The sequence below is a fragment of the Odocoileus virginianus genome, chromosome 6 (genome assembly GCF_023699985.2).
Source record: "Odocoileus virginianus isolate 20LAN1187 ecotype Illinois chromosome 6, Ovbor_1.2, whole genome shotgun sequence".
In the NCBI taxonomy this organism is placed as follows: domain Eukaryota; kingdom Metazoa; phylum Chordata; class Mammalia; order Artiodactyla; family Cervidae; genus Odocoileus; species Odocoileus virginianus.
Window position 1 is genome coordinate 16958580 of NC_069679.1, and position 72089 is coordinate 17030668.

At 38.3% G+C, this 72089-nt stretch overlaps 4 protein-coding genes and 1 pseudogene across 5 annotated transcripts in view; 3 read left to right on the forward strand and 2 right to left on the reverse strand.

Annotated features, from left to right (window-relative positions):
- The first annotated feature begins 259 nt into the window (after positions 1-259).
- Positions 260-21237, forward strand: TTC5 (tetratricopeptide repeat domain 5). Of its 2 annotated transcripts, XM_070468935.1 has the most exons (10): positions 265-418; positions 3453-3585; positions 4492-4703; positions 5062-5212; positions 6454-6545; positions 9207-9263; positions 9837-9983; positions 10154-10368; positions 13577-13721; positions 16465-21237. In XM_070468935.1, the coding sequence occupies exons 1-10, from the start codon at positions 368-370 to the stop codon at positions 16582-16584; spliced, it is 1323 nt and encodes a 440-aa protein (XP_070325036.1). In that variant the 5' UTR covers positions 265-367; the 3' UTR covers positions 16585-21237. The 2 variants fall into 2 exon arrangements, with proteins under 2 accessions (XP_070325037.1, XP_070325036.1); XM_070468936.1 differs by lacking the exon at positions 13577-13721 and having other exon boundaries at positions 260-418.
- A 16368-nt stretch (positions 21238-37605) lies between these two features.
- Positions 37606-40608, reverse strand: LOC110133426 (olfactory receptor 11H4). Its single transcript, XM_020887318.2, has 2 exons — positions 40590-40608; positions 37606-38835 (listed from the first exon to the last, which is right to left on the reverse strand). Exon 2 carries the CDS (start codon positions 38822-38824, stop codon positions 37880-37882), a length of 945 nt encoding a protein of 314 aa, XP_020742977.2. The 5' UTR covers positions 38825-38835; positions 40590-40608; the 3' UTR covers positions 37606-37879.
- Positions 40609-57636: 17028 nt separating this feature from the next.
- LOC139035480 (olfactory receptor 11H6-like) lies at positions 57637-58581 on the forward strand. The gene has a single exon (XM_070468510.1). The coding sequence runs from the start codon at positions 57637-57639 to the stop codon at positions 58579-58581; it is 945 nt and encodes a 314-aa protein (XP_070324611.1).
- A 1916-nt stretch (positions 58582-60497) lies between these two features.
- LOC110127471 (polypeptide N-acetylgalactosaminyltransferase 1-like) lies at positions 60498-62483 on the forward strand (annotated as a pseudogene).
- An 8817-nt stretch (positions 62484-71300) lies between these two features.
- The window catches only part of LOC110133394 (olfactory receptor 11H7), a 948-nt gene continuing 159 nt past the window's right edge, over positions 71301-72089 (reverse strand). The window contains exon 1 of the mRNA XM_020887273.2: positions 71301-72089. This exon is cut by the window's right edge and continues 159 nt beyond it. Within this exon, the coding sequence (XP_020742932.1) occupies positions 71301-72089 (789 nt within the window).

Below are 72089 nucleotides of genomic sequence, written 5' to 3' on the forward strand. Positions count from 1 at the left end.
AGCCTGTTTTTTCCCTGGGGTATTATAATCTTGGTATAAACAAATAGGAATATACGAAACAATAATACGCAGGTACTTAATCTGAGAACATTTTGTTTGCAGGACTTGGAAAAGACAAATTTTTGAATTTGAAAGTGAATGCAGACCATTTCCTCTGGCTATGGGCGTTACAGGCGGATTCTTTACCGTCTGAACTACCAGAGAAATCCACTTGGCACAGTTCCGTTCGGAGCGGCGCGTTTTCTTGAAAACCAGCTCTTTCACTCAGGCGCCGTAAGCCTCCAGAGCTCTAGATGTCGCTGTGGCTCTATCGTGGGGACGGGTGTGCGTCTCTGTGGTTTTAAGTCGGGGGCGGAGAAGCTGGGAAATGATGGCTGTTGAAGAGGAAGAAGTCAAGGAGGTCTTGCAGAAATTGCAGGTGGGGCCATAGATTAAAACACATATCTGCTTTTGTTACTTGGGAAGAAGTAGAGAGCCCAGTTTATGCACTGCCTGCGAATTTCTTGACACATACCCGACGCTACTTGCGTCCCCGTGGTTACTATAACAACTCCCGGAGGTGCAGCCGCAACGGGCTAGACGAGTCCCCCGGCCAAGCGACAGGCGCAGCCAGTTTTTGTTGAGATCCCGTGGTGCTGACCCGACTGCAGTCAATTTCAGCCCTGTAGGGAAGAGGATTTATTGCACCTAACTTTATTCCTGTATGTTGTTGGGAGGTTGTATTCACCCCTCCCCCCATTCACCCATAACAAATGGCAACACGTGTGTTTGGCAGATCTGCAGGAGCTATTACCTATTGCTTGTAGTTTTGATTCCTCCAAAGACCATTTCTTCAGTATTTTCATGCTTTCAAATTGGCAACAATCACAGTAATGGCTTGCACCGCGTGCATTCTGGTTACTCTCCTTAGAATTTAACAGTTTTGATTTCTTTGTGTACTCCACAATTCCAGTTTGGGGTCTAATGCAGAAGGCTCCAGACTCCACTCAGCTCACAGTTGACTGTGGTAACTGGGACAGTCTTGTACTTGGTAGATAGGAGCTAACTAATTGCTTGACTCTTTTCTTTTAATAACCCAAGATTTTTCTAAAATGTCAGAAACTGAGTTTTTTGTATTCTAAGGCAGCCTGAAATGTACTCAGAAACTGAATTTTTGGTATTCTAAGGCAGCCTGAAATGTAAATATTAGACTTATGACAGGTTTGTAACTTTCTTAAAGGCTTCTACAGCAAAAGTTTAAACATTGATGAGATTTGTTTCTTTAGTAGATTAGACTAATAACACCTTTTAGAGTGTGAGCTTTACCTTACATCCGGTTGACTTGGGTGTAATTCTTTTCCCTAGTGTGACTGTCTGAAATCAGAGATTCTCAGTCTAGCACTGTATTACAACATTGTGTATGTATGTATGTATATGTATAGAAAAAACCTGAAAAGGTAAACTAAGCCGTGGTTATCTCTGAGGTTATTGGGATGATCATGAGGAATGTATTACCTGCATATTTTACATGTACCTGTTGGAATTTTAACAAAATATATATATTGATTTTTGCCAGGACAAAAGTTATTAAAAATGTTAAGTGTAGCAAAACAAACCAACAAAGCCAATTTCTTGTATGTTTTCTATTCTATTACAAATAGAAACAAACAATAAGACCTTCTCTATAATTCTTAATATGTAGCTATGTTGACTGCATGATGAAAGGAAATGGGTTGTAATATTTGTTGAGAGCTGTCTTTTCCTGATCTTATTTGTGGTATATGCCCTAAGCGTCTAGGTAGAGGATACCTGGGGTATCTTGGGGGTGGGTGGGGAGGTTGCAAGGATGGAATGGGAGAATGGAGTAGAGAGAGGAAAAGGATGGTGGTGTTGCTATTCTTGGGAATAGTGGTAAACTTTATATCATTGTTATAGACATTTTCGGTTAGAAGGAATACATTAAAGGATTTTTCTCAAAGTGTATTTTACAGGTTATTTTTATTACCTTGCAGGGTGCTTGATAAAATGCAGAATTTTGAGTTCTGCTAGAACCACTAACAATCAGAATCTCTGTAGGGTGGGTCCTGGAAATAATACAATAAAACTTGAAAAGCACTGTTACAGAAGGAGATAATCTAACTTCATCATTTTGGGTAGAATTTTAATTCCAAGTAAGTACTGTGAAGAAAAGTAGGAGTGTGATTTAACAGTGGGGTGGAGGAGGGAGTTACTTTAGTTTGGGTAGTCAGGGAAAGCCTGTCTGAGAAATTGGTGTTTGAACTGAGACCTAAATAATGAAGAGGGATGAGCCATGCAAAGGTCTGGAGAAAGAATGTCCAGGCAGAGGGAACAGCATGTGTGTAGGCAGGATTGAGAATGGATTTTGAGGACCTAGCTTGAATAGTGTAGGACAGTGATAAGAAGTGAAGTCTGTGGCAGGATAAATGGTGGGAGGTCAGATCTTACAGTCTTCTAGGTCATAATAAGGAGTTGGATTTTATTCTGTCTGCATTGGGAAACTAGTTTGTGGCATGACCTTACCTTTCTGTAAGGTCACTTCAGCGTAGTGAGGAGAATGGGAAAGAGTAGAAGCAGGACGACCAGGTAAGAAGCTATTGAAATAGTTCAGGCAAGTAATGATGCTTATTTAGTTGAAGATACTCATAGTGATATGGAGACTGGTGGATGGATTTGGGATGTGATGCAGAGGTAATTGGTAAGACTTGGTGGGATTGGATTATACCTTTCTACTGCTGTTTTGTTTTAGGAAAGAATAGATAATGGAAAAGCTTTGATTGATGTCCCAGGAAGACTCAAACAGAGATATTTAAAGAGGAAGGAGAACATTTACTTGGAAAGAATGCAAGTGAGCCAAAGGATGACTTGACAAAAACTAAACAAACAAAAAATACAAATATCTAAAGAAAAAAAACTGCAAAAATACAAAATTTATCAAGCTTAAATTGGCCTGTTTGTTGTAGAGAATGGCTCTCACGTGTTTGTCATATTCACAGATGTCACGTATTTTCAGATATCGGCATAGGAAAAATCAGGGGTAAGGGATTATTATTGTTAGGAAGTCCAGTTTTAAGGGTAAATTTCAAAGTTTTATACTTTAGGGACCAGTACTAGATAGGATGATCTTATTAACTTTGTTTTATCTCAAGGTGCAAAGCATTTCCTCTCTCCTGACTAAGGTATGTGAAGTGCTTAATCATATTGGAAGCTCTGCTGGGTCTAAGAGGAGAGACTGTCATCATGGTGCGGATTTACTTGAGACAGTGTGAGAGCGGGCTGAACAACTTTCCTTCCTTATCTGCAGCCTGCCTCTTGTGTCATTCCTAGGCGAGGTGGAGGATTGGCATTTCTAGGCCAAAAGTTGGTATGGCTAGCCAGTCTCAAAGTTTACTTGTCTGGTATCCTCTCCACTAATGGAGCCCATTCTTATAATGGTCTCATTCTTATATTCCTAGGAACTGGTGGACCAGCTGTATTCATTTCGAGAGTGCTATTTCGAGACACATAGTGTTGAGCATGCAGGGAGGAAGCAACAAGATGTGCGGGAAGAGATGGAGAAGACCCTGCAGCAGATGGAGGAAGCAGCGGGTATGAGTCCCAAAAGAACACACAACCCGCTGTTCTTCATTGAAATGAGATGAAACTTTGCTCTCTCTGTAGACTCTTTGGTATCGTGTTTGTGGCTGCTACAAGTTAGTACAACAGAATATTTCTTCTCAGGGTGCCCGTGCAGGATGGCAGCCTTTCCATTCCCTGAACTCCATTTCCAAAGGCTGTGAAATGAAAGAGCATACTTATTGCTTGGTTACTGTTGCAGTAATCTTCTTAACTGACCTTTCTGTCTCTTAATTTCTTTTACTTCCAAATCTACTTAAATAATGACCATGGCCATTATCTTTCTAAATAATTGCTTCATGAATTTAATCTCATCTCTTGTCTGCGTCTTCAAAGATTCCTACTCTTGACTGGTTGTGGTCTAAACCAGTCCTTTGTTATTCAAGTCTTCATTGTCTGACTTTTTTCCCCCTACCCTTCTCTCTGACTACCTACTTACAGAGGAGCTTTTTGTTTCATTCAGGTTGAACCATCCATCCTCCTATGAACATGCCACATGTATTTCTCCTTTCTGCTTCTTTGTCTTTGTTTACATCATTTTTCTTCCTGGAGTGTCTTGTCTTTTCTCCTTTTCACTTTGTAAAGTCCATTCATTGGGTGTATGCCGTATGCTCTTTTTCATTGTGTTTTAATTATCCGTGGATAGACATTGTCCTCTCCACTAGATTGTAAGCCTCTCAAAGGTAGGGGTAATGCTTTCTTTGTTACCTTGTTTTCTAACATAATAGTCTGCATGTGTAGGTTTTCAATAAATTGTTTGTTCATGAAGATTTTCCTTAGTTATTTGATTGCTAGAACTGGCATAGGGATTCCTTGAAAGTACCCTGGTCTCACCTGTAAAACTATCTGGGTTTCCTTTATCTTTTCCCTTCCTCCTAGGTTCAGTCCAGGGCAATGCACAGGTTCTGATGCTGACTGGGAAGGCACTGAATGTGACCCCTGACTATAGCCCCAAGGCCGAGGAGCTTCTGTCAAAGGCTGTGAAGCTGGAGCCCAAGCTGGTAGAAGCCTGGAACCAGCTGGGTGAGGTGTACTGGAAGAAAGGGGATGTTGCAGCTGCCCATACCTGCTTCTCAGGAGCCCTCACCCATGTGAGCTGCCCACTCTGCCCTCAGAAAACACAGATGGGGAGGGTGGGATTTCTCTGGTTCTGTGAGTTTCCTTAGGCCACGAATACCAGAGTAGAACTGCGTGGGAACTAGGAGGACAGAATCAGAAGAGGGGAGAGAGGATAGGGGAGCAGACTTGGATGAGGAAGAAGATGATGGGACCAGGTTCAGAGGTAGTTGAGAAGTGAAGAAAAGTAACCGAGTTGATCCTTGTAGATGGGAGTCGTAGATATAGATGGCAGTAAGAATTAAGGTGAAAAATTAGAAGCCTGAAATAAAATAGATCTGGGAAGGAGAAATAGAACCATGAAAGTTAAGTCTATGACTTCTCCACTTGCAGTGCAAGAACAAAGTCTCCCTTCAAAACCTGTCAATGGTGCTTCGCCAGCTGCGGACCGACTCCGGAGATGAACATTCTCGCCACGTCATGGACAGTGTCCGACAGGCTAAGTTGGCTGTGCAGATGGACATCCTTGATGGCCGCTCCTGGTGTGAGTGCTTTCAAAAGATCTCCAGCAGGTTTCTAGAGCAGTGGTTCTCAACCGTGGCTGCACACCAGGGTCATCTGGAGCCCATCTGTTGAGTCTGACTCTTAAGTGTGAAGCCAGGGCATCTTTGCTTTGAAGGAGCCCGAAAGGTATTTTGATGAACCACTATTCTAGTACCTCTTGGACCTGTCCATTGAAGAGAGGAGGCTTATGTTTCCCTATAAGGAAAGCAGGGCTTTTGTGCAATTTCCTGTTGTTTCTCCTTTGGGTTTGTGTTTGCCTCTTTATCCCAGAGGAATTTTGGGTATACCCTGAGTATAGTGTCATCACTGGTTTGTTTCAGATGTGGGGCCTTTCATACAGACTTTGGAGGGTGACCAAAATAGTTATCCTTAACACTTGGGTTCTGAGATGATCCATCACTGTGTTTCTCAGTTTTTTTCTTTGCCCTCCCACCCCCACTTAGGAGGCACAGGATGGCTAGAGTTGGTTGGAGTTGGATATTTCCCTTCTTCCATGTGGAAGGCTGGAGCTAGCCAGAGTTGGTTATTTCCCTTCCTTAGGTCAGTTACCTTCTGATAATACCTTAGCAGGTTAGGCTCTGGTTAACTAGTTTCTCCTGAGGGCACTTGTCAGGAATGGAGTGTTCAGGAGTTCCCTGGTGGCCTAGTGGTTAGGATCCCAGGCTTTTACGGCTGTGGCCCAGGTTCAGTCCCTAGTTGGGGAACTGAGATCCCTCAAGCCACGTAGTGTGGCCAAAAAAACTCACGCAAACAGCAACAAAAAGAACGGCGTGCTCTGGCATATTTCAAAAAAGTTTCTTTGTCCCCTGCCTCTGCTAGAAGTATGAAGGTATTCTTTGATACTTGCTATGGGAATCTGGTTGAGTTCTTGGAGGTAAATCTTACAATATTGTTGGGGGTCCCTTATGACTGGTACCCCTGGAGTTTTTAACTCCCAGGCTTATCCACAGTGAGGCTCCAGAATTCATCAATTTCAGTTTAGGTTTTCCTGCCCTAGCACTGTTGGTGTGGTAGCTCCTGAGTTTCTGCTAAGCAATAACTCCCTGTATTCACCTCTGTCTGTCTGATTTTGGAGAAGTGGTTTGCCTGTAATGTCCCCTTTATTATGCATCCAAGAGAAGTTGTGGATTTTTTAGTCTGTTCAGCTTTTTACTTGTTAGGATAGAGTGGTGACTTTAAGCTCCTTACACGCAGAACCAGAAATCTGTATTTCTCTTTCAGATATTCTGGGGAATGCCTACCTTTCTCTTTACTTCAATACTGGCCAGAACCCTAAGATCTCCCAGCAAGCCCTCAGTGCTTATGCCCAAGCAGTAAGTATTTATGGTTACCCAGGCTGGATATGTAGAGGCAGCAACAGAGGCAAAAATGTTGTTCAGTCTTCTTTGTGGCATTTTAGCCAGCAGCATGGGGAGTGTTTGCTGGCACCTGATGAGTGTGGTTTTGTGAAGCCAGTCCTGCAGAAGTGAGGTATTTCTTCCTATAACTTGAGTATTAGCAATCACTTGCAGAGTGTGCCTCAGTGCGAGGTAGCTATTTGAGCTGTCTAGATTTCTTTTTTTTTTTTTTTTAGATTTCTTATATAGGCATGTGTAACCAAATCACAGAGCCCACCCCAATATGTTCATCTTTTTGAATGGGAAAAAAGTATATGTTAAAATAACGTTTATTAACATATATACATATTTTTAAAAAAAATTAAAACTCTTCTACATAAGTATAAATTAAACAGTAACCCAGGTTAACCATTGAATAGTATGAATCTGGATTTCCCACAGGTTAAAATAGAAAATAGCATGTAATCCATTCTACATTATATCCTAGGGATTAATTCACTGGAGCTTATGCTTTGCCTTAGGTTTTCAGGCTGTTTATATTAATATCCACTTGGGGGGTTTCCTTCAGGCTTTGAGTGCATGAATGTTCATGGTTAACAAGGTTTACATTGGCCTCCTGAGTACTTTTTATTTAGACTCCGTATTCACCCGTTTTTGTTTTCTCTTGACATAGAGACTTGCTTTTTAACTTACTGTTATTTATTTTGCGCTGAGTGGCAGACTAAGGAATATAGCTACTGTATGTTCATGTTAGCAGTTTAGACTGTTCTTTTTTCTGTCCTTTTTTACCATCCCACAGAAAGTTTATATTTCAGAAGACTGAATTGTGAAACATAGATAACCATTTTTAATAAGCACAGTCAAAATTTTAATCACAGAATGTCTCCAAGAATTATAGCTTTAAAATATACAACCAATTTTTATATTTCAAAAATATCTCAACTCAAATAAGTTAATTTCTTAAAAAGTACATTTCTCATGCTATTTGTTTGGCTTTGCCCTGGTGTACTCTGGTGCAGCCGTACCCAGAAGCTGTGGGGACAGATGTGTACACCATGCTCTTTCTGTTGCCTCTGTGCTGATGACTGCAGCTCACCTGGTAGGACCACGCTCATGACAGAGGAACATGCAGTAATAAGTTGGCTTTTTGAAAAATGACAGAGATGACTTCCTCACACACTGTGCTTCTCACTGTAGTCTTTTTTTTTTTCCCTTTATTTTTATTAGTTGGAGGCTAATTACAATATTGTAGTGGTTTTTGCCATACACTGACATGAATCAGCCATGGATTTACATGTGTTCCCCATCCTGAACCCCCCTCCCACCTCCCTCCTCATCCCAGCCCTCTGGGTCATCCCAGTGCACCAGCCCCGAGTACTTGTCTCATGCATCCAACCTGGACTGGCGATCTGTTTCACACTTGATAATATACGTGTTTCGATGCTGTTCTCTCAGATCATCCCACCCTTGCCTTCTCCCATAGAGTCCAAAAATCTGTTCTATACATCTGTGTCTCTTTTTCTGTCTTGCATATAGGGTTATCGTTACCATCTTTCTAAATTCCATATATATGCGTTAGTATACTGTATTGGTGTTTATCTTTCTGGCTTACTTCACTCTGTATAATGGACTCCAGTTTCATCCATCTCATTAGAACTCATTCAGATGTATTCTTTTTAATGGCTGAGTAATATTCCATTGTGAATATGTACCACAGCTTTCTTATCCATTTGTCTGCTGATGGGCATCTAGGTTGCTTCCATGTCACTGTAGTCTTAACAGTGACATTTAACTCAACCCAACCTGTGTAGACAGCAGGTTTGGTTTTTATTCAGTCAGGGAACTTTTTAGTCAGAAGTATTTTGTTTTACTCTGATTTCTTAATCTGGTAACTGCATACATTTTAAGGTATAATATGATGTACTTCTTTAAAATTTTATATTTGGCTTCTGCTAAATAATTGCTTTTAACTTTTAATTTCTTCATCAGACCTACATTTTAAAACATATTTGAACCAGTCATTTAAATAATTTTAATTCATGTTGTTTGTGCTTTTGCAGTGTGCCAGGCAGTGAATAGAATAAAAAAAAAATAAAGTGATCAAAGCCACGAAGATAGCTGCAGATATGGCAGTCTGTACTGCCTTATGGTTTCTGGCCATCTATTTAAAGTAGCAAATCAGAATTTGGCTTTCTCTGTGTGTTTTAAGGGGGCTTAGATGTAGTAACATGATTCTGTTTGTGTCTGAAGCTGGACTCGTGGTCAGAGGAAATGCGTTAAATCAGCATCATTTGTTTTTCTAGATTTTCTTCATTTATATTAACATCTCATTAATTAAAATTTTTTATCAGATATTAGTCACATATTGATTGCTTCTGTCTTTATACTATTACATGGGTAAATTATAATCATATTTTGAAGTTCCATGCATATACAAAGCCCTTACATCCTTGAGGTTTCAGGGACTGTGTAATATGTTCCACACAAGCATTTACTGTATAATAGTGTGGGTATAGGAAACAATTTGACAAGCAAAAACTTACATTTTTCCAAGGAGAAGAGGTTTAGGACATGTTGTATATGGCCATCCTTAAGACTGAGACAGGAGCCACTGATGGTCTTCTTATTCCACTATAGGAGAAGGTTGACAGGACAGCTTCCAGCAATCCTGATCTTCATCTGAACAGGGCAACGGTAAAAAGAAATTATCATTTATATTGGGGAGTGGTCATCTGAAAGTCAAATACATAAGCTATCTAGGTCTTAGCCTGTGAGGATAACTGAGTATTCATAGGGACAAAGTTGAGTACTAACTGCTAGAGGAAAGCCAAATTATTTCTGGGAAAAGCTTGCTTAGTTTGACTAAAGTATCCGGGGGGAGAGGATAGGGGGCTGAGTTGGTGGGAGGGTGAATAGAGGATGGTGGGGCACAGTTTACAAGACTTTCCTGAAATGTTCATTATAAACATAAAAATAGAATCACCCAGTGTATGCAACTTAACTGTTTTAGAGTTTGGCTTCTTTGAAATGATTTCACCTTTGAGGTTGTGATCACCTTGGCCAGGAAAAAGGATATAAGGTGTTACCAGCTCTTCATGCAGTTCATTTGTAGAACAGGAAAACAACTGGGAGTGTTTGTAGAGTAGGAAAACAGTTGGGAACAGGAAAACAGTTTATTTCTCTAGATTCCTAGCCCACTGTGCTAGCCCACTTCTGCATAGTTTGTGTTAAACATAATTGGGAGGGTTTTTGTTACTTTTTGTGCAGTTACATAAATATGAGGAGAATTATGGTGAGGCCCTGGAGGGCTTCTCTCGGGCTGCAGCACTGGACCCTGCCTGGCCAGAGCCCTGGCAACGAGAGCAACAGCTCCTGGATTTCCTGACTAGATTAACCAGCCTCCTTGAGAGCAAGGTAAAGATGTCTGAAGATTGAGCCCTACTTTTTTATTCTGCCATAGGTCAATAAAATAGTAGGCCTCGGTAGTAGTGACCCTATAGAGGTGGGTAGGTGGTGGGGAGGACTAGACTCTCAGGGAGGGTGATTCGTTTCCAGCTTCTTACCTGTTTCCTTTTCCTCTGCAGGGAAAGGTGAAGACCAAAAAGTTACAGAGCATGCTGGGGAACTTGCGCCCAGCCCACCTAGGCCCTTGTGGTGATGGGCGCTATCAGTCAGCCTCGGGGCAGAAGGTGACTCTGGAGCGCAAGCCCCTGAGTGCGCTGCGGCCTGGGGTAAATAGTGGAGCTGTGGTCCTGGGAAAGGTGGTGTTCAGCCTTACCACGGAGGAGAAAGTCCCCTTGTGAGTTCCTCTTGCCTGTTCTCTTTTTTATCCTTTTAAATTAGTTGCTCTCATTTCCTGGCCTTTCTCTGAAACTTGAAGATAATCGTTAGTGGTCAGAGATCAGTGAATTCTCTTTACCTTCTGTGACTGTGCCAAGAGACATTGTATTATCTAAGTGATGTCTGACAGTCTCTCTGTAGAATCTGTTACCACCCATTTTTTCCCTGAGTTTGGTGTTCTGTCGACTCTTCCATCTGAAGCTGAAATTTGACAGCTACATGTTTTTTTATAAGATAGGAAATCTTTTTATAAGATGGAAACCTTATAATTCTCCTACCTCTTTGTGTTTTCATGATTATAGAAGTAGGAGAAAGAATTCTAAATCCTGTTTGGGCTTAGGTATGCCTAAGTGGTTCTGGAAGGTGAGCTTTGAGTTTGAGTTTAAGGCCTGTTGGAGAGATTCTCTCAGATGTTATTCCACATCTGAATATTAAGCAACATTTGTTATTGAGCATCTGCTTATATGTGTTGTTGGGAGTTAAAAAAAATGTAACACAGCCAAGTGAAGGGTTCTTATAGTTGAGCAGAGGAAATGAGTTAAGAATATTCATTTAGAAAATTTTAACTTTTGAAAAATGAGGGTTCAGTCAGTGCCATCTTTCCTTGGTCCTTTGCTCACTTCCCAATCCCTGATTGACTGGTTTCCTTTTTCTGTTTTCTGCTGAAACACTTTTGTTTCTGGGATCACCGGTGTTTGATCAAGTAGCTTCTATTACATGGCTCCTGAGCATTCTGACTTCTCTGTCACTATTGCCTTTCACATTCCTTCTGCTTCATTCAAACTAAAATACAGCTCCCACTGTATGCCTGATTTTCCTCCTTGGCATTTTCGTGGTGTACATGTTTGAAGAATTGAAGAACAGGAAGATAGTTGAGAAATGTTTAGTTACTATAGCAGACCTTAGAGTTAAGAGGAATGAGGAAGAAGTATAAGCAAAGGTAGGTTTAGGGACCCCAGAACAAATATTTTGCTACTCTTTGGTTTCTCTTTTCTGCCTAATTTCTAAATGTTAAGTCTACCTCTTAAGTAGACTTAATTTCTAAAAGTCTACCTCTAAAAACAGAGGTAGGCTCTGTTTTTCTTTCTTTCCTCTTTCTCTGCCAGGATGGCAACTAGATGCCAACTTTGATCACTTGGCAGTGGCTGTATGGCTTACTGTTTAGAAGGATTCTGAGGCTTTTTCACCAGGAGAGGATGCTGTGCTTGATTGCAGTGTTTACTGTGAATTCGAGTGCCAAGTGAGCTTGAGCACTGATTCCTCACCGTCTCTTTTATAGGTCATCTCATTTGGTGATGTCATATAAACCCAAAGGCTTTGGCTGCCTCCTCTATGCTCACAGGTCCAGCTCCAGCCCAAGCCTCAATTCCAAGTTTTGGATTCCTGTATTTACCTGCCTCTGGGCTTTGATAAAATCTCTAACTCATTATGTTCAAAGTTACTTATGTCATCTTTCTCTGTCAATCTGCTTCACCTCCCTGAATTCTTTGTCAATCAATGGTATTACCTCTAGTCAGTCACTTAATTAAGACTTCTGGAAGTTGTTATAAACTTCTCCATTCTCTTGCCTTGAGGCAATCGCCAAGACTAATAGAATATACCTTTTAGTCCCTACTTCTTTGTGTCTGCTAATTTAATTCAGTCTCAGCACTTCTCCAGACAAGTCTCCCTATTCCCTGTTTTCTCTCCAGTGTTCCACAGCGCGGAGAAATATGCCCCAGATACAGATTTGACCATTGCTGGTTCTTATTTAAAATCTCTTACTGGTATTGTGTAACTTTTGGGATAAAGTTTTAACTCCTTAGTTTAACACACAGAGTCCTTTATGATTTTTTTCCCTGTCTACTGTCTTCTGTCATTTTTCCTCTTGTACATTTTATTCCAATTTTAGGATTATTTTGTAGGTTTCAGAACAGCCGTTTTCATGCCTCTGTGTCTTTACACACAATTATTGTACCTGGATAATCTTTTTGCTGCTTCTTGATGGAGATTACATTCCCCCCCCCAACATTCTATTATAAAATTTTTCAAACACACAGCAAAATTGAAAGAATTTTACAGTGAACATTTGTGTACTTATATTGTACTATTCATATTTTATTATACTTAGTTTATCACATATCTGTCTATTCCCTTATTCATCTGTTGATATCTTATTTTTGGTGCATTTCAAAGTAATTGTAGACATTAGTATGCGTTCAACATGCAATCATTAACTAGAGTTCAGTATTTGTTTATAGTTTTCTTCTTTTTATGTAAAATTTGCATACAATGAAATGTGAAAATCTTAGTGTACATTCCTAAGTTTTTTTTTTTTTTTCATTCCTAAGTTTTGACTAATGGATATTCTCATATAACCCGGACTCCTATAGAGAGCAATACCGCCACCTCAGCAAGTTCTCTCATGTTCCTTTCTTGTCAAGCCCTATTCCCTTCCCTGTAGAGGTTTTTTATTTCCACTGAGGATTAATTTTCCTGTTTTAACCCAGGTAGTTTTTCATTCCTTAAGATTCAGTTTGAGGGTCTCGTCTAAACGGAAACCTTCCTGGCTTTCCATTGATTTAGACATTTCTCCTCTGGGCTCCCACAGCCCAACCTTTGGCTTCACTGAATTCAGCACAAGAAAAGAGCTATTCTGGAACCTTTTGCAGTTGTATTGTAAGTGATGGTTTAATTGCCTGACATCCACTAGACTAATCAAGTCACTTATAGCTGGATTGATGTCTCACTGCTAAGCACAGTGGCTGACACCAGATTGGTATTCAGTGAAAGTTTGTGGAATTAAGTAAATTGACAGTGATGGTTAGAGAGTTTGATATTGTGATAGTTAAATTGGCAGAGCAGGAATACTGTTCTGCTGTAACATTTTGAGCTCATTCATTATTAATATTCGTTGAAGTCTTCAGTGTTCCTGTTTCCCAGGTTCTTGGGAAAGTGACAGATTGATGAGTCTTATGGATGTTTTTTAAAGATATATATCTAAGACAAATGAGCCCTCAGGTGTACATAGTGAATGATGGTACCTGCTGTAGGATTTCTAAGGAAGTAACTATGAAAGCATTTGTTTATTTTGCTGGTATTATTAAAGTCACTGTCTGCTTTTCTGTGCTGCTCACTCCTTTTTTTCCCACCCTGTCCCTCCCTCTTAACCCATCTTAACCTGGCAGTACATTTGGCCTGGTAGATTCAGACGGACCTTGCTATGCAGTTATGGTGTATAATATGGTGCAGAGCTGGGGAGTACTCATTGGGGACTCTGTAGCCATCCCTGAGCCTAACCTTCGTCTTCACCGAATTCAGCACAAGGGAAAGGTGAGTGATGGCTAGGATTCTTTCTCAGCTCATAGGCTCTCAAAGTGGGACTAAGTTTACCTCTTATAAAAAATATATATGTAAGGTAATGCAATATGTGTGTGTATGTGTGGTATGATATCCTATATCTACACACATATATGTAATTATTTTTTACTAAAAGCTAGATTTTTTTTTTTTAACTAAAAAACTACTGGTAAAGAGAATTTTAAAAATGGACTGAACAGAGAAAGAAAATTACCTATGATATCACATGTGGAATCTGAAAAAACTGTACTTGTGAAAACAGTAGATGGTGGAATTGGGGAGGTTTTGTTTAAGGATACAAGCTTGCAACCAGTAGATAAATAAGTTCTGGAGACCTAATGCATAGCATAGTGATTATAGACAACAATGTGGCATTATAAACTTCAAAGTTGCCAAGAGATTAGACCTTAATTGTTCCCACCTTAAAAAAGAAATCGTAATTATGTGACATGATAGAAGTGTTAGCTAATACAGTGGTGGTAATCACATTGCACTATATAAATATATCAAATTAACACATTGCATTGTATACCTTCCACTTACATAATGTTATATGCCAATTATTTCAATAAAAGTAAAATTTAAAAAATAGACTGAAATATTCTCATTCATATGTTATTGCTGTTAACAGTTTGGTATGTAAACCTGTAGTCTCTTCTTTTCATTAAAATATATACACATTTGTATGTATATTTTAAATTATGAGTGGAATATTATATGCAGACGTTTGTGAACATTTCCTTTGGCTTTCCATATTCTACAACTTTGTTTTGAGTTAAGACAGAGGAGCTGATGATGATGAGGATAGTAAAAATTTACTGAACACTTAACTGACTGTAGACACTCTGTTTATAGTTTTACTGCCTGCTTTGGCTCGTTTAATCCTCATAAAACTCTACTGAGTAGGTGTTGAACCACTTTTTCAAACCGTTTCGATCTAGGGTCAGCAAATTATGGCTGATTGACCAAAGCTGGCTCACTGCCTGTTTCTATATGACTTGTGAGCCCAAAATGGTTTCTATATGTTTAAATGAAAACAATGGAAAGAATAATAATTTATGGTACGTGAAAATTACAGGAAATTAAAATTTCAGTGTTTGTAATTAAATTTTTTTGAAACAAAATATGCTCATTTGTTTACTGTTATCTGTGGCTACTTTGGGGATTTCCCAAGTGGCTCAGTGGTTAAAGAATCTGCCTGCCATTGCAGGAAATGGAGGAGTTTCAGTTTGATCCCTGAGTTTGGAAGATCCCCTGGAGGAGGGCATGGCAACCCACTCCAGTATTCTTGCCAGGGAAATCCCATGGACAGAGGAGCCTGGTGGGCTACAGTCCGTGGGGTCACAGAGTCAGACACGACTGAGCACGCATGTAGCTGCTTTTACACTACAGTGTCAGTGTTGGACAGCTTTGGGACAGAGACCATATGACCCACAAAGCCTAAAATATTTACTATTTGACTTTTTACAAAAAAATTTGCTAACCCCAGATCTAGATTATTTACAATTTTTCTTTGTTCTAAAAGTACTGTAGTAAATATTTTTATTTATTTACTGCTCATATCCATGATTATTACATAAGTTTAATTAATTGACTAAAGAAATAAAGTGAGTTTCTAAGGTAAAATCTTAGTTTCAAAGCTTATGCGGTCTATGACTTTTGATATATTCTGCCAAACTAGTTTTTGGAAGGTTCTACCGGTTAATACTAACAGTGAATGTAGTTATATTTCTTTGCACTTACGTGTAGAAATCTTTGAAAAACTGTTTGCTGATTTTTCATGAAAAGGATAGCATCAGTATTCTTTGGCTTTGGTTTCTTGATTATTGGTGAGGTTGAAAATTGTATTAATATGTTTACTGACTATTTATAATCCTTTATAAATTTTTTTTTGGTTGGGGGGGGAGGTCTCTTGCTCATGTTCCTGTTAGGATGTTTCAAAAAATTGCTCTATGAGAATCTCTTTACTTTGACTTAAAAAAAACCTCCTTTATACTCCAAGTAGAACAGTATATTTTGGATAAAGATCTTTTAACAACATGTTTTACAACTTAAAGTACATTTGAACTGATAAAGTGAGCTGATATCTTCTGTTATTAGGAGAATATTTAAAACCTACCTCTGTTAATTCCTCCTTGTATAAAAGAAGTCAATCTATATTTGGCAGATTAATTTATAGCCTAACAAACACTTGATTAAGAGTTCCTCGGACTTTGCATTGGCTCTGGATTGACCACTGTGTGTATTTAGTTATAATTGTTGATAAACACTGTGGAAAGGGCAGATTTTGTAGAGCCAGTGGGACTCGTTTTGTTGGGCATTGCCAGGATCCTGTCCTTTTTGAATTAGAGAATTGTCCACCCCCCCTTTTTTTTAAATTTGTATTGGAGTATAGTTGATTTACAATGCTGTGTTAGTTTTGGGTGTACAGCAAAGTGTATCAGTTATATATGTACATATATCCACTTGTCCCCTTCTTGTAATGACAGTACTGGCAATCTACCTGCCCCAGATATTCCTTTTGAGGATTGAAAACTTTGGGAAAATTGCATACCTTATGTAAGCTCATGTTTGTTTAATGTGAGATGGAGGTAAGGGGTGTATCTACTGAAGAAGGTAGAAAGGAGGGGAAGAAAGTCAAGATGCTGTATCCCTGTGCTGGAGTTTCTTCCATCCTAGGATCTGTAATTAGTCTCTGTACATTTGTCTTTTCCAGGACTATTCCTTTTCCAGTGTTCGTGTGGAGACGCCCCTCCTGCTGGTGGTGAATGGGAAGCCTCAGGGCTCCAGCAGCCAGGCTGCTGCCACGGTTGCCTCGAGGCCACAGTGTGAATGACCCTCCTGGGATTGCATGCTAAAGAGAGTGGAGACCAGGAGATAAGCTCCAGGGCACTCAGCGGCTCCGTCAGCCACTTCTAGTAATGCAGCTGGAATTGGGGGGATGTTTTAGATGACAACTTTCCTTCCTCTGCCCTGTAAGACACTTGTGTCTTCTATTACGTTTCAGCTCTCTGGGGCCACACATGTTCCTGATATATCTCTCCTGCCTCTTTCATTGCTCTTCTATGTTTTGGCAAAGAGCGTGGAATTAATAGAAGGGTTGGGACCTTGCCATGGGATAGAGTCCCCAAGGTTCCCCTTCTTGCCTCCTTCCTGAGCCTCATGTGTATATATCATTTCAGTATTTATTGTTAAGGGAGGGGGCTTAATTTTTTTAATGACTTAGTTTTTGAGCAATTTTTATTTTATTTTTATTTTAAAATTTAGGTCCTTCCCCTTCTTTGGGGCTGGAACAGAATTAAATTTGTTTGGAAAAAAAAAATACTGTGTAGTTTGGCTTGTTTCATTCTCTCCAGGCTTGAAATCTTGGTTTTAGGATCACTTCAATCCATTAGAGCAATACCCTCCCCCACTTTTTTCTTTATACAAAATAGTTTATTTTTCTTTCAGTTAAAAGAAATCTGGCAATAGGCAGCTCAGGGCAAGAATGGCAGTTCCATGAAGTCCTTGTGAACCGACTTTCTTCCATTTCCCTATTCTGTCATCCTCAGGAGTGGTCCTTATCATGTCCAACATGACAGCAGAACTGTTCTAACAGTGTTATTAGGCTGAAAGACGAGAGAGTTAGATGTTCAATTCCTTTAGGTTCTAGTGATATATTTTATAATAGTTTTTCTTGATATCCTTGTGGGAAAATAGGGAAATATGAGGGAGGATTATTAACTAGCTGAATGGTTACATCCAGAGAGTTCATTAATGGATATAGATTAATTTGGAAGACTTGTAGTGCTATGCCTCAGGTCTTTGTCCTTGCTCCTTGAATATCATTGATGACTCATTCAGTTTATGAAGAATGTAAAATATGGAGAAGTCCCTAGAGAATGGATGATAGAATAAATGTCAGTCTGTCTTAAGAAGTTGTAAGGGCTGAATCTAAAACAAAAATTTAAAGTCCATTCTTTTGGTCCAAAAAGGGCAATTTTCTAAGTTGTATCTTCAACATCATGTATGAAAAATTACTCAGAAATTTAGTAGATAAGATAAAGTCAGTAGGAGTAACTAGTATGATATAGTTGCAAAACACTTTTTTTTTTTTTAAGACTATACCAATGAGAATATACTATACTTTCTCTGCTAGACAGAAAGTGTTTTTAATACATTGTCTGGCAGACCACATGTGGAGCCTTGTATCCAGTTCTCATTGTTGATTGTGAGGTGTATAGTCCTGAAACAGTGATCAGGAACTTGAGGGAATGTAAAATATCTTGAGAAACGGTTGAATGATTGGGAAGGAGGAGGGTGGTAAGATGTGTATGTTAAAGTCAGTAGAGGAGATCCAATTGTTGTTTAGTTGCTAAGTTGTGTCCGACTCTTCTGTGATCCCGTGGTCTGTAGCTGCTCTGCTCCAGGCAAGAATACTGGAGTGGGTTGCCATTTCCTTCTCCAGGGGATCTTCCTGACCCAAGGATTGAGCCTGTGTCTCCTACGTCTCCTGCATTGCAGGTGTATTCTTTACCTGGTGAGCCATCTGGGAAGAGAGGAGATCTAATAACTGCCCCTTTTATTCAAGTTCTGAGACAAGGTGGCATATCTGTGTTGGGCCAGACAATAGAAAGATGGCCAGTAGGTGATAGAAGTGGAACTTAAAAGATTTAACGACGAAATAAATGTACAGTTGAGTATACAAAATATATATGTACAGTTTAAAGAGTAATTAGAAATGTCCACTCATGATCTCATCTTGTTTTTACAGATAAATGTCTCATTGTTTGATTATGCCACAATGTATTCATTCTATTGTTAAAGGATATTGGATTTCTTTTTTTTTTTTTTTTTTTGCTATTAAGGCAGTACATTATTAGTATTCTTTATGTGTCCTGATGAGTAAGTACAGGACTTTCTTTTATAGCAATGGTTCTCAAAGAGTTCTGATGCATACCAATATGTGAGAACCATTGTTTCAGAGTACTGGCACAAGGGTAGAATTGCTGGATCATGGAGTTACATGTAGTCAGCTTTTTTGGAGAAATATCAAATGTTTTCAAAGTGGTTATACCAGTTTATATCTCTGCTGGCAGTGGATAAATGTTCCTAATGAGTCTTCTGCATCCCCATTTCTGTTTGGTTCCTCGTTATGTTTTAGGCTTCACAAATATAGGAAATTTGAATATTTCCCTGTGGCCTTAATGTGCATTTCTCTCACTATTAATGGCTTTGAGCATCCTTTCATATACTTTTTCATGGTAAAATGCCTATTTGTGTCTTTGCCCACTTGTACATTGGATTTCAAATTGATTTGTAGGATTTACTTATCTCCTGTACTGATCTCTTGTCATTTTATGTGCTGCAAACACCTAAGAATTTTTAGCTTGTTTTTAACTCTATATTGGATCTTTTGTTGAACAGAATTCTTAATTTCTGCATTATTGAATTTATTAATATATTCTTTTATGATTAGCACTATTTGTATTTTAATAAGTCCTTGCCTATCCTGAAGTCATCAAAACATTTCCTCTCTATTGTTTTTATGAATTTTTATCACTTTGTCCCTTTCTTTTTATTATGATCTTTCCTTATGTTGTGATGTAAGTATATAATTTTTTTCCCAATGAGTAATTGATTGGTCCAACACCTTTTCTTAAAGATCAGTCCTTTACCCACTGATCTTTAAAGCCTAGTCTGTCTTAAATTTTCATATATAGTCTGTAGGTCTGTTTCTGAGCTTTCTCTTTCTGATCTTTTCTGATCTATTTCTTTTTTTCTATACCAGTACCATATTGTGTTACGGTATAGAACATGTACCATAAAACACATACCATACCATAAAAGTCAGTATCCAATCAGAGTAACAGTGAGCCATGTTGTCCTTAACCAATGAGCCCATTTATATTTTAGGATCTAAATTTTCATGAAAAATTCCTCTGGGATTTTGCTTGGGATTGCATTGAATTTATAGATCAATTTAGGAAGAATAGACATGTTTATAACAACTGAATCTTCTTTTCCATGATTTTCTTCATTTATTTAAGTCTTCTTCAGTGTCTTTTGATATAATTGTATACTTTCTCTGGGAAAGCCCTATATATCTTTTATTAGAATTTTTTTCCTAGATACTTCATAGTTTTTTATGCTATTATGAATGGTATAATTTGTAAAATGACATTTTCTAACTGTACTTGAGAAGGGATGTAAAATTGACTATTTTATATATATATTTTTTGTGGCTGTGACTTTTTAGAACTCTCTAATAATGTGTTGGTTCCTTTGGTTTCCTGTAAATAACAACTGTTTTGCGTCTTCTCAGCCCCTTTACTTTTTATTTTGTTCTGTTTTCTGCAGTAGTTAAGATCTCTAATATGTTGAATACAAGTGATGATTGCAAGCAGTCCTATACTTAACGGGAATATTTTCAAAATTTCAATATTAAATGTTTGTTATATGGTTTTTACATATACTTGATCTTAGACTTCGAGCCTATTTGAGTTTTTATCATGAAAAGGTATTATATTTTTATTACTGTTGTTTGGTTGCTAAGTTGTGTCTGACTGCAACCCCATGGACTGCAGCATGCCAGATTATATTTTATCTAATGCTTTTTCTGCATTTATTGACATAGCAGATTGTTTTTTTTTTCTTTTAATCCCTTAGTGTGGTGGATTAGCATTCTCTGCTTTTGATTAATAAACCGAACTTGCCTTTTTGGTACAAACCTTTGTTGGTAAGATTTTTTTTTTTTTAACACTGCTGGATTCACATGGGTGATATTTAGGGTCACAAGTGCTATTAGTTTATAAGTATACTATTTCTTAATCTGTTATAGTTTAGTTTTGGTATGAAAGTTATGCTAGCCTCATGTAATGAATAAACAGTATTTCTCCTATATGTGAGAAGTTTATGTAAAATCACTTTGTCTTTTTCTTTGTAGAACTTGCCTGTAAAGACATCAGCACCTGGCATTTTCTTTATAGAAAGACTAACTTCTGATTTAAATTATTTAATTTTTTTTGAATTATTCAAGCTTTCTCTTGATTTAGTCTTGATATTTTGTATTTTCTAGTTGTTTATTTAAGTCTCCAAATCTACTCTCCTAAATGTTTGTAATATATTCCTTATTTGTTTATTCTCCATGGTATCTGTCATTTTGTTTCCTTTTTCTCTACTGGTATTGTTTATTTGTAACTTATTTCTCCTTCAGCCTTTTGTCTCTTACAGGTTTTCAAAGAACTTGACTTTGTTTTTTGTCATTTTTTGTCTATTTTTTCTGTTAGTTTTTATTTTTATCTTCAGAATATCTTTTTTTCTCCTGTTATAAGAGTGCCTATTCATGAGCTGGTATATAGTTTTTATATTCAGCAGGCAACATGACATTTCATTGTTTTAAATTTGCATTCTTTTATTTGTGATGTTGAGGATCTTTTAATAAAATACTTGTTAGCTACTTATAAGTTTGATGTAAAATGCAAAAGAATGCATCCAAGACTGAAGAAAATGTATTAAAAAATTTGAGGGAGATATGTTTAGGAAATGATACAGCACTTGGTACAATCTATAATTATATGGCACATATTATATTATGATTTCTTGATTATATGATTTGAACTCTTAAAAGGAAAGCCACTAACTTACACTTACCTTTAAGTTCTAGACATTACTATATACATCTCTGTGTTAGACATTGCCTGACTCATTAACAAATGGCTGGCTGACTGGACAGACAGTGGATTAGGCAAATAAGATTAATATCGAGGGTGTTAACACCTTGTATGCTGAATAATAATGATGTTGAAACTATTCTTTTGGCTTGAAGAGCCTTTGAAACAGGGCTTCTGCTCTGGTAATTGTCTTCTTTTAGTTCCAGTAGGTCTCCAGCCTTTCAGAGAGATAGGGGGAAATTGTGCTATTCTTTATCAGAAAATGAGGGGCATGGAGGTCAGAATTAGGAACTAGGAGGATGGAATGTATCAGTTATGGTTCAGTCACGCGAGCAGAACCTTTATGAGTTATGGGACAAGGGATTTATTATATAAATTAGACCTTATGCAAAGTCTTATGTAGTAATATTTTGCATGTTTTATGTAGTAATAAACCCTGAACACTCACTGGAAGGGTTGGTGCTGAAACTGAAGCTCCAGTATTTTGGTCACCTCATGTGAGAAGCTGACTCATTGGAAAAGTTCCAGATGTTGGGAAAGAGGATGAGATGGTTGGGTGGCATCTCTGATGCAATGAACATGAACTTGAGTAAACTTTGGGAGATGGTGAGGGACAGAGAGGCCTGGCATGCTGCAGTCCACGGGGTCGCAAAGAGTTGGATATTACTGGGCAACTGAACAACAAATGTAATAGTATGTTTATTATATAAAAAAGACCTTGTGCAGTTCCAGCTTAGCAGGTTGGCAGAGTACAAACCAGCATGTAGGACTTCTAGGAGGATACTCCAAGAGTAGAGCTGAAGTTTAAGATTAATAACTAGTTTCTACAGGGGAGGAAAAGAGGCCTGATTAGATGTGATTAGGGGAAGAACTGGAGGGAAAAAAACCCAGAATGTTGAATCTGAGAAGGTAACCTTTAACATAGTGAATCCAGGTAAGTGCCAAAGCACAAACCGTTTCTATCTGTGGATACGATGAGCATAGCCCTGGTGAAGTCAAAATCTTATTGAGACCTACTACGGACACTTCTTCCTCATCTTTTCTTTAAATGATGGTGGTCTTAAGAGTCCTACTTATGGCCTGCTGCTTTCCTCCCTCAAAACATTTTCACTGAACCATTTCACTCATACCCATGTGTTGTTCAATTACCAAACTACTAATTTTCCTAAATCTGTATTTCCAGATCTTTTTCCTTAGAACTAGTGATCAATTTACATCAGATTACCAGGCAATATGTGCCACAGGCAATTAAAATCCAGTATATCTAAAGTAGAACTCATTGTCTCTAGCAGCCACCTGTTTTCTCTATATGAGCAGCTGACATCACCATGTATTCACTTATCCAGGCCAGAAACTTAGGGCGTCACTTGTGATACTTTGTTTCTAATTTCCAGTCTGTCATAGGGTTATTGTGTTGATCATATCCCTTAGACATGTCTTTATTTTCTTTCTATTCATTTTGTCTTAGTTTAGTAATTCTGCATTTCTTGCTTGACTTTGGCAATAGTTTTTTCCCTATAGTTGAAATCTTGCTTTCTCTAATTTTTTTCACATTTTATTATTTTTTTTCCATTTATTTTTATTAGTTGGAGGCTAATTACTTTACATCATTGCACTGGTTTTTGTCATACATTGAAATGAATTAGCCATGGATTTTTTTTCCACGTTTTAAAAGTCAATTCAGTCACTCAGTCGTTTCCAACTCTTTGTGACCTCATGGACTGCAGCACGGCAGGCTTCCCTGTCCATCACCAACTCCCGGAACTTAGTCAAACTCACGTCCATTGAGTCGGTGATGCCATCCAACCATCTCATCCTCTGTTGTCCCCTTCTCCTCTAGCCTTCAATCTTTCCCAGCATCAGGGTCTTTTCCAATGAGTCAGTTCTTCGCATCAGGTGGCCAAATACTGGAGTTTCAGCTTCAACATCAGTCCCTTCAATGAATATTCAGAACTGATTTCCCTTAGGATTGACTGGTTAGATCTCCTTGCAGTCCAAAGAACTTTTCAAGAGTCTTCTCCAACACCACAGTTGAAAGGCATCAATTCTTCAGCACTCTGCTTTCTCTATAGTCTCTCACATCCGTATATGACTACTGGAAAAACCATAGCTTTGACTAGACCGACCTTTGTCGGCAAAGTAATGTCTCTGCTTTTTAATATGCTGTCTAGGTTGCTCATAGCTTTTCTTCCAAGGAGCAAGTGTCTTTTAATTTCGTGGCTGCAGTCACCATCTGCAGTGATTTTGGAGCCCCCAAAAATAAAGTCTCTCACTGTTTCGATTGTTTCCCCATCTATTTGCCATGAAGTGATGGGACCAGATGCCATGATCTTAGTTTTCTGAATGTTGAGTTTTAAGTCAACTTTTTCACTCTCCTCTTTCACTTTCATCAAGATGCTCTTTAGTTCTTCTTCACTTTCTGCCATACGGGTGGTGTCATCTGCATATCTGAGGTCATTGATATTTCTCCTGGCAATCTTGATTCCAGCTTGGGCTTCATCCAGCCCAACATTTCTCATGATGTACTCTGCATATATGAGAACATACAGCCTTGTCGCACTCCTTTCCCAATTTGGACCCAGTCTGTTGTTCCGTGTCCAGTTCTAACTGTTGCTTCTTGACCTGCATACAGATTTCTCAGGAGGTGGGTCAGGTATGGTATTCCCATCTCTTTAAAACTTTTCCAGTTTGTTGTGATCCACACAGTCAAAGGCTTTGGTGTAGTCAGTAAAGCAGAAGTAGATGTTTTTCTGGAACTCTCTTGCTTTTTCAATGATCCAACTGATGTTGGCAATTTGATCTCTGGTTTCTCTGCCTTTTTAAAATCCAGCCTGAACATCTGGAAGTTCATGGTTCACATACTGTTGAAGCCTGACTTGGAGAATTTTGAGCATTACTTTGCTAGCATGTAAGATGAGTACCATTGTCCAATAGTTTGAGCATTCTTTGGGATTGGAATGAAAACTGACATTTTCCAGTCTTATGGCCACTGCTGAGTCTTCCAAATTTGCTGGCATATTGAGTGCAGCATTTTCACAGCGTGATCTTTTAGGATTTGAAGTGGCTCAACTGGAATTCCATCACCACCACTACCTTTATTCATAATGATGCTTCCTAAAGCCCACTTGACTTCCCGTTTCAGGATGTCTGGCTCTAGGTGAGTGATCACACCATTGTGGTTGTCTGGCTCATGAAAATCTTTTTTTGTATAGTTCTTCTGTGTATTCTTGCCATCTCATCTTAATGTCTTCTGCTTCTGTTAGGTCCATACCATTTCTGTCCTTTATTGTGCCCATCCTTGCATGAAATGTTCCCTTGTAGCTCTAATTTTCTTGACGAGATCTCTAGTCTTTCACATTCTATTGTTTTCTTCTGTTTCTTTGCATTGGTCACTGAGGACGGCTTTCTTATCTTTCCTTGCTATTCTTTGGAACTCTACATTCAAGTGGGCATATCTTTCCTTTTCTTCTTTGCCTTTTAAGTCTTTTCACAGCTATTTGTAAGGCCTCCTCAGACAACCATTTTATCCTTTTGCATTTCTTTTTCTTGGGGATGGTCTTGATCCCTGCCTCCTGTACAGTGTCATGAACCTCCGTCCATAGTTCTTCAGGCACTCTATCAGATATAATCCCTTAAATCTATTTGTCACTTCCATTGTATAATCATAAGGGATTTGATTTAGGTCGTACCTGAATGATCTAGTGTTTTTCCCTACTTTCTTCAGTTTAAATCTGAATTTGGCAATAAGGAGGTTCATGATCTGAGCTACAGTCAGCTCCTGGTCTTGTTTTTGCTGACTATATAGAGCTTCTCTATCTTTGGGTGCAAAGAATATAATCAGCTGATTTTGGTATTGACCATCTGGTGATGTCCATGTCTAGAGTCTTCTCTTGTGTTGTTGGAAGAGGGTGTTTGCTGTGACCAATGTGTTCTCTTGGCAAAACTATTAGCCTCTGCCCTGCTTTGTTTTGTATTCCAAGGCCAAATTTGCCTGTTCCTCCAGGTATCTCTTGACTTCCCACTTTTGCGTTCTAGTCCCCTATAACGAAAAGGACATCTTTTTTGGGTGTTAGTTCTAGAAGGTCTTGTAGGTCTTCATAGAACCATTCAACTTCAGCTTCTTCAGCATTACTGATTGGAGCATAGACTTGGATTACTGTGATATTGAATGGTTTGCCTTGGAAACGAACAGAGATCATTCTGTCATTTTTGAGATGGCATCCAAGTACTGCATTTCAGACTCTTTTGTTGACCATGATGGCTACTCCATTTCTTCTAAGGGATTCATGCCCACAGTAGTAGAGATAATGGTTATCTGAGTTAAACTTACCCACTTCAGTCCATTTTAGTTCACTGATTGCTAAAATGTCGATGTTCACTCTTGCCATCTCTTGTTTGACCACTTCCAATTTGCCTTGATTCATGGACCTAACGTTCCAGGTTCCTTTGCAATTGCTCTTTACAGCTTTGGAGTTTACTTCCATCACCAGTCACATCCACAACTGGGTGTTGTTTTTGCTTTAGCTCCGTCTCTTTATTCTTTCTGGTTATTTCTCCACTGATCTCCAGTAGCATATTGGGCACCTACCGACCTGGGGAGTTCATCTTTCAGTATCCTATCTTTTTGCCTTTTCATACTGTTCATGGGGTTCTTAAGGCAAGAATACTGAAGTGGTTTGTCGTTCCCTTCTCCAGTGGACCACATTTTGTCAGAACTCTCCACCATGACCCCTCCCTCTTGGGTGGCTGTACACTGCATGGCTCATAGTTTCATTCAGTTAGACAAGGCCGTGGTTCATGTGATCAGATTGGTTAGTTTTCTGTGATTGTGGTTTTCATTCTGTCTGCCCTCTGATGGAGAAGGATAAAGGCTTATGGAAACTTCCTGATGGCAGAGACTGACTGTGGGGGAAACTGGGTCTATTCTGATGGGCAGGGCATGCTCAGTAAATCTTTAATCCAGTTTTCTGTTGATGAAGGAGGCTGTGTTCCCTCCTGTGGTTTGACCTAGGCCAAACTATGGTGGAGGTAATGAAGATAATGGCAACCTCCTTCAAGAGGTCCCATGCATACACTGCTGCACTCAGTGCCCCCAACCCTGTAGCAGGCCACACTGACCCACACCTCCCCTGGAGATTCCAGGACACTTGCAGGCAAGTTGGGGTCAGTCTCTTGTGGGGTCACTGCTCCTTTCTCCAGGGTCCTTGTGTGTGCAAGCTTTTGTTTGTGCCCTCCAAGAGTCTGTTTCCCCATTCCTGTGTAAGTTCTGGTAGCTCTATGGTGGGATTAATGGTGACTTCCTTCAAGAGGGCTTATGTGATACCCAGATCTACTGCACCCAGATCTGCTGCCCCTTCAGCAGTCCACTGCTGACCTGTTCGTCCACAGGAGACTCTCAAACACAGTTCTGGCTCAGTCTCTGTGGGGTCTCTGGGTCCTGTGTGCACAAGGTTTGTCTGAGCCCTCTGAGCATCTCTGGTGGGTATGGGGTTTGATTCTAAATGCAATTTTGCCCCTCCTACCATCTTGCTGGGGCTTCTCCTTTGCCCTTGGATGTGGGGTATCTTTTTTTGGTGGGATCCAACATTCTCCTGTCAATGGTTGTTCAGCAGCAAGTTGTAATTTTGGAGTTCTCACAGGAGAAGGTGAGTGCACGTCCTTCTACTCTTCCGTCTTAGAGTCAAGAATAGATAAGTTATTTTTGCTTATCTGTTATTATTTTAATGATAATGATCATAATAGTAGTATTGTCCCAAGTTTATAAGCTTGTAACTAACAGAGCCATTGAAATTTTAACTGTTATTCTGCTCTAAGGCTGTGGGAGAGTTTCTTAGCTCTCTGAGATTCAGTGTCTCTATCTGTAAAATGGAGGTAATATTACTACCTAACTTGTAGGATTATTATGAGGATTAATGAATTAACACATGTCCTGTATGTGGTACAGAGACAAGCAGGGCTCAATTATGCTAGAATTCCAGCTGTATTACAGCTGGGATTTGAACCCAGTTCTCCCGAATCTAAAATTTATACTCTACCCTTATGCTGACGTGCTCTTCTGCTATTTCTGAAGTGGGAAATGTTGCCAACAGTTTCATCTTTCTCAAGACAAACCTGATCATTTAATTTCCTTGTTTAAAAACTCCCAGTAAAGGCCTTTCCTGGCAGTCCAGTGGTTAAGATTTCCCCTTCCAATGCAGAGGATGCAGGTTCAATCAGGGGATCTAAGATCCCACATGCCTGGTGACCAAAAAACATAAAACAGAAGCAATATTGTAACAAATTCAATAAAGACTTTAAAAATGGTACACACACACACACACACACACACACAAATCTCAAGAAAGCCCTTAGCAATTCTTTAATTCCAATATGATACTCCCTTCACATGGGCCACAGCCTTCATATTTCAGTGTGCTTATCAATATTACCTCATTTCTGCCCTCTTATAAGAGGGCAGAATATAGTTAAGAGAATATAATAGGGCAGAATATAATATAATTATAGAACTATAATTCTAATGCATGGCAACCCCAGCATATGTTTGGTATCTGTTCGTTTCCATGCTCTTTCATACTTGAGTACTTTTGCACTTGTGATTCTTTCTGTCATCGCTCTGGAGAGTTCCTACTTATCCTCTGAAATTCAGCTCAAACATTACCTTTTTTGTAAAGCTTTCCCAAGCATATTCAATTTTGATGTGTTTGTCTCTATACTCTCAGAGCACTTTTGTGTTTTAATTATTTGCCAGTTTCCTACAGGCTGTGAGCTTTCTGAAGGTACTCATCTTAGCAGTCGTAAATCCTGGTTCAGTACCTGACACAAGCGCTCGATAAATTTACATGAAATCAATGAATAAGAAAGCATTTATGCTGTTTCCTTGATAGTCTCCTATTTTAGTCTGTGGTAATGACTGCCCCTTGGTGCCAGGATTCTGTTAACATTTTCTTTCTCTATTTACTGATCTACATACATCTGTGATTTGTAGAGTCAGTGTTTAATTGTTGAAAGTGACCTGAGAGTCAATTTCTTCCATTATTCTGTTAATATATATATTGTCTTTAAATGTGTATAGCTGCATTTCCCACTGTGTCATATCTCTTGATATTTAGGAAAGGAAGTTTTTCCCCTTTTTGTCAGTGACTTGCCAGGCTATTGAGTATTAGGGAATTGTATTCCCCAAACTGGCAGATATTATGGCCTTCATTCTTTCTAAAACTGATCCTTCATACTGAAGTGCTAGCTTATTTTTCTATTCTCTCAAAATATTTGAACAAAAATGCTATTGTTTTCCCCAAATAAAATGTATTGTTAGAATAACTCTAAGCAAGATCACTCAAGTGTGCTGGAATTCAATTTCTTTATCACTTGGTTGGTTTTTAGCATACTCTCAGCTCCTGGCAGATTTGCACAGAACAGGCAATCATGGGAAAATTCTCATAGAAAGTTGTGTTATGTATATGTACATGTGGACGGTGATGATGAAATGGGGAATAAGTGGGATGATAAAAAGGAAAAGAACTGTTCTCCGTCTTTACCCAACGTGGAGACAGCACTATACAGTGGGAAAGAGAATTGGATTGTGGTTTTCTGCTCCCTAATTGTAACTTTATTTTATTTTAATTTTAGGAAATTGTATATACAATAGTGTAAAATTACCAAAAAATAGTAAGAGAAAAGAAAGCTTCATTTCCTCTCCTGGCCCCCTACTTCCTCTACTGTAGTAACCACTCCATTTTCTTACATTTTTTTTTTTTTCTGGGGATATTCTATGTGTATATAAACTTAGTGGCATATCATTTAAAAGTATAAAAATAATACTGCCTTTATGCTCTTAGGCAGATCTCTTGAATTTTAGCATTAACTTTTAAAAATTCTTAGATGGAAATACTAATACATAGCCAACAGAATCCACAGGGATTTTGTGACTGTCAATGAAGTAGTATTGTGAACATACTTGAAAATCATCATGTATTTTAAAAGTACAGGGTGGAGGGGAGAGTAGTGATGGAAGTAGTATTGTTCTATACAAGGACGATGAATCACGTGTGACCTGCTTTGACAGGAGCAATTCTGAATTGGAAGCAGGTCTGTTGTATCAGCAGCATCCTGCTGAACTTTTCTGGGCATGTTTCCCTGCCTACAGGTCCTGTCCCTCTTATGGCATGGTATTGGGGTTTTCTGCATGGCTAATCAGGAGATTCTACCTGCAGCTTAATTGTCAGGTGTGTATTCACTGAAGATGAGAAGTGGAAGCTTGCCAAAGTGTGGGACACCCCTGCTTCTCTTCCTTACCCCTCCTCTTTGCTCTCTCTTCATGTTCAGGGAGTTGGTGCTGGAACTTGGATGATGCAACAGTTTGAATCATGGTCCCTTGGTACTGTGGGATCCATTCACTTTTAATTGGTAGTTGCTGGAATCATTTCTCCCTCCCTCATCCTAACTTCCTTTTCTAATTGGCTCTCATGGGCCTCCAGCTCCAAAGCATAGCTTCTGCAGAGAGTCTAAAACTGGGACCTTGGGGACTCTAGGTTTTTCTGTTATGACTCTCCAAGTTTTTTTCTAATCTGTTAAAATAACTTTGGATTAGGCCTGGGGGTATAGGGATCCTTGGGGGAGTCCTTTCACCAAGGCAGCTTAAACAGTGCCAAACTCTTCTAGGTTTTGCCAGCTACTGTGTTTGACTTGAAGTTTTTTGCTCTTCCTGGCAGAGAGGAAGAAGATTTCTAGCTGAGGTGTCTAAAATGGGTCTGAGGAATGATGGGAGTAGATGAAAAAATGTATCATTTGAGGAGTGTGTGTCCCTTTTGGTTCACAGATTGCTTCTTTATAGCAAAAAGCCTTGTGGAAAACTTGCTTTATCTGCTTCTGTTTGTCACTGCCTAAACAAACAGCAGTTGTACAGTTTTTGACAATAATCATTATTGGGTTACATTTTTAATAAGTATTTTCAAAATAGACTTTATTTTTTTAGAGCAGTTTAGGCTCACAGCAAAACTGAGTGGAGGGTATGTAAAGTTCCCATATACCTTGTGCCCTCACACAGACACAGACACACACACACACAGACACACACACAGACACACACACACACATGCTTCCCCGCCATCAACATTCTGCATCAGAAGGGTGTATTTGTTACAGTCCGTGGACTCACACTGACATATCATGATCACCCAAAGTCCACAGATTACATTAGGGTTCACTCTTGATGTTGTACATTCTATGGATTTGACAAATGTATAGTGACTTGTATCTACCATTATAGTATCATACAGAGTTGTTTCACTGCCCTAAAAATCCTGTGTGCTCCACCTGTTCATCCTTCCCTTCTTGCCTAGCCCCTGACGACCACTGATCTTTTTTCTGTCCCCATATTTTTGTCTTTTCTAGAAAGTCGTATACTTGGAGTCATATGAATATGTAGCCTCTTCAGGTTGGCTTCATGCATTATGGTTTTAAATGACATCTAAAAATTATTTTTAGTGTGGTTTTAAAGCTATGATGGAGAATACATATATCTCTGCAAACATAAGCACATATGTGTAACTTCTTTTTGAATAAATGGATACTGCTAAAGGAAACTTCCTTGTACCAACTCACCTCTGCAGAAGCAATGCAATAGTAGTAGACTTGACTTCGAGTGCGTTATTACCAACATTCTTTGGCCAGGTCACAGTTATTATCCAGGATAGAAAACACTTTGTTGAGGGCTGAATTGTGACTTTTTTTTTTTTTACTGAATGAGGGGGTGGCTGTTATCCTACAGATAAACTTGCTTACTAGGCTATGTCTTAAGACAAGACCAAGAAAGACACAGAAATCTGTCTATGGTTTCATCAGTGTTCATTGAGACCTGCATTCTAGATAAAGCAAACATATGTATATAATTATATCACTATGTAATATATGTGATGTGTAAATTATTATATATACATCTTCCAAGAGATTGTGATCTCTTCTCTGTCTTTTTAGAATGTGTCCCTAACCCTACCATGGTGTTTATTTATAGTACACATCCAATAAATTTTGAATAAGCAAACATTATTCTGTTGTTGATTATTATTCTCTGAACACTTTTATTCTTGTTTGTATTTAGAAATCAGTTTGTCGCATGTTTTTTCATGTATAAGGACTGATGTTGAAGCTGAAACTCCAATTCTTTGGCCACTTCATGCGAAGAGCTGACTCATTGGAAAAGACCCTGATGCTGGGAGGGATTGGGAGCAGGAGGAGAAGGGGATGACAGAGGATGAGATGGCTGGATGGCATCACCAACTCGATGGGCATGAGTTTGAGTAAACTCTGGCAGTTGGTGAGGGACAGGGAGGCCTGGCGTGCTGCGACTCACGGGGTCACAAAGAGTCGGACACGACTGAGCGACTGAACTGAACTGAATGTTTATGTGGATAGAGAAAGTAAATAAAATGGCTACACAGTCAGGGCAGGATGGCTATAGAGGGTGTTAACCAGCATTCCATCATATGAATGCAGAAGTAGATCCAGAGTGCTGGAATCTGAGGGCATGGCCCCACTAGATGGCAGAGTACCTGGCTTACCAGTGTGGTCAGGAAAAACCATGCCTCCCAAGAGATGAGGAGTCTTAGTCAGGGTGTCAGCCTACCAGTCTTTTCACCCTGTCCAGCACTGCTTCTCTTTGTGCTCCTTACTTGGTGCGGGCCATTTCCTATGCTCTGCCAGGTGGTTGAACAGTTAGGAGGGAGGACTATACTTTTTATTTAGTTGCCTACTGCTGTAGCCCAATTCATAAGTTGGCAAACAAAGAGGAAATCTCTTTTACTACCTTACTGGTTCCTCCTAGACTCAGTTCCTGATTAAATTCATAACTGTTGACTGAATACCTACTCTCGTGTTGGATATAACAATATGAGAGATTTAAGATGAATAAGGTCATCCAAAATTCATGCAAAATACATTATCATACATAATAGGTGGTAAATCTAGACTTAATCTGGGTCTACTTCCTGGTGGCACTAGTGGTAAAGAATCCACCCGCCAATGCAGGCGATGTAGGTTTGATCCCTGGGTCAGGAAGAGCCTTGCAGGAGGAAATGGCAACCCACTCCAATATTTTGCCTGGAAAATTCCATAGACAGAGAAGCCTGGTGTGCGCAGTCCACAGGGCCACAAAGAGTCGGACACTGCTGAGCACACACTGATGCTTTTGACACTAAACCAGGCTGTTTTGTGGGGTTCTTATGTCAAAGGAAGAAAGCGAAAGGAATTATGTGTTTTTAAGTAAACCCATGAAGAGAATGCAGGAAAGACTAAAATTCTAATAGTTAAGGTTAGTTTGTACAGTGCCCCTTCTCCTTAGGCACTTAGATTTAATTTTTAATTGTAGTTTTTCACATAGTTAATGTTTGTACTTGCCTGTATTATAGAAAAATGTATAATTAAGAATAAAACTGTATTAATCCATTAATCCAAATAAAGCACTTCCGAGGGATGTCTAATTGCTCAGATACAAGCACATAATCTGTGATAGTTTCTGTTGTTTTCTTGTTGTGGACCATACTTTGAGAAGCACTGTCCTAGATGAGGTCATCATAATATCTTCTCTAGATTATTCCAGTACCCTTATAGCCAGTCCCCTCTCTTCATTTTTTATTTTCCTGCCACCTCCCGTATACCCTTGGATCCAGGGCTCCTCCCATATGCTCTGATAATGCCCTGTGTTTGCTCCAGGATAGTGCTTCACACACACTCTTCATGTACCTGTGTCTTCTTACAGAGTAAGTACCATGAGACTTGTCATATATGGAGAAAAATCAGTGTAGGCCACCCTAGGTTCACTCACCTTAGCTTTCTTATATATAGAGGAGCTGAGGCCAGAGAGGTGAAGTGATTTACGTAAGAACACATAGCTAGCTGGTGATAGAATGGGATTGGATTGGATTCTCTATGGTCTGATTGCCTGGTCACTGCTTGTCCCAACATATTACACTTGTTGTGTTCTTGTATGGTGAAAGATTAAATAATTTTTAACATAGCAAGGTTTAAGAATGGGCAAACACATTTCAGAAAGATTTTAATACTCAATGTCAAAAGGATTTTTCTGATTAACTAGAAGATTCAACTAACCATTATCCTCCTTCACATATAATACTTGGGTGGGTTGAAGTTTTTTGTCTTATTCTTAGGCATACAATGGAAGTACAATGACCACCAGAAGATAGCAAAACACAAATGGCTATGGAAAAGTCACAAAAAGACCATGGAAAAAGGAAATTTTGTAGGGCTAAGGTTTTAGAGAATTTCGAAAGCTAAAGTGGAGAAATGACAAAGGAGGAATAAGTCAATGAGAATTCTCACTGTGACAGGTTTTATCTTTTTCCACAATTTTCCATCCTCAAAATTGTACATCCAGCATCTAAGAAGTATCTCCAAGACAACACAAAAATAAGGGTGAAAAATATTAATGTTCCATAAATTCATCCTTCAAGAGTTTCAACAGTAATTTTACATCAGTTACTTCTTTTCTTGGGAACAACTGAAAGGTGGTATGGAGATGGAGGTGTTGAGATTTGTTGAAATAGAGGAGGTGGAAGATTTGGATGGCATGGATACCTAGGTCATGAAGGATATCTAGGGTTCTGATTTTCTCTTCCTTTCTATCAGCCTTTTTCTCTGTTCCTCAGTGTCTACATATCTTTCCTGTTTGGTATTCAACACCCTTCATAATATGACCCCAAGATGAACCCTCAACTTTCATCAGGCTAGTCACTTAACTACTCTACCCTCTATCAACTGCACACATTTGCTTAGGCTTCTCTTTAAACTCAGAGAGCCTCACCTCATCTTCTGCTCTGCAGGCTTAGAAAGATACTTAACACAGATCCTTTGGGTCTTATTTTGTAAAATGGGTATAACTTGTATCTTATAACAGTGTCATAGGGATTAAATGAGACAATTTATGTAGAGACCACAGCACAGTAAAAGACACCTGGAAGATTCTCAGCACATGTTTGTTCCCCTCTCCTTCCTATCTTCAAGCCACCAGTCAACTGCAACTTCCTTTTTGAATGAATTTCTGGCTATTGCATATACTGATGCTTGTATAATTATTTTCCTAAGCTGTTGTGGCACTAAATGTAAAATTCAAGGAAGGAAAATGAACACAATACTAGTTTCACCTCTCATATTGGCAAACAAATGAGAAACCATGATAAAAACCAGTGTTGGGGAGGCTGTGGGAAAATGAGCACTCTCAAACAAATGTTTTAGCAAGACACAATTCACATGGCATAAAATTCATCCTTTTAAAGTGTAAGTAATTTTTAGTATATCCACAATGTTCTGCAACCACCACCGCTATCTGATTATAGAACATCTTCGTCAGCCCCAAAGAAACTGAGTATCCATTGGCAGTCATTTTCCATTCTTCCCTCTGCCTAGTCTTTAGAAACTACTAATCTACTTTCTGTCTCTATAGATTTGCCCATTCTCGATATTTTATATAAATTGAATCCTGTAGTATATGGCCTGTGTTTGGATTATTTTACTTAGTATAATATTTTCAAAGTTCATGTAACAATGGGTGAATGATATTCCACTGTGTGTATATACCACATTTTGTTGTCCATTCATCAGATGATGGAGGTTTAGATTGTTTTACTTCTTGGCTATTATGAATAATACTACCATGAACATTCATATACATGTTTTGTATGAATGTGTTTTTAATTCTCTTGGGTTATACTTATGAATGAACTTGTTGCATCATATGGCTACTCTATGTTTAACTATTTGAGAAACTGCCAATGGTTTTCTAGAGCTGCTGCACCATTTTACATTTCTGCTAGCAATATGTGAGTGTTCAAATTTTTCCAAATCCTGTCCAGCACTTGGCATTGTCTGTCTTTTTGATTTTAGCCATGCTAGTGGGTATGAAGAGGTACCTTATTGTGATTTTTTTTTTATCATTTCTTTTTTTGTTTGTTTTTTGTTTTTTTTTTAATTTTTTTTCCATTTATTTTTATTAGTTGGATGCTAATTACTTTACATCATTGCAGTGGTTTTTGTCATACATTGAAATGAATTAGCCATGGATTTACATGTATTCCCCATCCCGGTCCCCCCTCCCACCTCCCTCTCCACCCGATCCCTCTGGGTCTTCCCAGTGCACCAGGCCCAAGCACTTGTCTCATGCACCCAACCTGGGCTGGTGATCTGTTTCACCCTAAATAATCTTTCCCTGGAGATTAACAGTGTCTTTTCATTTGCTTACAAGCCATTTGTATATCCTTTTCTAAGAAATGCCTACTCAAATATTTTGCACATTTAAAAAATTGAGTTATTTGTGTTCTTATTGTTGAGTTGTAAGAGTGTACTTTTTAAAAAAAATATATTCTGGATACTGGACTCTTGTTAGGTATTTTTTCCCATTCTGTGACATTACTCTCTTGTTAGTATCCTTGTAACATAAAATTTTAAAACTTTGATGAAGTTCAATTTCTCTATTTTTAATTTTATTCCTTATATTTTTGGTATTATATCTTAAAAATATATAATTCTGTATAATTTAAGGACACTAAGATTTAAGTCTATGTTTTATTCTAAGAGTTCTGTAGTTTTATCTTTTACATTTAGATCTTTGATCCATTTTGAGTTAATTTTTGTCAGTGGTGTGAGGTAGGTGTCCAACCTCATTCTTTTCCATGTGTATATCAAGCTGTCCCAGAACCATTTGTTGAAAACTAATACACAATTTAGAAGTATCTAAAGTTTAACAGTATTTTATGTAATTAAAAAATCAAATAATTTATATCCCAGAAATCCTTCTTTTAATTTAAGGAATACTTATGTGATTGAATAGAGACTTTTATTTAAGGACATTTATTGCAGTATTGTTTTAGTTGTAAAATATTGCCTATAATAAAGTATCTTAATTGAGTAATGGGTAAATAAATAGTGATATGTTCATATAATGGGACACAATATTCCTGTTAAATAGAATGAGATAAATATTTGAGCTCTTCTTCTATGCTAAGTATTATACTACTGTTGATTCCCAATAACAATGGCCCTCATGAACACAACTGTAGTTGAACAAAGATGGGTTTATTGTTTTTTTGCAAAAAGAGAGAACACATGCCATGAGGAACATGGAGCATCTCTGTAGAAAGACATTAGAAAGGATTTATTATATGATTTGGGCTTTTGCTGTTGACTTTGGGGAGAGCTTGAAGGGAAGAGAGATTTTCTCTGGGTACGTCAGAAAATGGAAAAAAATTCTATGATTGAATATCTTAAGGGCTATCTAGAAGGCACTTGGGCTAAAGCTTTATCTGGTAAAGAGACAGTAGCCATTCATGTTAGCCTAAAGAAAAGGGTATTTGGCCATTTTTTGTGGTTGTGACTATTCTTGATTTTGTCTGTTCTCCAACATGATTCTAGAGTGGTTTGGGAACTTGTTTATGTTCAACAGGATTGCACTATGGCCTGGCTGAGAGAGCCAGGCCAGCTCCCCGATTCCAGGGGCTTTTTTTGTCTCTGACACTGTGTGTTGAAAAAGGCAGTTCCCTCAAGGGGAAGTGCATGCAAATAAATTACACCGCAGTGTAGTATGTGTAATAACAGAAATGTTAAAACCAAATTCAACAAATTATTATTTAGCAGATATTCAAATTGTATTTCAAACTTACCACAAAGGAACTATATCTCTAAGAAAGAGTTTCTTCTGGTTGAGAGAATTTTTTTTCTCTCTTTCAATAGAGAGAAAGTATATTTAGATAAGATTGTTAGACTAGGTATAAGAAAGAAGTGTCTCTTAAAGATTATAGAAAGATTTTTTGTTAAAAGTCTCTGTCCCTTGATACAAACTACTATATATAAAATAAATAAACAATAAAGTCCTACTGAATAGTACAGGAGCTCTAGTAATCCTGTAATAAGCCATATGGAAAAGAATTTGAAAACTGAATCACTGTGCTTAAAGGTACCTCTTTAATCACACCAGAAAATAACACAACATTGTAAACCAACTATATTTCAAAAGAATTAAATTAAAAAAGGATTAATTTAAAAAAGGATATTCTTTCCAAAAGGAAAAAAATTGACAGCACCTTTAAAATATATTATGTGCTGTCTTTTTGTATATTAACTATAGCTAAATAAAAATGTTAAAAAAGTCACTATACCTTTAACCATTTGGTAAAGGTCATTAGACTGACTTGTCCTAAAACTTATGATAAATCTTTCAGCAGTGTCTACTTCCCCTCATATAACAATCCCATTTTTAAAATTCCAATAAAGACAGTCTTTAAAAATTTTTTACTGCATGTCAAAGTTCAGTGAATTAAGGTTTTGGTAGTCAGCATAGATCTTTAAGCTAGGCACATTTCCAGGAAAAAAAATGGCCTCTAACTACTCAGAGTAAAGACTATAAGACCACCGAAAAAACTTACACATTTCTACCTTATTCTTCATTAGAACTTGGAAGTATGACACATTTTTGGCTCATGAATTTTGACTAATTCTCCTTCCAAACAGGACATTTCTCAGGGCAAGTTTCATGTCCTTATTGCGAAGACTATAGATCAGGGGATTAAGGAAAGGAGTCATTATTGAATATACCAATGTGAGGATCTTCTGCATCAAAGCTGAGATGCCATATGTAGGACTCACATACATTACCATGACTGTCCCATAGAAAAGAGACACCACAGTTAAATGAGAACCACAGGTCGAAAAGGCCTTTCTCTGGCCAGCTGTAGAAGGAATCTGAAAAACAGCTCTGAGCAGCAGGGTGTAGGATCGAAGAATATACATAAGAGTGAAAAAGAGGACAAGGGAGCTCTGAGTATAGAAAATAAATTCAGTAATGGGGGCTGGAGCACAGGACAGAGCCATCAGTGGATCCATATCACACAGGAAGTGATCAATGATATTGGGTCCACAGAAGGGAAGTTGGGAGATGAAAAAAATGGGGATTGGGTAGCCAAGGAATCCAATGAGCCAGCAGAGAGATACCAGCGTTCCACAGAGCCTCCGAGTCATGATGATGGGGTAGTGCAGTGGGTGACAGATGGCCTGGTACCGATCATAAGCCATTACTGCTAAGAAGAGACATTCAGCTGTGCCCAGGGAAAAGAAGAAATAGAACTGGAGGAAGCAGCCAGAAAATGAGATGGCCTTCGTTTTGGAGAGAATGTTGACTAGCATGTTAGGAATAGTGGAGGAAACATACCAGATTTCAAGGAAGGCAAAGTTTCCCAACAGGAAGTACATGGGGGTGTACAGTCGTGGGTCCCATTTCACTGCACAGATAATGGCTCCATTCCCCACCAAAGTCAAGGCATAAACCACCAAAAATAGTGAGAAGAGAAAAATCTGTATCTCCCAGCAACCAGGGAATCCCAGGAGAACAAACTCAGTCACAATGTGTGTTTCTGACCTGTTCATGGGTCTTAAATCTACAAAGAAGAAAGATATGAATGCAACCCAAGTTATTTTGCTTCCTACATATCCTAAGAATTTTACTGAAGGGAACTTAAGCCCTGCCCTAAAATATATGAGGTATTTTGAAATGAAGTGGGAATAAATCTCACCTTATTTTGAATTGACTATGGATCTAAATCTCAGTATTATTTTGTTAGAATCCAATGCAGAAAGATCCGTATCAGTTTATACAACCAGCGGTGTAAATTTCTTTCTTTTTTATTTTGATCCTTAAGAAAATTCTTTCTGATTTTGGCCTTTTTCTAAAGTTGACTATAGATATTCATGCACAAACTCATCCACTTTCTCTTATTCAGCATACCTTGTTAAAAACAACAATGTCATATTTTGAGGACAGTTAGGGGGAGGTTGACCTAAGCCTTTGGCAATAGAACAGAATTAGCTGATTTACACATGGAGATAAAAATTACTCCAGGACACTGTCTTTTCAGAATAACCTAATCAACTGAGTTATTTGTGACAGATATCATGACATTCAAGACTCGAGGTTATTCCTAAATTCCTTTAAAATTTTCTTTTAGAATATCACTCTAACCACTTGAGTAATGCCTAAAAAAAGTACAAGAGACCTAGTATATCATAAATATTTGCTATTATTTTTAAAATAGCCCTATTTGTTTAAGTTCACGTTTTTTACACATACTATAAAAAAATAAACTATCTTGCTTTTTATATTCAGACCCTACCTAGATAAAGAAAATGGTGCTTTCAATACAAAAGTTTAGTTCATTTAGTTAGTATTTTGGATGATAAAAACAACTAAAGGGATCTACAATCAAACAGGGTTTTATCTGCAATTTTATCTGGTAGAATTAATTTCATTCTCTGAAAAGAAAGTGAGGACATTTTCAAATATTTGGACAGGCATGTACTTTTAAGTATATGCATTTTAAATTTTGTACATTTAAAAATTGTGCAGCATTTAAAAATTGTACAAAAATGTATAAATCTTTCTATATTTCAAACAACAGAATAATCTTGTAATTGATTAATATTAAGAAAACACTAAGAGGCCTAAGGGTGACAGAGGATGGGATGGTTGGATGGCCTCACCAATGCAATGGACATGAACTTGGGCAAACTCTGGGAGATGGTGAGGGACAAGAAAGCCTGGTGTGCTGTAGTCCATGGGGTTGTGAAGAGTCTGACATGACTTGGTGACTGAACAGCAAGAGACCTAAAAATAATAGTTTCAACATTCAGTTTTCTTATTAAATTCAGATCTCCTGTCTTGTTATTAGAAGTCACCAGTCTTAACTTTGTTAGGAATAGGAGATAAAGAAATTTGAAAGGCAAAAAAGAACAGAGAAATTGAAAGGAAGATCATGTATGAGACTTATGAATCAAGATTTGGAATTTTCCATTGGTAGTTTTTAAGGAAGCATTAAAAGGAAGTTTGAGCATCCAAGTCTAAAGCTGTCCAGTTTTCCAATCATTGTTGAATCCAAAAGATATTTGTTTACCATCTTCACTGAATAAGGTGCTTGATAGAAGATTCCCAGACTGTTATTTACAAAGCATAAATAAATCACTTTCTCTGTAATAGGTCAGAGATAAGTCCAAGTTCACAGATTTAAACCAGAATAATGAGATCTGTGCTTCCTGTTTTTCTTTCCGAAAAAACGAACTACGTCTGCTCAAAGTGAACAACAGTTTGGAACACTCTTAGGTTTGACAACTTCACATCTCATTTCATCCTTTCTGCCACAGTGCCCTATTAGATTTATTAGCAGCGACATTATTTTTCCTGCAGCTTTTGGTGAAAATGTAGATAAGCAGTGGGATGGTCAAAAAATGGGAAGTTTAATAGAAAAGTCTAGAGTTGTCAATTTTTATTTTTACCATTGATGGAATAAACTGACTCAATTAAGTTCTTCATAACTCCACCCTCCAAAGTCTTCAAAATTACTTGCTGGGAATAGTTAGGGTGTTAGAATGGAATATCACAATTTTATGCCATACACACACTATTTCTTATGCTTTGGGGATTCATAAATCATTACATGAGGACAAACTTAGGGGGCAGTTTTTTCATACTCCTCTTTCCAATACAAGAAACTGACCAACCAGCCAACCAGTCAACTCACCAGTCCAACTGCTTTGAGAACAATAGCTTGATTAAATAGCATCCTTCTGTATGCTCCTCACTTGGTATTCTGTCTTCTCAGGCAGTCTGAAGGAAGAGTATACTACCTGGAAAGTGAGATTGCTTTCAGAAAGATGGTCTCTAATAATCATAAAAATCATACAATAGGAAAAAATGGTGCAGATGATCTCTGCTAACTGTTCATTTCACAAATAGGCTTCATAAAGGGTCCATGGCTTTTTATCCAATGAACAAAAATGTTCTATGTTCACATACAGAAAGTTTACACTATACTGATATAGAGGAATAATGACTAACCAGATTTATGAAGTAAAAGGCACTCCATAGTATATCACATCAGTGGTTGTAACATGAACAGTTAGTCCTTTTTTCCTTACATACACTGTTGGATTTCCTGGCCCAGTTTGAAGAGATATATGGGTATGGTAGAGCTGAACATAAAATCGTGTCTTCCTCATTGACTCTGATGAGGAAAACTCCAGGTGAGGGCATTTTATGTGGTTGACTGGGCTTACTTCAGTCCTGGAGCCTCCAGAGGTTTGTTTTCTAAGTTTGCTAAGACATTTAGCATATGAAACAGTGTTTAATCCATGTTTCCTCTCAGGGGTTACTCTAAAACTCTATGTCTCTCCCCAGGTGGTATCAGTGGCTTCCTTGCTTCCCCTGGAGTGCCTCCTCTTTTCAATCTTTAGGACTCATCCAGATTTTAGTAGATTAGCTCCTGTGAGGTGGCTGGAGTCAAGGAAACAGAGAATCCAGGGGAAATATTGGGTAAATTTCAGGAGGTTTCTCACTGCAGGGATTGCATTCCATTGAGTCACCTTCTGTGGGGATCAGTACAATAAATGGAAGTTTTTTCCCCATGACTCTAATTCTGAAACTGAGACATGCTTGTGAGCAAATATTTCCCCTCTAGCTTGAATGAAGCACTACAACATAGAGATATAGGAAACAGAATTCTGTTGGCTAGTTTATAATTAAATCCACTAAAATATCCTGGAGCCTTTCACTGTAATAATCAGGTGATTGGTACTAGGTAGGAACTGCCTTGAATGACCTAATCATGATGCGGAATGACCTTACTTGCTGTGGAGGGAAATCAAAGATGGCAGAAGCCATTTACTTGACTTTTCTATCAAACTGTCAATTTCTACTCTGATTTCACTTTCTATGAATGGGGAATTTGAAACCAGTGTCAATGTAATGAGATTTTTAATTACTTGTCTTTTGTTTTTCTTCTAAAAGAATTGGGGCTTCTTTCCAGGATCCTGTTAAACCACTCCTGTAAATATTACTCCTTGGGAAAGGTGAATGATAGTCAATGAGAAAATCTTCACTGATGGTTACCAGGGCAGCTTATAAGTGAATTTGATGCTTCATTGGCACTCAATGCCATTTCTCCGTTGAGTATTCTTGACTTCCTTGTCAAATATTAGTTGTACTTATATATATGAGGGTTTATTTTTGGGTTTTCAATTTTGTCCCATTGGTCTATGTGTCTATTTTTATACCAATACCATAGTGTTTTGATTCCTATAGCTTTGTAGAATAGTTTGAAATCAAGACATGTGATGCCTCCAGCTTTGTTCTTCTTTCTGAGGATTGTTTTGGCCATTTGGGGTTTTCTGTGGTTCCAGACAAACACTATGGTTGTGTTTTCTATTTCTGTGAACTATCCATTGAAGTTTTGATAGGACTTGTATTGAGTCTACCTGATGGCTTTGGGTGTGTCTGTTGGTTGCTCAGTTGTGTCTCACTCTTTGTGACCCCAAGGACTGTAATCCACCAGGCTCCTCTGTCCCTGGAATTCTCCAGCAAGAATACTGGAGTGGGTAGCCATGTCCTTCTTCAGGGGATCTTTCTAATCCAGGGATCAAGCCTGGGTCTCCATCATCACAGGCAGATTCTTTACTGTTTGAGCCACCAGGGAAGCCATTTTAACAGCATTAATTCTTCCCAATCCATGAAAGGCTAGTTTTCTGTTTATTGGGGTCTTTGTCAGTTACTCTCATCAGTGTCTTTCTGTTTTCAGTGTATGGATCTTTCATCTTCTTGGTTAAATTTATTCTTATTAGTTCATTGTTTTTGATGTTATTGTGAATGGGATTGTTTTATTTCGTTTTTAGATATTTCATAGTTGGTGTATATAAATGAGACTGATTTCTGTATGCTGATTTTGCATCCTGCAACTTTACTGAATTTATTGATAATTCTAACAATTCTTTTTTTTAAAAAATTTTTGCTGGAGTCGTTAGGATTTCCTATATAAAAGATTATGTCATCTGCAAACAGAGAAAATTTACCTTCTTTTCTGATTTGGAGGACTTTTATTTCTTTTTCTTGACTGGTTGCTCTGGCTAGGACTTCTAGTATATGTTGAATAGAAATGGTGAGTGTGGACACCTTTGTTTTGTTTCTGATCTTAGAAGAAAAGCTTTTAAGCTTTTACATTTGAGTATGATGTTAGCTGTTTACTTGTAATGATATAGCCTTTATTGCGTTGAGGCATATTCCTTCTATATTCAATTTGTTAACAGTTTTTGTCTTTTTAATCATGAAAGGATGTTGTATTTTGTCAAATGCATTTTCTGTATCTACTGAGATGATCATATGATTTTTATTCTTCTATTCATTAATGTGGTATCACGTTATTAATTTGCTTTTGTTCACCCATCCTTGCATCCCAGAAATAAATTCCACTTGGTCATGATATATGATCCTTTCAATGTGTTGTTGAATTTGGTTTGCTAATATTTTGCTGAGAATTTTTCCATATATATTCATCAGGGATGCTGGCAGTACTTTTCTTTTCCTGTGGTATCCTTATCTGGCTTTCATATCAGGATAATGCTGGCCTTATATTCCCCCATCAGCAACAATAATTTGGCAGCAATACAAGGACACAAGTGCCTTTATGGGAGTTTTGGGATCCAGATAAGAGATTATGAATCCCCAGGGAAGCCCATGGCCAAAGCATGCTGTTTTAAGAAGGCAGGCTGACACACAGATGTAGACACGCTGACCAAAGTCTTGGGTGCAGATTCAGAATAGCCTCATCTTCCTGTGGCTCAGCTCAACCACTTTTGGCCTTGGTCTCCACCAGTGCCATTCCTCCAAGAAACCCAGCAGGAGTCACGCTCACCTCTGCCCAGGTAACAGTCCCGCCAAGCTGTTTGCCTGTGAATCCTGACGTAATCTGTGACTCAGTTCCTGCTCCTTTTAGCCTCCAGTTGTGCCTGTCCAAGGATTGAGTGGCAGAAAAGACTATGTGTCTGAGGCAGGCCCTCTAACCTTGGCCCAACTACAAATCCTGAAACAGCCTTTTAACTCAACTCTAGCCTCTCTTAGCCATAGGTGAGAAATACTCCTGTCACCAGGCATCAAAAAGTAAACATACTTAGGTTAAATAAATTTAACCAAGGAATGAAAAATCTGTACATTGAAAACTATAAGACACTGATGAAAGGAACTGAAAAAGACACAGTAAATGAAAATCTAATCTGTGTCCGTGGATTAAAAGAATCAATATTGTTAAAAAGTTCATACTGCTGCAAAACATCTACAGATTCAGTGCAAACCCCACCAAAATTCCAAGAACACTTCTCACAGAAATAAAACAATCCTAAATTTTATATGAAACCACAAAAGACTCAGATATCCAAAGCTATGTAATACTGTTCAGCTGCAAAAAAAGAAGGAAATTCTGCCAATTGCAACAACATGGATGAATGTGGAAGACATTGTGCTAACTGAAACCCAGAAAGGTAAATACTGTATAATTTTACTTATGTATGAAATCTAAAAGAGTGAACTCCACAAACGAGCTCTCTGAATAGTGAACGCCAGAGGCTAGGGAGGGGGAGAGTTCAGGAGATGTTGGCCACGTTGGTCAAAGGGTATAAACTGTCAGTTGTAAAATAAATAAATTCCAGGGATCTAAGTACAGCATGGTGACTATAATTAATAATATTGTATTATATTTGAAATTTATTAAGAGAAAGCTTAAGGGTTCTCACCACACAAAAAAGGTAACTATCTGAGGCAATAAATGTGTTGAGGTGGTAATCATTTCATAAAGTATGCATATATTATTAATAAATCACCATGTTGTATATCCCAAAGTACAATTTATATTTATCATCTTACCTCAAAAAAGTTAGAAAAAATGAAGAAGTATGTACTTTCTTATGCAAGCTAGAGAATTTATTGCCAGTAGACCTGTACTAGGAGTAATGTTTAATTTTTTCAGGCAGAAGGAATTTGTTACCAGACAGATACATGGTTTCACCAAGGAAATGAAAAGTACTGGAAATGAAATAAAAGAAATACATATAGTACCAATATTTTGTGTGTTTTTTATAGGATAAAAGTAAAATCCATGACAAAAAAATAGCCCAAAGGGTGAGAGTGAGGAAATGGGAAAGTTGTGTAAATCCTTTATACAACATATGAAGTAGTATAATATTATTTGAAGTTGACTCTGATTAAGTATGTATATTGTAGACCATAGGACAACCATTTGAAAACTTAAAAAAGAGATATAAATCATAAGGCATAAAGGAGTTAAATGGATTCATAAAAAATAAGCCAAAGGCTACAGAAAAAGAGGAAAAAAAAGAACTGAATAGATAAATATAGAATGCAGTTAGCAAAATGGTAGATATTATTTATTTACTCAAAGATTTCTTTTTTGATGTGGACCATTTTTAAAGTCTTTACAATTTTTTAAAATACTGCTTCTGTTTCATGTTTTGTTTTTTTGGCCACAAGCTATGTGGGATCTTAGCTCTTCAACTGGTGATTGTACCCACACCCCCTGCATTGGAAGACGAAGTCTTAATCACTGGACCACCAGGGATGTCCCCAAATGGTAGATTTTAATCTAACCATTTCACGTATTAGATTAAATTGTTGTTCTTGTTTAGTTGCTAAATCTTGCCCAACTCTTTTGTGACTCCATGGACTGTAGCCTGTCAGATTTCTCTGTTCATGGGATTTCTCGGCAAGAATCCTGGAATGTTGCCATTTCCATTGCCAGAGGATCTTCCTGACCCAGGGATTGAACCTGTGTCTCTTGCATTGCATGTGGATTTATCCCCGCTGAGTCACCAGTGAAGCCCATTAGACTAAATACAAATGATCTAAAGAAACCAGTTAAGAGTGATAGCCTAAATTGTAGGGAAAAAAGCAAGATATTATGTTTTCTACAAGAAATCCACTTTAAATTAAAAAAACAAATTAAAAGTAAAATATTAGAAAAAGTATACCAAATGGACATTAATCAAGAGAGGTGGAATAACCGTATTAATATCAAAGTAGACTTCAGAATGAGGAACATTACCAAGAATAAAGTAGGATACTTGTGCATGCTCAGTCACTCAGTTGTGTGAGACCCTATGGACTAGCCCACCAGTCTCCTGTCTATGGGATTAGGATACAGCATGATTCAAAAGGGGTCACTTCTCCAGGAAGGTATAACAATCCCAAATGTATGACATACCTGACAACGGATTTCCAAAATACATCAGCAAAAACTGATCAAAGTGAAATCAATTTAAGGAGTGAATTTTATTGTATATAAAAATTTAAAATAGCCTATGTTAAGTGAAAGATTCCTTTTAATTGAAATTTTAAAACAAGTATATCTAAACTATTTTTAGTAGATAAATAAAAATTATAAAGCAGAGAAATGTACAATAGCAATTAGTGGGAGAAAAAGTATGATAATAAACAAGACTTCCAGAGTTCTTACAATGCCTTCTTTCTTGACTTCTGTAGTGGCTATGGGATATTTGTCTTTTAATTATTCTTTATACTTATTGTATATAGCATAAATGTATTATGTATTTTCTGTCGTGTATTGTATTTTACAAGAAAATTGTAAAAAAAATAGTTTTAGGTAAAACCATGGGGAACTCAATTGAATAAATTCTTTTTGAATATCATGCTATGTAAAATTCTACTTCTCTGACTTACATTTTCTCATTATATAACTCCGGAAGTTGGTGATGGACAGGGAGGTGTGACATGCTGCAGTCCATGGGGTCGCAAAGAGTCACACACGACTGAGTGACTGAACTGAACTGAACTGAGTCGCTCAGTCATGTCTGACTCTTTGCGACCCCATGGACTATAGCCTGCCAGGCTCCTCTGTCCATGGGGATTCTCCAAGCAAGAACACTGGAGTGGGTTTCCATTCCCTCCTCCAGGGATCTTCCCAACCCAGTGATCAAAACCAGGTCTCCCGCATTGCAGGTGGATTCTTTACCTTCTGAGCCACCTGGTGTTTTATTCTGAAACTTAAAGTTTTATTTATTTTTTTTTTTTTGGTCTGATATGTTTGTTGTTTACGTTGTCTCATTCAATACCTTGTTTCTTAGGTATCATGAGTGTTCTGATGTAGTATATATTTTATTATGCTTTTTAGTTCGTTATTGGGGAGTTCATGCCTATCTTCTATATTTCTGACATAAGTCTGATAGCCTTCCCCGCCACCCCCCCAAGGCTATTTTTTAGAGCACTTTTATGTTTACAACAAGATAGAGAGGAAGGCATAGAGATTTCCCATGTACGGCCTACCCACACACATACATAACCTTCCGCTTTACTGACATCACTCACTAGAATGGTCTGCATTGGCACATCATTATCAACTCAAGATACATAGTTTACCTTTGGACTCTTTCTTGGTATCATACATTCTATGGTTTTTAGACTATATCCAGTCCTGGAAAACAATTTTTTTTTCTTTTTTGGGGCTCCATAGTGGGATTTATTACTGCAGGGAAAGAATGAAGGGGGGGGGGGGGAGAAAAGTAGATTCTTCTCGGCTGTAAACCGCAGTGCTGGCACAGTAAACAAGGATGAAAGGCATCAGCCCGACACTTGGCTAATACTGGAGCGCGTAACCGCAGAGGGGAGATGCTAACAGGCAGCTGGGGGCCAGTGCTGCAGTCCACGCCGCGGTCAGCAGGGCGCCAGGGATGCAAGGAGGCCTCCACGCGCCTGTGAGGCACACGCGTCTCCGCCGCAAAAGGGCGCCCGGGAGTCTGTGACGGGAGAGCAGAACCCAGCGGACATTTTCCTGTGGGAACATGTGGAAAGAAGCTGGTCAATACCGAGGTACTGAGGCGTGAACATCCACATCAATTCGGTGTTTTGACTTTTAATCTTACGGTCTGAGTGCTTTTAACGTTTCCTCCTTTTGCTGTCACTCATGTTTTCCTGAGGGGAAAGTTACAAACCCTGAGTGGAATGGTTTGAATCTTGAGAAGCTCTGTGGAAAGGCCACTGTGTGGTATTTTTGAGCCTTTTCCTGAGTTAATGGTTGATTGTCTCCATAGTTTTGCTCTTTCCAGGATGTCAGAGTTGCAATCACATAGTTTCTAGACTTTTTTAGATTGGCTTATTTCACTTAGGAATATGTATTTAAGATTCCACCTGCTTTTCTTGGTTTGAGAGCAAATCTCTTTTAGGCATTAAGTAATATTCCATTGCTGGATGTACCACAGTTTATCTGTTCACCTGGGGAAGGGCATCTCAGTTGCTTCCAGGTTTTGGCAATAATGACTAAAGCTGCTATAAACATCTGCATGCAGGTTTTTGTGTGGACATTTTTAAACTCCTTTGGGTAAATACGAAGGAATGCTATTGCTGGACCTTATGGTTAGCATATGCTTAGCTTTGTAAGAAACCTCGGCATAGTCTGCTGAAGTGGCTGTACCATTTTGTATTCCCCCATTTTGCATTCCCAACCAGCAATGTGTGAGAATTCCTGTTGTTCCACATCCTCACCAGCATTGATCTTATCATTTTCTGGATTCTGACCATTCTAATAGGGATGTAGTAGTATCTACTTATTATTTTAATTTACATTTCTCTGATGACATATGATGTGAAACATCCTTTAGTTTGCTTATTTGCTTGTCTTCTTTGGTAATGTGTCTATTTAGACATTTAGTCCATTTGTTTGATTTGTTTTCTTATTGTTGCATTTAAAAATTAATTTAAAATTTTATTTTAATTGAGATATAGTTGATTTATAATATTATATTAGTTTCAGATATGTAATATAGTGATTCAGAGTTTTTAGGGATTACATTCCATTTAAAGTTATCATAAAATATTGGTTATATCCCCTGTGTGTGCATGCTATATTGCTTCAATTGTGTCCAACTCCTGAACCCCATGGACTGCAGGCCCCCAGTCTCCTTTATCCATGGGATTCTTTAGGCAAGAATACTGAAGTGGGTTGCTGTGCCCTCCTCCAGGCACTTATTTTTACCTCTTCCAGTGCCTCCAGTACCTTCTCCAGGCACTCCAGAACTTATTTGAGTTTAAAATGGGTCTTAAAGCAGCAGACACAACTTGCAACATCAACACCTTTGGTCCAGGAACTGCTAACGAATGTACCGTGCCATGGGGCTTCAAGAAGTTTTGCAAAGGAGAAGAGAGCCTTGAAGATGAGGGGTTGGCCAATGCAAGTTGACAGCGACCAATTGAGAGGATCATTGAAGCTGATTCCCTTACAACTACATGAGAAGTTGCCAAAGAACTCAGTGTCAGCCATTCTCTGGTCTTTTGGCATTTGAAGCTAATTGGAAAGGTGAAAAAACTCATAAGTGGGTGCTCATGAGCTGATCATAAATTAAAAAAAAATGTTGTTTTGAAGTGTCATCTCTTATTCTTTGCAAAAACAATGAACCATTTCTTGATCAGATTGTGATATGTGATGAAAAGTGGATTTTATATGACAACCGGCAAGACCAGCTCAGTGGTTAGACCAAAAGAAGCTCCAAAGCACTTCCCAAAGCCAAACTTGTACCAAAAAAAGTCATGGTCAGCCACTGTTTGGTGGTCTGCTGCCGTCTGATCTATTACAGTTTTCTGAAACTTGGTGAAACCATTTCATCTGAGAAGTATGCTCAGCAAATCAGTGAGATGCACTGAAAACTGCAATGTCTGCAGCTGGTATTGGTCAACAGAATGAGCCCAATTCTCCATGACAATGCCCGACCACATATCCCACAACCAATGCTTCAAAAGTTGAATGAACTGGGCCACAAAGTTTTGCCTCATCTACCATATTCACCTGATCTCTTGCCAACTGACTACCACTTTTTCAAGAACCTTGAGAACTTTTTGCAGGGAAAATGCTTCCAAAACTAACAAGAGGCAGAAAATGCTTTCCAAGAGTTCATTGACTCCTGAAGCATGGATTTTCTTAAATGTCCAAAATTGATATCAAATACTGAGAAACAAAGATTAAAAATCTGGGGTAGAGGTTAGACTCTTAAAAATACAATATTAAAAACAAAAACACAAAAAATTTTAGAAATATATATGTAGTTCAGTTTAAAAATAGGGCTTCTCTCTTTTTTTTTTCAAGGTTATAGTGAAATGAAAATGAAAATTAAGGAGTAATAGAGGAGTAATAGAGGACTTTAAAAGAAAATAAGAGAAAAAAATAAAACAAGAAAAAAATTTTTTTCCTAATAAAAAAAAATAGTAAAAATATATGAAAATGAAAATGAAAGTTAAGGAGTAATGGAGGAGTAATAGGGAATTTTAAAAGAAAATAAAAGAGAAAAAATAAAAAAAGAAAAGAAAAAAAATTTTTTTAATTAAAAAAAAAAAAGTAAAAATATATCTAGGAATTTCTCTGGAGCTGTTGCAGTCAGTGTGGGTTCAGTTCAGTTTCAGATAGCTCCTTGTTCCAGCTTACACTTCTCGATACCTATAGGCCCCTTCCAGTGTAGTTGGTGTTACCTACAAGGATTTTAATCTGGTGCACCTGTCACTTCTGAAGCGGTTCCCTTTGTTTATTTGGCTTCTGTTTGCCAGTCTCTTCAGTGTCTAATTTCCACCCTGACACAAGCAGAAGGAGATGGTCTCTCATTTAGGTTCGCTTGTTCAGTCATGCTGCGGGGAGGGAGGGGCCCTGCAGACAAATGTCACTGGCCTGTGTGGGGAGCACTCACCGTGTTCCGGCCACACTGGGTTTGCCCCGCTCACGGGTGTGTGCTCTTCCCGTCTACACTGCTCAGGCTCCCGGCTGCTCTATATGGAGTGGGCCCTGCATTGCGTGCGGTTCCAGTTTTCAGGTATTCCACAAAAGCACAGACTCAGTTGGGCCTGCGTTTTGTGCCTTCCCCAGCTGGAGCAGCTCAGGCAGCCAGGAGCTTGACAAGCACACTCTCCCCGGGTGCGGTGCGCCTTCTCCCCTCCGCAGTCCCAGCCTCAGTTTCCAAGCGCGATGGTCGGCTGTGCCTTGTGTCAGTTCTGGGGAGCTGGCCTCTAGCCGCGACCCTCCCGGCGGATATTGACCATCCAGAATCTCAGGAAGTCTTTGGTTAGAAACTGGAGGTGTGTTTGCAGTTTGGTAGGGGTGCCGTCTCTGGGGCCGAGTTTGCCCCTTTCCCCTCCCTCCTGCCTCCTGCCTCCAGCGGGGATGGGCCGGTCTGCCGCCAGCTAGCTCTTCTCTGGAATTGCTCAGTCTTTCCTTTGTTCTGGGAACAGCCAGCAGTGTGTTCAGTTAGCGTTTTTCACTGATTAATTTTCTCTGTCTCTCTTGCTATCCCACAGTTTAAGTTCCTATCTCACGTTAGCTCCCTCCGATTGTCCTCAGGGCACTCAGGCCCGGTCCTTACCCTAAGCAATGCCGCCGCTCCTCTCCGTTCCGCCCCCACTTGTTGGTGGCGGATGCGGGCGTCTGGGGTACTTTTCTGCTGGGAGTTGCTTTTAGGCATGTAATCTGTGGGTTTTATTTATTTTTCCTCCCAGTTAGGTTGCCCTCCGAGATTTGAAAACTTCCCCCAGACCCGCCAGCGAGAGGGTTTCCTGGTGTTTGGAAACCTCCTCCACTACGACTCCCTTCCCGGGACAGGTCTCCGTCGCCAGCTCTTTTGTCTCTCTTTTTATCTTTTATATTTTGTCCTACCTCCTTTTGAAGACAATGGGCTGCTTCTCTGGGTGCCTGATGTCTTCTGCTAGTGGTCAGAAGTTGTTTTGTGAAGTTTGCTCAGCGTTCAAATGTTCTTTCGATGAATTTGTAGGGGAGAAAGTGGTCTCCCCATCCTATTTCTCCACCATCTTGGCTCCTCCTGAAGCATTAGCAAAAATGTTGACTGTAATGGTTCCTATTTTGATTAATAAAGATGTGTTTGAGCCTAAAATTATTAATGATTTTATTTTTATTGAAGTATAGTTGATTTGTAATATTACATTAGTTTCAGATGTACAATATAGTGATTCAGAGTTTTTAGGGATTATATTCCACTTAAAGTTATTATAAAATATTGATTATATTCCCTGTGTGTGTGTGGTTTGTTGCTTCAGTCATGTCTGACTCCTGTGACCTCATGGACTGTAGCCCGCCAGGCTCCTCTGTCCATGGGATTCTCCGGGCAAAGATACTGGAGTGGGTGCTGTCTCCTCCTCCAGGGATCTTCCCAACCCAGGGATTGAACCCAAGCCTCTTATATCCCCTGCAATGGCAGGCAGGTTCTTTAACACTAGAGCCACCTGGAATGCCCATATTCCCTGTACTGCACAATAGGTCCTTGTAACAGATTTATTTTATATATAGAGTTTATACTTGTATCTTATGTCTTTTTGAATCAGTGTTTTCACTTTCTTTGTGTATTTATTTGGGAGTGGAAATTATAGATCATTGGATAGTTCTATTTTTAGTTTTTTGAGGAACCTCCATAGTGTTTTCCATATGGCTATACCAATTTACATTTCTACCAAAAGCATACAAGTTTCCTTTTTCTCCACATTCTTGACAACTTTTGTTATTTGTGTTTATTTGATATTAACCATCTGACAGGTATGAGGTGATATCTCATTGTGGTTTTGATTTGCATTTCTCTGTTAATTAGTTGAAATCACTTTTTGATTTCAAACTATATTACATAGCTATAGTAATGAAAAAAGTATGGTTTTGGTATAAAAACACACACAGATCAGTGGACCACAACAGAGAGCCCAGAAACAAATCCACAAATATATGATCAATTAAATTATGGGAAAGGAAGCAAGAATATACAATAGGGAAAGCATAGTCTCTTCCATAAATAATGTTGAAAAACTGGATAGCCACATGCAATAGAATGAAACTGGACCACTATCTTACACTATAAGCAAAAATTAATTAAAAATGGATTAAAGACTTGAATGTAAGACCAGAAATCATAAAACCCGTAGAAGAAAACAGGCAATAGGCCTCTTGACATCAGTCTTCATAATGATTTTTGGCTGCGACATTGAAAGCAAAGGCAATAAAATGTCAAACTAAAAAGCTTCTGCCCAGTGAAGGGGCCATCAGCAAAAGAAAAAGGCAATATATACTGAATGGGAGAAAGTATTTGCAAATCATATATCTGATAAGGGGCTAATATTCCAAAGTAGATAAAGAACCCATGTCAATAGCAAAAAAAAAAAAAAAAAAAAAAAGAAAAAAGAAAAGAAAAGAAAAAAGAGAAAAGTAATTCTATTAAAAGTAGGCATAAGATCTAAATCTAAATATACTTTTCTGGGGGGGTTTCTTGAATCATTTTTATTAAAATAGAAATGAGATAAAGATGCCCATGATCTTCGAAGTGTTGCTATTGTTCAACATGAAAGTTCTAAAACATTTGCAGTAACACAAGTAAATAAACAATATTGATGAAAGACATGATATATTAAATAGTCATTTTTCCGAAGAGTACATATAAATGATCAACAGGTACATGAAAAGATGCTCAACATCACTAATCATTAGGGAAGTTAAAATCATAACTACAATAAGATAATTCACATTTGTTAAAATGGCTATTATAAAAAGGACAAGAAATAACAAGTGTTGACAAGGATGGGAAAAAAATGGAATCTCTGTGCACTATTGGGTAGGCAAATTGGTGCAGCCACCTTAGAAAACAGTGTGAAATTCCTCAAAAAACTAAAAAAGCACTACTACGTGATCCAGAAATTTCACTTCTGGTAATATATTCAAAGGAAATTAAAGCACTAATTAGAAAAGATATACACCCACATATCATTGGATCATTATTTACAATAGCCAACTTATAGAAACAGTTTAAGTGTTTATCAACATATGAATGGATAAAGAAGATGTTTATGTATATGTATATACAGTGGAATATTATTCAGCCATAGAAAGAATGAAGTCTTGTGTTTTCAACAACATGGACCGACCCTGAGGGCACTATACTGAATGAAATAAGTCAGACAGAGAAAGACAAATGTTACCTCATTTATATGTGGTCCTAAAAACCCCCAAAATACCCACCCCCTGTCCCAAACCAAGCTCATAGATACAGAGAACAGATCGGTGGTTGCCAGAGGTTTGAGGTGGGGTGGTGAGATGGGTAAAGAGAGTCAAAAGGTACAAACTTCCAGTTATAAAATAAGTCCTGGGTATGTAATATATAGCATAGTGACTTAGTTAAGAATACTTATTGCATATTTGAAAAATTTTTAAGAGAATAGATCTTAAAAAAATTCTCATAACAGGAAAACATTTTATAAAAAGGAATGCATTTGAATCAGTTCTAATGAGGTGGATGGACCTAGAGCCTTTTATACAGAGTGAAGTAAGAAAGAGAAAGATAAATATTGTACACTAATGCATATATATGGAATCAAGAAAGATGATACTGATGAATTTATTTATAAGGCAGCAATGGAGAAACACAGAGAACAGACTTTTGGACACAGGGAGAGGGGAGGAGAGGGTGAGATGTGTGGAAAGAGTAACACGGAAACTTACATTAACCATGTGTAAAATAGATAGCCAATGGGAATTTGCTGGATGTCTCAGAGAACTCATCTGCATCAACCTAGAGGGGTGGGATGGGGAGGGAGGTTCAAGAAGGAAGGGGACATATGTACACCTATGGCTGATTCATGTTGATGTTTGACAGAAAACAAAATTCTATAAAGCAATTACCCTTCAATTAAAAAATAAATAAATTAAAAGAACATTTTTATAACTCTATACAGTGATGGATGTGAAGTAGACATTGTGGCAATTATTTTGTAATACATACAACTATTAAACCATTATAATGTACACCTGAAATTAATATAGTGTTATATGTCAATTATACTTCAATAAGAAAGAAAAGAAACGGGTCCAAAAATTTGAGTCATTTCTCTCAGGAATGCTTTATCTTGAAAGAAGCAAGAAAATGTCAACAGTTATGCCAGCTTTTAGGGACACCTGCTGAGCATAGCTTGAAATACTATAAAGGGCTAGATGGGGAGGTATCTTCTAGAAATTTGGCATCTCACCACTTGCACCATGGTCTCTGTTTCTGGGTCCTGTTCAACATGAAATATTTACTTACCAATATCATGCTAGAAGCACAAAGGTGGCCCAGGAGAGAAAACCTTTTACCAAAAAAAGGGAACAATCCTTTTCAAACTATTGAGTGGGTCAATAGGAAAGAGAATGAGAACTCGAATGACGTAACTCTGATATTGACAAATAAGAATTCCAAACTTTCACACAGCCTGCCTCAAAAATGAATAAAAGAAATGTAAAGGAATAAGATAAACACAAACCTTGTGTTTAAGCTAGTGTTGCTTCAGTGTTTGCACCATCATGAGAGTAACCTGCCCTTAGGACAAAATAAACATCTGCTCTAAAAGTAGCATGAGATGATCCCTCACCACTGGAGAAACTGGGTCTCAAAGGTCCCAATTAGTGGACTCCTGAGGGGAGGGAGTATATGGAATGTTATTGACAATCTTTCCTCATAAATTATCACTTTTGGAATTCATAGAAGACTATAGCCCTTTGGAGGAATATAATGGGTTTCAGAGCAACAAAGACAAGTCGTTCTTGTGCAGCAAATATGCCAATTTCTCTCCAAACCAGTATCAGTGTCCAGCAAGGTTAACTCACTCTCTGGGCTGTTGGCTCCCAAGCATGGCATGCCCTTCATCTTGCCTGCCTTTTGCTGCAGCAAAAACAGAAGATGAGAAGTCAAACTCATGAATTCTACGAGGAGATGGGTTCAGAAGAGGTACAAGTATAAGACAACCCTAAGTGTGCTTTTTAGCTCTGCCTTCTTTTGTGTGACCGTAAAAATAGTGACACCTCAAGATATATGAATTAATGTAAAGAGACTCATCCTTACAACTAAGAGGGCTGGGAAAAAGGGAAATGAGAGGGCTGAAGATGAGGAAGGAACCTCAACCATATGTAAATTTTGTCCTTATTAATCAAGGAGGTGTACCCAGTCAGAGCCTTTGGGGGGAAAAAGTTGTTAGCAAAGTGACATCTGGAAATAACTGGCAAAGCAGTTATGAGGAGCAGGACAGAAAAACTTAAGCCCTCCCTGTTATTAGCTGTGTTTGGCTCTGCCACAGAGCCTATGGTCTCTGCTGCAAGGAGGGAGAGAAAGGCGATGATTGGGCAACCCAGATTGGGGAGTTCACTCCCAGTTGGTTTCTAAAGACATTGGAATCCTCCTACACATTAGCACCAAATGCTTCTTGCTATTTTTACCCTTTTCTCAAGGTTACTTTGGCTTCTGGGTAACTCCCAATTCCTGCTTCAGGGAATTCTTCACAGCATTGCTCTGCCATACATGATCTGTTCACAGACTGAATAGGAGCCTTGCAGTGTGATATGACAAATTCTGAGTTTCTCTTATGCATTGTGTCACTAATTGCAATCATCAAGGTTATTTTTAAAGCTCTAACTTTATGTGATATGGAAAGTAATCAATGTTATAACTAATACATTAATGAACATTCTCAGCTGGAAAACTTTTATTAAAAGTGTCTGGGTCTGTATTCTGTGTGTATATTTTCCTGAATAAGCATCATGACTCAGTCATGTCACTTCTGGTCATTTTGGCGCAAATAATAACTGACCCTCACTAACAAAGGGGATTCAGAAAGCAAATAAATATGACCAAACTATTGACAATAGCATTGTATGTATTTGTTATTTTCTGAAACTGTCCCTGAACCAGAATAGGAGACTTTCTGGGAATTCTGACACCTCAGGCAAAAACCTCAAAAATCCTTAAGTGATATACCAGATACATTGCTCATGTTAAAAAAAAATTGTAAATAGAGTTTTAACTTAGACCAAAGTTTTAAAGAATATTTTAATTCAGTAAGTAAAAGATGAGACCAGATGGAAGTCTTTATGTAAGTCTCTGGACTTCAAACTTTTCTTTAACTACAAACAATGATGTGAAGAATTCCCTGAAGCAGGAATTGGGAGTTTGTAATTCCAAAGATCCGAGTAATTGAAATTCTGTGTCCAATATTAAGAATCTTTTATATTGTATTCTATAGATAAAAATACATGGTTATCACACTTACTTACATTTGTAAGTATTGTCACTAACCTGCAAGCTGCTTATTGCATAAGATCCTGTCATTGCTGTATCTGAGAAAATACTGAAAGAGGAATGAGAAAGTCCAAAATTCAAAGTCAGATCATATCAAGCATTCTTAAAGTTTGACAGTCTTCAGTAGTATACTTAGGTTATTATTTGTTTAATAAAATAACAGGATCTTGAGGGCTTTAGAACCTTCTTAAGAGGAAGTATTCCTGAGGATTGAAGAATAAAGTCATCTTTGTCACTGTCATTTTTTCCTCTCCACCTCTTAGGAAGCCATGAATGTGTCGGGAGTCAACACGGTGACCGAATTCATACTCCTGAGTTTTCCCTGCTCTAGAGAGGTTCAAGTCCTCCTCTTCGTGCTCTTCTCTGTGTCCTACATCCTGACACTGATGGGGAATGGGGCCATTGTCTTTGCGGTGAGGCTGGATCACAGACTCCACACTCCCATGTACACTCTGTTGGCCAACTTCTCGTTCCTGGAGATGTGTTACATCAACACCACCATTCCCACTATGTTAAGGAACTTCCTGTCTGAGACCAAAACCATCTCTTTCACTGCCTGCTTCCTCCAGTTTTACTTCTTCTTCTCCATGGGCACCACCGAGACCTTCTTGCTGCCCCTCATGGCTTTTGATCGATACTTGGCCATCTGCCGACCTCTCCACTATCCTACCATCATGAGCAGCCGTCTCTGCATCAACTTGGTTGGCCTCTGCTGGGTAACAGCCTTCCTCTGCTATCCAGTCCCTATCTATTTCATCACTCAACTCCCCTTTTGTGGCCCCAATACCATTGACCATTTTGTCTGTGACCCTGGTCCCCTTCTGGCCCTGTCCTGCATCCCTGCCCCTGGAATTGAGCTTTCCTGTTCTATATTGAGCTCTCTTATTATCTTTAGCACCTTCTTTTTCATTCTTGGGTCTTATACCCTGGTTCTCAGAGCAGTGTTGCATGTCCCTTCAGCTGCTGGCAGACGTAAGGCCTTCTCCACTTGTGGTTCTCACTTGGTAGTCGTGTCACTGTTTTATGGAACTCTCATGGTCATGTACATCAGCCCAACTTCTGGAAATCCAGCTGGGATACAGAAGATTGTAACATTGTTCTACTCCTCCTTGACTCCACTTGTAAATCCACTGATCTACAGTCTCCGGAACAAGGACATGAAGGCTGCATTGACAAAAATTCAGAAGTGCACAAAAATTAGTCAAAGTGAGTGAGAGACCATGAGAGGATGAAGATCAGAAATTTTTACTCACTTCTACTCCCCATTGGAAGGAAAGTTATGACCAACCTAGATAGCATATTAAAAAGCAGAGACATTACTTTGTCAACAAAGGTCCATCTAGTCAAGGCCGTGGTTTTTCCAGTGGTCATATATGGACGTGAGCGTTGGACTATAAAGAAAGCTGAGGGCCGAAGAATTGATGCTTTTGAACTGTGGTGTTGGAGAAGACTGTTGAGAGTTCCTTGGACTGCAAGGAGATCCAACCAGTCCATCCTAAAGGAGATCAGTCCTGGGTGTGTTCATTGGAAGGACTGATGCTGAACCTGAAACTCCAATACTTTGGCCACCTGATGCAAAGAGCTGACTTATTTGAAAAGATCCTGATACTGGGAAAGATTGAGGGCAGGAGGAGAAGGGGACGACAGAGGACGAGATGGTTGGATGGCATCACCGACTCAATGGACATGGGTTTGGGTAGACTCCAGGAGTTGGTGATGGACAGGGAGGCCTGGCGTGCTGCGGTTCATGGGGTCACAAAGAGTCCAACACAACTGAGTGACTGAACTGAACTGAACTCCTCATTTAAAAATAGGTCTTTATTCATTTGTACCTAGAGATGAAGACTCAAAATGATCTATTGCTGCCTATTCAGTAACATTAGTACACTAAACTAAATCAGACCTTGTTGCTAAGTCAGATTTAGTAGATGGTAATTTGAATTAGATGTCCTGGATGTCTGGACATTAGACTCTTCTCCTAACCTGGTCTCCAGGAGTGCTTTTATTGGTGACGACCTACCTGGTTCCTGACCTCATGCATTTTTGTCCTCTGTTAAGCGCATTCATTCTTACACTTGATTTTCTGGCCTGAAGATGTCTGTTCTCTCTGCTCTCCTCCTGCAGAAGAGTAGAGCATTCACACCTTTTTACCCATAAAAGTGGAAATTAGAAAAAGTGAGCCAAAATTTTTACTTAATTGACATCCAAAAGATTAATAATGGTCTAAAGCACTATCTCCCAAATCTGTTTCATAATTACTTTGGGAGCTTTTTAAAAGAATAGATATGCAACCCTTTTGCCAAATTTCTTAAATCAGAATCTTTAAAGTGGACCCTGGAAATCCTTAGTTTAATGTTACTCAAGAAATTCTGGTACACCTAAACCATCACCAGTTCACAGACTAATCTTATAGTCACTATTTAAAATAAATACATGACAGGGAAATAAAAATCTTATGTTAGTTGGTTGGGCAAAGTGTAAAAAGTTATGGTGCATACTATAGGTGACTCAAACACTCATGACAGTAGCAGAAGTTTCTTTTCCTGCCTCTTTTTAAACCCTCCATTTAAAAATAAGAAATATAGTACATTTTCTTATCTTTTCTAACTGTGCAAGATAATTAATATACCTGGAAATAGGCTTACATTGAAAAAAGATTAACATGTAGTGGCTATACAAATTGGGTTAGTTTCACATGAAGGAAGGTGAGTGCACCACCCCAAAAAAGGTAAAAGCAGATAGAGAGCAAAAGGCAGTGATATTTAAGATGCTGAAACAAGAAAGGTGAAGAGGAAATTGATGACAGGTCCAGATAATTCGACCTGACCATTTGGTCAAAAATAATGACTTGCGTGGCTGAGAAGGCGGCGTGGTGGATGGTGGCCCGAGAGTAGCGCCCGTATCGTGGCCTGTGGACCGCTGCAACCGCCGCCGCCGCCGCCGCTTGAGGAATGAGCCGGAGATGTGGGACATTTGGATTTGGGATGTAAATTCACTTGAAAAGCCACTTCGGGTTATGAAAGTGACTTCTGATGAAACTGGATTGGAATAATTTTCATGATCTTTGTGTATATATATATATATATATATTTTTTTTTTTTTTTAAATTTTGCCTTTGACTTAAAGTGGCATGAGAAAATTTGCATACTACAAGATGGTCCTAGCCACCTTCTGGATTTGGGTACTCCTAGATATGTTCCTGCTGATTTACTTCAGTGAATGCAACAAATGTGATGAAGAAAAAAAGAGAGAGAACTTCCTGCTGGGGATGTTCTAGATCCAGTACAAAAGCCCCATGATGGTCCTGGAGAAATGGGGAAACAAGTCGTCATTCCTAAAGAGGATCAAGAAAAGATGAAGGAGATGTTTAAAACCAATCAGTTCAATTTAATGGCAAGTGAGATGATTTCACTCAACAGATCTTTACCAGATTTTAGGTTCAGTTCAGTTCAGTCGCTTATCGTGTCTGACTCCTTGCAATCCCATGAATCGCAGCACGCCAAGCCTCCCTGTCCATCACAAACTCCTGGAGTTTACTCAAACACACGTCTATCGAGTCGGTGATGCCATCCAGCCATCTCATCCTGTCATCCCCTTCTCCTCCTGCCCCCAATCCCTCCCAGCATCAGGATCTTTTCCAATGAGTCAGCTCTTCACATGAGGTGGCCAAAGTACTGGAGTTTCAGCTTCAGCATCAGTCCTTCCAATGAACACCCAGGACTGATCTTCTTTAGGATGGACTAAAGGATGTTTGGTTAGAAGGGTGTAAAACAAAGGTGGATCCAGATAACCTTCTTACAACCAGTGTGGTGATTGTTTTCCACAAATGAGGCTTGGAGCACACTTCTGCAAACTGTCCATAGCGTCATTAATCGCTCACCAAGACACATGCTAGAAGAAATTGTTCTACTAGATGATGCCAGTGAAAGAGACTTTTTGAAAAGACCTCTAGAGAGTTACATGAAAAATTAAAAGTACCTGTTCACATCATTCAAATGGAGCAACGTTCTGGATTGATCAGAGCTGGGTTAAGAGGGGCTGCTGTGTCTCAAGGTGAAGTGATCACCTTTTTAGATGTGCACTGTGAGTGCACAGTGGGGTGGCTGAAGCCTCTCTTAGCCAGGATCAAGCATGACAGGAAGACAGTGGTCTGTCCTATCATAGATGTGATCAGTGATGATACTTTTGAGTGCATGGCAGGTTCTGACATGACCTATGGTGGATTCAACTGGAAGCTCCACTTTCGCTGGTATCACTTTCCCCAAAGAGAAATGGACAGAAGGAAAGGTGATCAGACTTCCTGTGAGAACACGTACAATGGCAGGAGGCCTTTTTTCTACAGACAGAGATTAGTTTCAGGAAATTGGAACAGATGATGCTGGAATGGATATTTGAGGAGGAGAAAACCTAGAAATTTTCTTTAGGATTTGGCAGTGGAAGAACTTTGGTGACTGTTACTTGCTCACGTGTTGGACATGTGTTTTGGAAAGCTACACCTTGCATGTTTCCAGGAGGCAGAGTATCAATAAAAATAACAGACGACTTGCAGAAGTGTGGATGGATGAATTCAAGAATTTCTTCTATATAATTTCTCCAGGTGTTACAAAGGTAGATTATGGAACTATATCATCAAGACTTGGTCTAAGGCACAAACTCGAATGATGACCATTCTCTTTGTACCTAGAGAATATTTATCCTGATTCTCAGATTTCACATCAGTATTTCTCTCTGGGAGAGATACGAAATGTGGAAACAAATCAGTGTCTAGATAACACGGCTAGAAAAGAGATTGAAAAAGCTGGAATTTAACTGTCATGGTATGGGAGGTAATCAGGTTTTCTCTTACACTGCCAACAAATAAATTAGAACAGATGACCTTTGCTTGGATGTCTCCAAACTTAATGACCCAGTCACAATGCTCAAATGCCACCACCTAAAAGGCAGCCAGCTTAGGGAGTATGACCCAGTGAAACTGACCCTGTAGCATGTGAATAGTAACCAGTGCCTGGATAAAGCCACAGATGAGGACAGCCATGTGCCCAGGATCAGAGACTGCAATGGAAGCTGGTTCTAGCAGTGGCTTCTTCGAAATGTCGCCCTTCCAGAAATATTCTGAGACCAAATTTGCAAAAAAAAAAAAAAAAAAAGGAAAACATAAGGATTGACTGGGCTACCTCAGCATACATTTCTGTCACATTCTTTTTTTTTTTTTTGGTCACATTCTTAAGTAGCAAAAAAAGGAAAAGTTCTTTCCTCCTGCAGGGTGTAAGGTTTATCAACCATTAAAATTTTAGACTGCCCCCACTTTCACTAGCTGTGAACCAGCCTTCCTGTCCAAGGACATGCAGCTACATAGTAGTGAGACTATGCATGTTGATGTTTACAAGATTGAAAGAGTTGTTCATTAAGAGTCATCATAAAGAATACTCAGACTGAAACAATCTATGAACTGTGCTTTCCAGAGAGCTGTACCTTTTATGGTTTGCTTGCACATTAGAGATTTCTCCTGAGTGAAGAGATGTCTAAGAATTTTTTTCTGATTAGAACTGGTAGACAGTATACTAAATACTGATATAAAAATAAATGAAAAAGAACTGGAACCAGATTCAGAAGCATGAAAACATTTTCACAATTTAACAAACAAACTATATTAAACAAGATTTAAAGGAAATTAAAGCAGAACTCTGAGAAGTACAATTTGTTATAGTATAGTATCAAATTTCTATATAGATTTTATACCTCAGTGGGGAAAAATAACTGATTCCAACAACATTCATTCTGTTTTCATCTGTGATAGTCATGGATTTTTTTTTCCCTTGGAGTGCTGAAATTGAGCTGAAAAAAGTGGCTCTTGGAATGTAGTTTTAATTGCTTTCTACAGTTTTTTTTTTTTGGTTTGTGGGCTGTTAGAATTGTAATTTTTAATTGCCTTCAAAAAATGGGGATTTAAAGTGGTGTCTGGTCTTACTGAACAAGTTAGATAGCTCAGCTGTTCGTGAGTCAACTGGCTTACAGGCTTTCCTCACACAAACACAAATTTCTAATTCGAGTTTCAACTTCCTAACTTGATTCAACTGATTATGCTTTACACCCAAGATTCATACTACTGTAGTACAGATTTGTTTTCACAGCAATAAATCTTCTGTTCTTTGTTTATGATTCCAGTCAACAAAAGGCCTGCAGAAGTGATTTATAATTTGGGTATTTGGTGATGGTATGTTTGATGGTTTTTTTGAAAACTTCTTTCACTCCATATTCAGACGTGCTTCATTGTCAAGTGCATATTTAGATTAGGTTCTTGAATTGTAATGTTGATCTGCTGGTTTTTTTTTTTTTTTTTAACAAAATCTGACTGAAAATGTTAAAAAAAAATCACTTGGCATCTGGGGTTGATACATTTCATTCATTCATTTAAAGACAATTATTGACCTCCTGTATGTGTAGAAGATCAGGTCCCTGCCTTTGAGAAGCTTACATTCTTGTCAGAGAGACAGATAATTAGCAATTAAAGTTATATTGACCTGAAAAGAAACTTCTTTGACCTGCAAAGAGCATTTTCGAAAACCTAATAGCTAACATTATATTAATACTTAATGGTGAAATTGAAAGCTTGTCCCATTAACTCAGAAACAAGGCAAAAATGTGTGTTCTTACCACTTCTATTCAATATTGTATTGGAAGTGTTAGTGCAATCACACAAAGAAAAGAAATAAATGGCATCTACATTGATAGAAGTATGTTGTTTTTCATTGACTATGAAATGATAATCTATATAGAAAATTCAATGAAATCTACAAAAAAGGCTACTAGAATTAATAAGTGAGTGTAAACTATTAATAAACATAAACTTCATTGAAACAGAGTTAGGCAACCAGAAGGGAAACTTTCTTGCTTTGCCACGGTAGTAGAGCCCAGCAACAAGATAAGCTCCTCTTCTATCCTGCTCTTCTATCCTGGCAAGCACTCAGCCCATGAAAAACCATGGACTCTGTTTTCTGTAGCCTTCTCCTTCCCTTGACCATGTAGGGAGCTGGTGTGGGTCATCATGATTGCAGACACTGAATTGCAATTCTAGGCTGATTCTGAATAAACTCCTTTTTTTTTTCCTGGAGAAATATCTGGCAGTCTATTTGTTTCAAGTCAACATGAATTTTGCAGGATTTTAAGATCAAAGAATCTTATACAAAAATATCTTGTATTCTATATACAGGTACTAGTGACAGGCAGAAATTGATATATTAAACTGCTATTTACAGTAGCTTCAAAAATATTAAATAGAGATAACCTTGATAAAAGATATGAAAAAATAATAGCTATGAGAAATTAAGAATTTTGCAGTAGGAAATTGCAACCCACCCGAGTATTCTTACCTGGAAAATTCCACTGACAAAGGTAAACCTGATAAAAGATATGAAAGACCTATAGAATGGAGACCAAAAACATAGCTGTGGGACATGAAAGGTAAATAAATGTAAAAATATAACTTGTTCATGGGTTGGAAACCAGTATTGGTGTGGAGAAAATGGAACTCTCCTACACTGTTGGTGGGAATGTAAATTGGTACAACCACTATGGAGAACAGTATGGAGGTTCCTTAAAAAAACTAAAAATAGTACTACTATATGATTCAGCTTCCTTGGTGGCTCAGTCAGTAAAGAATCCGCTTGCAAATGTAGGAGACTGCCTGCAATGCAGGAGATCCTAATTTGATCCTTGGATTGGGAAGATCCCTTGGAGAAGGAAATGGCAACTCACTCCAGTTTTCTTGCCTGGGAAATCCCGTGGAAAGAGGAGCCTGGTAGGCTACAGTCTGTGGGATTGCAAGAGTCAGACACAACTTAGAGACTAAACCACTAACACCACCGCCATAGGATTCAGCAGTCTCACTCCTGGGAATATATCCAGAGAAAACCATAAATCAGAAAGATACATGTAACCAATGCTCAATGCAGCACTATTTACAATAACCAAGACATGGAAGTAGCATAAATGTCCATCAAGAGAGGAATGGATAAAAAAGATGTGGTACATAAACACAATGGAATGTTACTCAGCCATAAATAAGAACAAAATAATGCCATTTACAGAAACATGGATAGATGTAGAGATTATTAAACTAAGTGAAGTCAGGCAGAGGCATATCATATGATACCACGTATATATAGAATCTAAAAAATGGTACAAATGAACTTATTTACAAAATAGCAACAGACTTACAGACTTTAAAAACTTATGGTTACCAAAGGAGAAACGTGCTGTGGGGGAAGAGATAAATTAGGAATTTTGGATTGGTGTGTACACACTACTATATATAATACAGGTAATCAACAAGGACCTACTGTATAGCACAAGGAACTCTACTTAATATTCTATAATAACCTACATGGGAAACGAACCTGAAAAAGAATGGATATATGTGTATGTATAACTGAATCACTTTGGTGTACACCTGAAACTAATGCAGCATTGTAAAGCAACTATGTAAGTGTTGTTAAGTGTTAGTCGCTCAGTCGTGCCTGACTCTTTGTGACCCCATGGACTGCAGCCCACCAAGCTCCTCTGTCTATGAGATTTTCCAGGCAAGAATACTGGAGTGGGTTGCCATTTCCTTCTCCAAAAAATTCCAATATAAAATAAAGAATTTTAAAAATTGAAGTATAGAAATTATTCACAAAATTATATGTTTCAGGTATAAAAGAGATTATCCTTAATTTAAAGTTATTATAAAATGTTGGCTATAATTCCTTGTGCTGTACAATATATCCTTGTAGCTTATTTATCTTATACAAAGAAGTTTGTACCCTACCACTATCTTGCCCCTCCCCCTTCCCTCTCCCCACTGATAACCACTACTGTAGTTTGTTCTATGTATTGAGTCTGTTTCTGTTGTGTTCATTCATTTTTCTTTTATTTTTAGGCTTCATATATAAATGATAACATATAGTATTTGTCTTTCTCTGTCTTGACTTATTTCACTAACCTAATAACCTCCAGATCCATATACAATGTTGAAAATGGCCAAATTTCATTTTCTTTATGGCTGGGTGGTATTTCATTGTGTGTATGTGCATGTGTGTGTGTATCACATCTTCTTTATTCATTCATCTGTTGATGGGTGCTCATGTCTGCTTCTATATATTGGTTATTGTAAATGCTGTTGTGAACATTTGGGTTGCATTAATCTTTTAGAATTAGTGTTTTTGCTTCCTTTAGATATACCTGGAGTGAAATTTCTGGATCAGACAGTTTGATAGCTTCTTACAAAGTTAAGCATGCATGTCCCATTTGATAAAGCAATTTCACCCTTAGTTTTTTACCCAAAAGAAAAAATGGATATCCCCAAAAAAGTCTTGTACACAAATGTTTCTAGCATTTACTTCTAATGACCAATGATTGGAAACAGCCCAATGTCCATCAATAGGTGAACGGGTAAATTCCTCTCTGAGTTGAACCTGTCTTGGGACCTATTGGCTTCATGTGGCTGGATGACCATATCTTTCCTAGGTTGGGAAGTTTTCAGCTATTATTTATTTTTTATAAAATGTATTTATTTATTTTTGGCTGCTGAGTCTTCATTGCTGTGCATGGGCTTTCTCTAGTTGTGGTAAGTGGGGGCTACTCTCTGGTTGTGATGCCTGGGCTTCTCATTGTGATGGCCCCTCTCGTTGCGGGGCATGGGCTTAGTTGCTATGCAGCATTTGAAATCTTCCCTACTGGGGGTCAAACAGGTGTCCCCTGCATTGCAAGGTGAATTCTTAACCACTAGACAACCATGAAAGCCCGTGTATGTCTAATATTTGTCTCAATTGATATCCTTTGCCCTGGGTGGCAGTAGTTGGTTAATTTGCCTTTTTATGTTTTTGAGGAATATCCTCCATGTTTCTCTGAAAGAATTCTAAGTTAGGTGAAATGAAGGCAAACCCTCTGTTGAAATGTTTTGTTCAGGGAACCCCTAGATAGGTCAAAACAAACAGGAAACTTTTGAGAATGAGGTCCATTCTGTTTCCTCGGGAACCAGGAATCCCTTCTAGGAATATGGCCTGCCATCTTTAAAATGCTTCTGAGCTGAGGCAATCTGGGCAAAGGGGATGTGGTGAAGGTAAGCTAAAATGTCACAAGGTTCTCCTACCATGTTTTGTTTGCCTTTTTTTTTTTTTGATGAGTATTCATTTGGTTGTTGCAAATTTTTGAATATCTTCCAGAATTTTAATAAAGCTGATTCTGATAATTTTTTGCCTGTATTTTCAGTTTCTCTGTAGAGGAATGGGTTTTTGAAGTTCCCTGCTCTATCATTTTTATTGAGAGATGAGTGGTAAAGCTAAAAAAAACTAAGAGAATTAATACAAAAATTCTCTTTCCCCCTTTGTTGCATAGGGAGATTGATTTTGGTGACAGGCTCACAGGATGCTAATAAAACGTTGATAATATTCCATGTTTTTCTACTGTGAATAAAGAAATTCACAGATATTTCTGAATTTCATATTCTTTAAACTTATAAAATTCTTTATACATTACAGAGATGTTTATGTATGCATGGCATATCATATAATTTAAAAATGGATTTTTGATAGATTTATTATTGTCTCTAATAAGATCCTTTCTAGAACTGTTTTTTTTTTTTTTTAATATCTTGAACCTATGTGAGAACAAGGCAGTTTAAAACATGAATCTAGCAATAGGGGAAAAATTGATGTAACTGTAACCCACCAGACTCTTCTGTCAATGGAATTCTCCAGGCAAGAATACTGGAGTGGATTGCCATTTCCTTCTCCAGAGGATCTTCTCTACCCAGGGATCGAACCTGGGTCTCCTACATCGCAGGCAGATTCTTTACCATCTGAGCCACCAGGAGAGCCCTACTGTTTATTCACAAAGAAGACAATATTAAGTTATGAGGAATATATGTTTGTATTCATTTGATTAGAAAGTTATAAAATTTTAAGAGAATTAAAAATATTTATATAATATAATCAGTTTAAAGAAATTAAAACCATTACATACGTATGCATTTGAATGCTTATGTATGTTAGAAACTGACCAGTATTAAACTTGTTATTTGTAGGAAATGGGATTGTGAGAAAGAAGGATGGGAACATTTACCCTTAATTTTACACTTGTATGTATTGTTTGAAAAATTTATGACACCTGTACATTATTTTGTAATAAAAGCACATATCAAAATGCAGTTTTAAAAACCAATAGTTTCCTAAATATTAAAAATGTAAATAACTAGTTAGCTTTGTGACTAAAACATTTAAATCTAGTGAGGACTGATCAAGAACTAGTTCACTCATCCATTTCCAAAAACTGTTTCTTCACTACCTGCTTACCACTTGGTTAACATGCTGATGCTGGGAATAAAAATGAAAAATAGTGTCCTTATCTTCAAAGGGCTTCCAGTCTAAGGAAAGAGACGCAAACACATAATAGACTTACCACAAAGCATCTGCAAGTACAATGAGGGAGTGTGATCTGGTGTATTCTAGATGCATTACAGAGGGACACATAGTTGAACCTGGGGATATTAGAAAGTTTTTTCTGGTGGAAGTGATGTGTGAGTTGAATCTTAATGAAAGATATAAATACACATTCAACATCTAGTAAGTTGCAACAGTAGGATACTTGTGACCTGTTGAGTTTTATACAAAATATTTCTGTTCCTTTTTCAGCTAATAAGTTCAGCTGAGTCATTAAAATATTGGGGCTCAATTAAGGCAGAACTGTGATGGATATTTCAAGCTATCTTTAGTAGCTTTCTAAGCACATTTTCTGATTCATTTTCCTACCTTTTTTTAGATCCCTCTACCCACCTTTGAAGCATAGTACTCTCCAGTTGCCCAGGAGGACTTTCAAAGAGATACCTTTTCGTCTTCAGGTGAGAGTTTTATTCCATTTTTAAACTACAGCAATGTTTAAACATTTGTACTTGTAACTGTTTAATGGGATGATTTGGACATTGGGAGGTATAAACATAAATAAACTTTAGTTTTTCTGACCATGTCTACTGCAAATACTTTGGGATGTTCTGTTTGTTTCCACCTGTGGGTATTATCTTGGACAAATATGATAGTTTTTCTGATTACTTTTAGTATTAATACATGGATTTTTAAAATCCAAGTATAATCTGAAACCAAATTTTAATTTTTTGTACATACTAACGCATATATATGGAATTTAGAAAGATGGTAACAATAACCCTGTATGCAAGACAGCAAGAGAGGCACAGATGTATTGAACAGTCTTTTGGACTCTGTGGGAGAGGGCGAGGGGGGGATGATATGGGAGAATGGCATTGAAACATGTAAGTTATCATATGTGATATGAAGTACCAGTCCAGGTTTGATGCATGATACAGTATGCTGGGATGACCCAGAGGGATGGGATGGTGAGGGAGTTGGGAGCGGGGTTCAGGATGGGGAACACATATACACCCATGGCAGATTCAAGTCAATGTATGGCAAAACCAATACAATGTTGTAAAGTAAAATAAATAAATAATTTAAATACAAAAATTTTTTTTTGTACAAATTAAAACTTATTCCTCAAGACAGTATGACTCAGGCTTCTACTTCTTTTGATCTGCTTTTTTCCCCTCTGCTCTTTCATTTCTCCCTTCCCACGTGTCTATACTGCCTCTGGTTACTTTAGTTTGAGAGGGGAGAGAAGTAATGGTAGAAAGCCTTCTCCTTTACTGGTATTGCTGTATTATAGGCTTGACAAAAGTTTGTATGTTAATTTTCATTTCATGGATTTGTTTGTTTTTTTGGTGAGGAGGGGAGCACCCTAAACTGTAGTTCCCCGATGTGGGCAATACTTCATTGACTGGCTACTTATGATTTCTTTCATTTCTGGATTCTAGTGACCCATTCCATATAGACTAACTTTGGGGATTGCCTTACTTCTCCAAGTAGTACTTTTGGGAGGGATCTCTTTCAAGATGTTTCAAATTTGTTACCTTCTATAAGTTTCAACTAGGCCAAAAAATTCTGTATTTGTGATATTATTGGTGAGAATTCAGTTTCCTCCAGTTATAGCCCAGTTCTTTCTACTCTGCTCTCATAGTTAGCTCTTCTATAGTCTTTACATTTTTTTTCCTAGGTGTGAACTAGGGACAGAACATGTGTCTCTTAAACTCCAGTGGACAAGGGCAAGCCCTCTGAGTAGATCTCTTGATGTAATTTTAATTTTCCTTATGAGGATTACATACTGACAACTCACCAACAATATTCTTACTCCTAGTTTCAAACAAACTTCTAGCCCTCCCCTTGTACACTATCGATGAAGATGATGAACTAAAAATTGTAACACTGACTTAATAATCTCAGTGTATCCAACAGTGATGTGTGGAGTTTTGCCAAAAATTCAGGACAATGGACATCTTTTGAGTTATGTGTCTTTTAAAAAATTTATATGGCTGTGCCAGGTCTTAGCTGTGGCACTTGGGATCTTTGTTGCCCTGTGCTGGATCTTTAGTTGCAGTATGCAGGATCTAGTTCCCTGATGAGGAATCTAACCTGGATCCCTTGCATTGGGAGCACAGAGTCTTAACCACTGGACCACCAGGGAAATCCCTGTGTTATGTGTCCTTTAAACAAAGTGTTAGACATCCATGTAAGCAAATAACCAATTTGATTTGTATCTCTTAAAGTTGTGTGGCCAGAGATTTCACATTGAAAAACTTGAAATCTTCCTGGAAGCAAATATTAAGAATTTTTAAGAGTTATTTTTACCATGTGGTCAGGTGGCAGTCTCTTCCTATGGAACCACATTTATGAAACTAAAAGTGCATCAGAAAGTAATCAAATATGTGATGAATCTTGCTGTTCACAAAAGTACCATGATGATTATGAATAGAACCAAATCTTTTGGATTGGAAGAAGAAGATTATTTTACCACTTGCAAGAAGAGAGTCATCGAGTTTCACAAAACCTTTTCATGAAGTTTGCATAATTCTCATTCCACAGAGGACCTGATGGAGGGCAAATTTCATGTCCCTATTGCGTAGGCTGTAGATGAGGGGATTTAAGACTGGTGTCACTACAGAGTATATCAGTGTGATGATTTTATGCATAGCAACTGAGTTGCCAGATGTGGGGCTCACATACATCACCATAATGGTTCCATAGAACAGAGATACAACAATTAAGTGGGATCCACAGGTAGAGAAGGCCTTTTGCCGCCCAGATGAAGAAGGAACCCGAAGCACAGCTCTGAGCACCAAGGTATAAGATCCAAGGATGTACAAAATGGTCAGAATGATGATAAGAGAGCTCACAGAATGGAATACATGCTCTATTATGGGTGAGGTGGCACAGGACAATGCCATCAGTGGGTCCACATCACACAGAAAGTGATCAATGATGTTGGGACCACAATAGGGTAGTTGAGAAATGAAGAGAATAGGAACTGAATGTCCTAAGAAACCAGTGAGCCAACAAAGAGACACTAGAATGGCACAGAGCTTCCCAGTCATGATGGTGGGATAGTGCAGTGGACGACAGATGGCAAGGTAGCGATCATAAGCCATGACACAGAGGAAGAAGCATTCAGTTGTGCCCAGGGAAAAGAAGAAGTAGAATTGAGTGAAGCAACCAGAGAAGGATATGGTTTTGGTTTTGGAAAGAAAATTGACCAGCATATTGGGGACTGTGCAGGTCACATACCAGACCTCTAGGAAGGAGAAGTTGGCCAGGAACACGTACATAGGGGTATGGAGTCGGTG

Excerpts from the sequence above, each read along its gene's own strand:
- TTC5 (XM_070468935.1), top strand. The coding sequence starts at position 368 with ATGATGGCTGTTGAAGAGGAAGAAGTCAAGGAGGTCTTGCAGAAATTG. Across the intron at positions 419-3,452 it reads AGGTCTTGCAGAAATTGCAG|GAACTGGTGGACCAGCTGTA; the intron begins GTGGGGCCATAG and ends TTATATTCCTAG. Across the intron at positions 4,704-5,061 it reads TCTCAGGAGCCCTCACCCAT|TGCAAGAACAAAGTCTCCCT; the intron begins GTGAGCTGCCCA and ends CTCCACTTGCAG.
- LOC110133426 (XM_020887318.2), bottom strand. The coding sequence starts at position 38,824 with ATGAACAGGTCAGAAACACACATTGTGACTGAGTTTGTTCTCCTGGGA.
- LOC139035480 (XM_070468510.1), top strand. The coding sequence starts at position 57,637 with ATGAATGTGTCGGGAGTCAACACGGTGACCGAATTCATACTCCTGAGT.